The 72,089-nt window shown below is 40.2% G+C and overlaps 2 protein-coding genes, 2 non-coding genes and 2 pseudogenes across 6 annotated transcripts; 1 reads left to right on the top strand and 5 right to left on the bottom strand.

The window, feature by feature from the left end:
• Positions 1-20,148: 20,148 nt before the first annotated feature.
• On the bottom strand, positions 20,149-37,141 carry TTC5 (tetratricopeptide repeat domain 5). 2 transcript variants are annotated; one of them, XM_034994021.1, is made up of 10 exons: positions 37,073-37,141; positions 33,611-33,743; positions 31,512-31,723; positions 30,989-31,139; positions 29,857-29,948; positions 27,713-27,769; positions 27,067-27,213; positions 26,669-26,883; positions 22,817-22,961; positions 20,150-20,796 (listed from the first exon to the last, which is right to left on the bottom strand). In XM_034994021.1, exons 1-10 carry the CDS (start codon positions 37,121-37,123, stop codon positions 20,677-20,679), a joined length of 1,323 nt encoding a protein of 440 aa, XP_034849912.1. In that variant the 5' UTR covers positions 37,124-37,141; the 3' UTR covers positions 20,150-20,676. The 2 variants fall into 2 exon arrangements, with proteins under 2 accessions (XP_034849914.1, XP_034849912.1); XM_034994023.1 differs by lacking the exon at positions 22,817-22,961 and having other exon boundaries at positions 20,149-20,796.
• Positions 37,142-38,242: 1,101 nt separating this feature from the next.
• On the bottom strand, positions 38,243-40,748 carry LOC118003514 (annotated as a pseudogene).
• Positions 40,362-49,061, bottom strand: CCNB1IP1 (cyclin B1 interacting protein 1). 2 transcript variants are annotated; one of them, XM_034993800.1, is made up of 5 exons: positions 49,015-49,061; positions 48,309-48,527; positions 46,920-47,240; positions 43,307-43,640; positions 40,362-41,309 (listed from the first exon to the last, which is right to left on the bottom strand). In XM_034993800.1, exons 2-5 carry the CDS (start codon positions 48,327-48,329, stop codon positions 41,107-41,109), a joined length of 879 nt encoding a protein of 292 aa, XP_034849691.1. In that variant the 5' UTR covers positions 48,330-48,527; positions 49,015-49,061; the 3' UTR covers positions 40,362-41,106. The 2 variants fall into 2 exon arrangements, with proteins under 2 accessions (XP_034849691.1, XP_034849690.1); XM_034993799.1 differs by lacking the exon at positions 49,015-49,061 and having other exon boundaries at positions 48,309-48,955.
• Positions 49,062-53,673: 4,612 nt separating this feature from the next.
• LOC118003789 lies at positions 53,674-53,821 on the bottom strand. Its single transcript, XR_004677422.1, has one exon. It is a non-coding gene; the product is annotated as a small nucleolar RNA SNORA79 (small nucleolar RNA).
• Positions 53,822-55,657: 1,836 nt separating this feature from the next.
• LOC118003790 lies at positions 55,658-55,734 on the bottom strand. The gene has a single exon (XR_004677423.1). It is a non-coding gene; the product is annotated as a small nucleolar RNA SNORD126 (small nucleolar RNA).
• Positions 55,735-60,967: 5,233 nt separating this feature from the next.
• LOC118003513 lies at positions 60,968-61,937 on the top strand (annotated as a pseudogene).
• The last annotated feature ends 10,152 nt before the right edge of the window (positions 61,938-72,089 follow it).

Raw genomic sequence — 72,089 nt, 5'->3', positions numbered from 1 at the left:
AAAGAAAATAATATGTAGTTGTAACAAAGTCAAGTAATGAAGAAGTGTATAAAAATGATGGATTTCTCATCTTGACTCTCATCCTCACCAGTCCTTCACTCTGTTCCTCAAAGTCAACATTCCTCAATTCCTCTGTCTGGCACTCAACACACTTCATAGTATGGCTCCACTAAACCTACTTTGTTTTCCTTCCCTTCCCAAATGAACCCTCAGCTCTAGTGAGGCTAGTCACCTAACTACTCCATTCTCTACCATCTCCACACTGTTGCTTAGGCTGCTCTTTAAACCTGGGAAGCCTCCTGGCACTTTGTCTTCTGCTATGCAACTTGACACTTAGATTCTTAGGGTCTTATTTTATAAAATGGGTATATGACTTATATAAAATAAAGTCATAAAGATTAAATGAGACAATTTATGTAGGGACCCTAACACAATAAAAGACACATAGGAGGGACACCTGGGTGGCTCAGTCGGTTAAGCGTCTGCCTGCAGCTCAGGTCATGATCCCAGGGTCCTGGGATCAAGTCCCACATCTGGCTCCCTGCTCAGCACAGAGCCTGGTTCTCCCTCTGCCTGCCGCTCCCTCTGCTTGTGCTCTCTCTCTCTCTGACAAATAAATAAAATCTTTAAAAAAAAAAAAAAGACACATAGGAGGTTCTCAGCACATTTGTTCCCCTCTCCTTCCTATCTTTTAAATCTGACCACGGATAATTGGCTGGCTATTCTATCAGATTTTCACTATGCTCATAAAAACCTCTGTTGCCAAATGATACATATACATATGAATTTGTAGCTAATGCTTTAAAGTACAAACTCTAGAGTCAGACTTTCCATATCCTGCCTTATCTGATAGCTATGTGACCTTGGGCAAGTTGCTTAAATGCCACAACTTCAGCTACTTCACCTGTAAAATAGGATGATAATAATTACAGCTATCTCATGGAGTTATTATGAGTCAATACTTTTTAAAAAAATGAGTCAATACTTTTAAAGCTCTTAGTATTGTATCTGGTAAACAGAACTCAATAAATATTTTTAAATCAATAAAATATAATAGTATCTTTTAAAGTCAGTACATATTTTACCTCATTCTAATAGGCACAGTGTGTTCCATTATATGAACATATCACAATTTGTTTATCAATTATTCACTTAAGACACTTTATTGTAGTCAATATTTTACAATTAAAATAATACTGCAACTAATGTCCTTAAATATAAGTCTTTATATACTCACATCAGTATTCCACAAATTAGAGAAAGGATTTCTGGGATATAGGAAATGTGTATTTTTAATTTTGAGAAATATTGCTAAGTGCGATGTCCCCAAATAGTGTTCAACTTTTCAATAAATGGTGTTGGGACAACTAGATATCCACATGCAAAAGAATAAAGTTGGGCCCGTACCTCACACCACATGCAAAAATTAATTCAAAATAGGGTGCCTGGGTGGCTCAGTTGGTTAAGCGACTGCCTTCGGCTCAGGTCATGATCCTGGAGTCCCGGGATCGAGTCCCGCATCAGGCTCCCTGCTCGGCAGGGAGTCTGCTTCTCCCTCTGACCCTCCCCCCTCTCATGTGCTTGCTCTCTCTCATTCTCTCTCTCTCAAATAAATAAATAAAATCTTAAAAAAAAAATTAATTCAAAATGAATCAGAGGCATAAATGTAAGAGCTAAGACTATGAAACTGCTGGGAGAAAACATAGATTCAAATCTCTGTGACCTTGAATTATGCAATTTTTTAAAGATATAACACAAAAAATACATGCAATAAAAGGAAAAATAAATTGGGCTTCATCAAAATTTTTAAAATTTGTGCTTTAAAGGTTACTATCAAAGTACAAGTTCACAAAATGGGTAAAAATATTTGCAGATCATGTATCTGATAAGAGGTTATTATCCAGATTATATCAATAACTCTCACAACTCAACAATAAAAAGACAAATAACTCAATTTTTTTATTCTTTTTTATATATTTTTTAAAGATTTTATTTATTTATTTGAGACAGAGAATGAGAGAGAGAGAGAGCACATGAGAGGGGGGAGGGTCAGAGGGAGAAGCAGACTCCCTGCCGAGCAGGGAGCCCGATGAGGGACTTGATCCAGGGACTCCAGGATCATGACCTGAGCCGAAGGCAGTCGCTTAACCAACTGAGCCACCCAGGCGCCCCTCAATTTTTTTAAATGCACAAAGATCTGACTAGACATTTCTCCAATAAGATATACAAATGGGCAATGAGCACATTAAAAGATGCTCAACATCATTACTCATTAGGGAAAGGTAAATCAAAACCACGATGGGATACCATTTCTTTTTTTTTTTTTTAAAGATTTTATTTATTTATTTGAGAGAGAGAGAATGAGAGAGGGGAGGGTCAGAGGAAGAAGCAGACTCCCCGCCGAGCAGGGAGCCCAATGCGGGACTCGATCCAGGGACTCCAGGATCATGACCTGAGCTGAAGGCAGCCGCTCAACCAACTGAGCCACCCAGGCGCCCCGATGGGATACCATTTCATACCCACTAGCACAGCTAGAATAAAAAATGACAGACAACACCAAGCGTTGGCCAGAATGTGGAAAGATTGGAATAGTCACACGTTGTTGGCCAAAATGTAAAATGGTACAACTGCTTTAGAAAACAATTCAGCGGTTTCTCAAATAAATATAGAGTTATCATATGATCCAGCAATTTCCATACATAGGTATAAAACCAAGAGAATTAAAAATATTTTTTTGCACAAAATGTGTAAACCAATGCTCATGGCAGCATTATTTGTAATAGCCAAAAAAGTAAAACAACCTAAAGGTCCATCCTTTGATGAATGGACAAAATATGGCATACACATAGAATGGAATATTATTCAGCCATAAAATGGGGTTAAGTATGATATTTGCTACAACATGAATGAACTTGGAAAACATTATGCTAAGTAAAGCATGCCAGATACAAAAGGTCACATATTGTATGATTCCATTTACATAAAATGCCCAGAGTAGGCAAATCGGAAAGTAGATTAGTAGTTATAAAGGACTAGGCAGGGGAAAGAATGCGGAATGACTGCTAATGAGTGCCCAGTTTTGGGGGGAATGATTAAGATACTCTACAATCAGATAGTGGTGATAGTTACACAACCTTGTGAATATACTAAAAACTACCTACACTTTAGAAGGGTGAATTTTATGCAATGTGAATTATATCTCACTAAAGAACTTGTATGATCATGTTCATTTTCCCATAGCCTCCCCAGCACTGGATCTTATCACGCTTTCTCATTTGTTTGCCAATATGAGAGGTAAGGTCAATATTGTGTTAATTTTCCTTCCTTGAATTGAACATTAAGTGCCATAAGAACTTAGGAAAATGAGATACCAGTATATGCTGTAGACAAATATATTCAAGGAGGAAGTTGTGGTTGATCTGTGGCTTGAAGATAGGAAGAAGAGAGGAACAATATATATTTGTAGATACTAACCCTTCCAGGAAGTGGAGCTTAACCCTTTTTCCCAAAGGGTGGTCTAGACTTAATGACTTGCTTCCAAGGAATATAAGAGAAAGGGAAAAATAGTAATTTTACAATGGAGAAACCTAGCAAACACAACATCGACCAAGTGATGAAGGTTAACATCATGAGTGGTGTCATATGGATATCATGTCTCCTGATATGATATGACAAGGAGGGTACTTCACCTCTGTGGTATCTTTCCCTAAAACCCATAATCACAGTCTAATCATGAGGAAAACATATCAAAACCAGATTGGGGGCCATTCTGCAAGAAACCATGCTCAATACTTCTCAAAACTGTCGAAGTCATGAAAGACAAGGAAAGACTTAGAAAGTATCACAGACTCAAAGGAGAGAGATCACAACTAAATGTAATGTGTACCCTGAATTGGATCCTGGAACAAAGAAAGGACATTCAGAGAAAATTGATGAAGTCCAAATAATGGAGATCTGTTACTAATAATGCACTAATGTCGGTTTATTAGTTTTACCGAACGTCCCATGTAAGATGTTAACAATGGAGGAAATTGGGTGACTGGTATACCATAACTTTATGTATTATCTTTTTTAAATTTTTGATTTATTTTATTTTGAGACAGAGCATGAGTGAGGGGGAGGGGCAAAAAAAGAGGGAGAGAGAATCAAAAGCAGGCTCCACCCTCAGTGCAGAGCCCCATGCGGGGCTTCTTGGGGGGCTTGATCTCACAACCCCGAGATCATGACACCAGCTGAAATCAAGAATCAGCCGCTTAACTGGCTGAGCCATCTGGACAACCTTGTATTATCTTTTAAACGTCAATAAATATGAAAGGATTCCAAAATAAAAAGTTCATTGCTTTTTAAATGGCTTACCTGATACTTATACCACCAGAATCATCTCATGTAAAATGCCAAGATCCACATGAAGATATACTGATGTACTGACAGTATGCATGGATTCAAAATGAAAGCCTCAGCTTCCAGAAAAAGGAAGCTTAAAGGTAGTTCATTTGTAACATTTAGTCAGTTTTACTACTTGAATCCTGAAGAATATTAAGACGAGCACAGCAACATCATTGCACGCTTGAGGAAAATCTTAAGCATTTTCTAAAATACTTGATAAGAGAAAGTTTGATTAGATGTTACTATAATGTTAAAAGTTTCCTCACAAGGTCTTTTAACATTACATTGTCAATAACAAAAAAGGATGAGCTGTGAGATTCAGTCCAAGCCCCACATGGGGTGTATAGATTACAAAATAAATACATACATACATACATACATACATAAACAAACTTTTAAAAAAATAAAAAGAATGATCACTCCCTGAAGCATGATCCAAAGAAGTTGAATTTTCCAAATTCTGTTAAATAGCCAGAAAAGAGAAAAAGCAATATGTACCCTCTGCTATTTACTACCATGTATTCATGCAAAGAAAATTTCTCATCAATGATGAATACCTAGAATTTGAAGTTTTAATATTTAATATATTTTAATTTATTATAAATTTTAATCATATTATATAATTTTTTTTCTTAGGACATAAGAAATACAATGAATTTTTTCACCAAAATTTATAGAGCTGACTTTAAATCCCTTCAAGTTTATTTCACTATGTCACACAAACATCATTTTCTTGGTGTACAATTTTCTAAGCATTGCCATAAGGGACAGCAAGTCTGTTCAGTCAATAATTCTCTATAATATCTTGGGCGAATTAAGAGGAAATTACTCTGATTCAATTCCTCCTCCCAGAATTTTTCATGAAGATGAATATGTTTATAGCTTTAAAACTTAATGAACTCTCTGGAGGTTGATTCTACATCAATACTACTTGTCAATATTATGCTGATTCTTATCTCTCCTCCAGTCGCTAAACATACTGTCCAAGGCAACCATCTCTATCCTTCATAATAGTACTTACTACAACCACCAATTCAATGTCCTCCTTGGTTTAATAAGATCTTTCTCATATTTCTTAGAATAACATTTGCCATCATTTTGAGCTTTGACTTTGGGGGCTTATTTCTTCCTAGAGGCTTGCAAAATAATTAAAATTAAAATAAACTATCACACCGCTTATGTCCCTTGTGGAGAAAAAGAAATTGTCACACACTATTGGTGGAAATGCAAATTGGTGCAGCCACTGTGGAAAATGCTGTGGAGGCTCCTTAAAAAACTAAAAATAGTATTACCATATGATCCAGTAATTTCATTACAGGGTATTCACCCAAAGGAAATGAATTGATGAAGTCCAAACACTGATTCAAAAAGGTATATGCACCCCTATGTTTATTGCAACATTATTTACAATAGCCAAACTATGATAGCAGCCCAAGTGTCCATGGATTGATGAATGGATGAAGACAGATGAATGGATAAAGAAGTAATAGAATATTACTCAGCCATGGGGCACCTGGGTGGCTCAGTCAGTTAAGCATCTGACTTGGCTCAGGTCATGATCTCAGGGTCCTGGAATCAAGCCCTGCATTAGGTTCCATACTCAGCGGGGAGTCTGCTTGTCCCTCCCCCTCTGCTCCTCCCCCTACTTATGCTCTCTCTGTCTGTATCCCAAATTTGGGGGGGAAAAAAAAGAATATTACTCAGCCATTAAAAAGAAGGAAGTCTTGCCATTTGCAACAACATGGATAAACCTGGGGGATATTATGCTAAGTGAAATAAGTCAGTCAGAGAAAGACAAATACCATATGATTTCACTCATATGTGGAATTTAAGAAACAAAACAAATGACCAAATAAAGAAAAAGACACAAACAATGGTTATGTTTTACATATGAGCAACTACACATCAAACAGAAATGGTTTACTAAAAGGCTGGATTAACATGGTTTTATCCTCAGTTATATATTTTTTCCACAAAACAAGCAAGTATAAACATTAAATATATGAAAAACTACATTTAAAAATTAAATCTAGGGGCGCCTGGGTGGCTCAGTTGATTAAGCGACTGCCTTAGGCTCAGGTCATGATCCTGGGGTCCTGGGATTGAGCCCCACATCAGGCTCCCTGCTCAGCCGGAAGCCTGCTTCTCCCTCTCCCACTCCCCCTACTTGTGTTCCCCCTCATGCTGTCTGTCTCTCTCTCTCTCTCTCTCTCTGTCAATTAAATAAATAAATAAAATCTTCAAAAAAAAAATTAAATCTAAACACCTAAGGAGAATTAGGCATTATATACACACTAATCTTAACTATTAAATTTTAGTCCTTTCTGCATTATCTTTTTGTGGGTTTAAATAAGAATACATAATTTCTTTCACTTTCTAACTTTGCAATAATAAAACAGCCCAGTATAATGTCAAAAGCACTAGACCTGGTTTCGGGAGACCTAGATTTAAGCCCAGGCTTACCACTCACTAGCTATACAACATTCATCTTAAAACTCTCATACTGCTATATCCAATACTAGAGTAGGTATTCAATCAATGTTTATAAATTTTTTTTAAAGATTTTATTTATTTATTCATGAGAGACAGAGAGAGAGAGACAGAGGCAGAGGGAGAAAGAGGCTCCCTGCAGAGCAGGGAGCCCGATGCGGGACTCGATCCCAGGACCCTGGGATCATGACCTGAGCCGAAGGCAGACGCTTAACCGACTAAGCCACCCAGGTGTCCCCAATGTTTATAAATTTAATCAGGAACTGAGTCTAGGAGAAACTAGTGAAGTGGAAGAGGCCTCCTCTTTGCTTGCCAATTTATGAATTGGGCTATAACAACAGGTAAGCAAATAAAATAAAGGATATAGTCCTCCCCCACCAATTGTTCAATAATGGCAGGGCAAAGAGGAAATGGCCTGCACCAGGAAATGAGCACAAAGAGAAGGAAAGCCGACAGGGCAAAAAGACTGGGAAGCAGTTTTCCCCGACCACAGTGGGAAACCATGCACTCTGCCGTGCAGTGGGGCCATGACCTAAAATCCCAGAACTCTAGATCTGCTTCTCTATTCATCTGATGAATTCTGGTTAATATTTTCTATAGCTACCATGACCTGAGCAAAGATAACCAGGACCATGCAGCCATTTTGTTTATCAATATGAGCATGTAAAACATATGAAAAAAAAAAAAATGTGAGAATCTGATCTCCTAAATCTAAAGCAAGAATAAGATATGTGGGATGTCTGGGTGGCTCAGTCGGTTAAGCATCTGCCTTTGGCTCAGGTCATGACCCCAGAGTCCTGGGATCCAGTCCCACATCAGGCTCCTTGCTCAGTGGGGAACCTGCTTCTCCCTCTGCCTACTCTGCTGCTCTGCCTGCCACTCCCCCTGCTTGGGCTCTCTCTCTTCCTCTCTCTCTCTCTCTCTGACAAACAAATAAATTTAAAAATCTTAAAAAAAAAAGATACGTGTAAGCAAAAATAGAAAAATATGTGTTCAGAGAATTGTAGTCAATGACAGAATAATGTATATTCATTCAACATTTACTGTTTACTATAAACAGATAACTAGAGTTAGGGACACATTTTAGAAAGACATATTTCCTACCTAGAAGAGATCAGAATCTTGTGGAAGATATTGATAATAGTTCACAAATCACTTATACATTAGATAGTAGTAAGAATATATAAATATGGTTGTTTATCTAGAACATAATTCTCAATGAACACTGATAAAACTGTATAGACTGAGATTTCTGTGTCTTTCTTGGTCTTGTCCCAAGATACAGCCTTATAAGTAAGTTTACCTGGAGGCTGACAACTATCCTATCATTCAGTAGAAAGGTTACAATTCAACCCTCAGAGAAGTTTTCCATCCTAGACCTTGACTGTGGCTGGGCCAAAGAGCATTGGTAACAAGGCACTCAAAGTCAAGTCTGCTATTGCTTTGCTTCTCTGAGGGTGAGCTAGAATCAGGACAATTCCCTTCAGCAGCAACCATTTGCTCGGAAAGAGGTCACATGAATGTGCTTGTGTCTGCCAGAAGGTGATAAATTTATTCTCTATCATACTTAAAAAATGTTTTTAAATGTCATTTAAAAGTGTAACCCAAGAAGTCAATCCAAAAAGGCTACATACTCTGATTCCAACTGTATGACATTATGGAAAAAGCAAAACTGTAGAGACAGTAAAAAGACCAGTGGTTGCTAGGATTTAGAGGACAAGGGAAGGATGAATGGGTGGAGCACAGAGGACTTTTAGGGGAGTGAAACTATTCTGTATGATACTATAATGGTGGATACAAGTCATTATACGTTTGTCAAAACCCACAGAATGTACAACCTCAAGAGTGAATCCTAACATAAACCATGGATTTGGGGTGAAATGATGTATCAATGTAAGTTCATTTCTTATAACAAATGTACCATTCCAATGCAGGATTTGATGGTTGGGGGAATGTGTGTGTGTTTGTGCATGTGTGTGTGTGTGTGTGTGTGTGTGTAGAAGGTACATGGGAACTCTCTGTATTTTCCACTCAATCTTGCTGTAAATGTAAAACTGCTTTAAAAAATAAAGTACATTTTTAAAATAATCTTAAAAATGTAACCCAATAATAATTATTGGCCAAAACTACACAATTAGTGTTTATTCTCTTTTGGGCAGTGACAAAAAGAAGCAGACAAAGTAAGTTTTCCACAAGTCTTTTTGCTATAGAGAAGCAGTCTGTAGACCAAAATATAGAGGCTCAATTAGTGAGTTTCCCTTGAATAATAAGTTTTTTCATCTACTCATTTCTGCCATCATTCACTCGGCCCATTTGGGATACCTCAACCAAGTATCTTCTCCCCTCTCTGCTAGCAAGAACAAAGAACTTCAGGCCAAACACAGTAGTTGGCACAGTTTTGAAGAGGTTGGCACTGTTCAAGCTACCTCTGTGAAAGCAAGGCCCAAAGGATTCCCATCCCTCCAGGCCTAACCAAAGACAAAGTTGTTTTAACAGCTTGGAAAAGAAACTTGAAGAAGCAGTCATAGCAGGAGATCCTGAGGTCCCCAGACGCCAGTTTGGGAGTCTCTGCAGCAACTCTGCCTCATTTGATTAAAGCAGGAGTTGGAGGCCCCTGAGAGCCAATTAGAAAAGAAAGTCAGGGCGAGGAAGAGAGAAATGATTCCAGAAACTACCAATTAAAACTGAATGGACCAAGGGACCATGACTCAAACTGTTGCATCAGCCAAGTTTCGGTACCAACTCCCCAAACATGAAGAGGGAGCAAAAGGGAGGGAGCCAGAGGAGTTTCACATGCTGGCAAGCATCCACTTCTTACCCCAAGTGCATACATACCTGGCAATTAAGGTGCAAGTGGATCTCTTGATGAGCCATGTCGAAAACGCCAAGAACAAGCCATGAGAGCGACAGGCTGGAAAACATACCCAGTGGACTATGCAGGGTACTGCTGGCAGAACAGCCCTGCTGCCAACTCCGAATCACACCTGTCAAGTCAGATCACACATGACTCACTATCCTTTCTGCAGAACAATACTACTTCCATGATTACCGCGCCCCCTACCCGCGTACATGTAAAATACGTGATGATTTTCAAGTTTATTCCACAAATAGCACTTCATTCATTGTCACAAAATCCCTGTGGGTTTTGTCAAGTGCGTATTAGTGTCTCCATCTAGGAATTTAAAGAAGTTAATGCTGAAGTTCAAGAGATGTGCCTAAGATCACACAGACAGTATAATTTGTATATTTTAAGTGATATGCCACTCTGCTTATATATACATAGACTACCTCTGGAAGAAAACAAGAAAGTGGAGCAGTTACAGCAAGGGAACTAGGAGTCAGGAGTGGAAATGAAGTTTGCCTCTGTTACTCTTTTTGTAACTTGATAATTTTACACTCTTGTATATTCAACCTCCTGAAATTAAATGAAAAAGGAGGCTATAATGAAGGAGCAGAAAACCATAATCCAGTTCTCTTCCCACTGCATAATGCTGCCTCCCATGCTAGGTAAGAGGCCAGAGTAGCTTTCTTTCTCCTCTCTTCCCACTTCTTCCCCATTCCATCACCTCCATCCACATCTACGTACACAAGCATGATTTCCTATGAGAACTTTCCCATGATTGCCTGCTCTGTGCAAATCTGCCAGGAGCTAAGAGTGTGCTGAAAACCAACCAAGTGATAAGGAAAGTGAAAACATGATTCTTGCTTATAGGTGGAGTGATCCTAACAATACAGTGTCACTTGGGGGAAAAAAAATAGCATCTTTGTCCAATATTTTAAGAGAATAGAAATATAAACAAACACTTCAGCATAAAGGATCAAGATTAGAAAGAATGAAGCCCACAAAACCTGACAATACTAGGGACTGCGGCCCCCCCAATACTCAACAGCCTGGCAAGTCACAGACCGAAGGGGAAGAACTCTGTCCTGGATATGAAGGGAGATTCCTCCACCTGATACAGTGAGACAGGCTCCCACGAGAAGCAAGGCGAGAGGACATACGACACAATGGCTATTGCAGCTACACACATCTAGAGACAAAACAGATAAAACTAAATTGATAGAGTATTGGAAGAAATTGCCTCTCACGCCACTTCCAACACTCTATGACTATAAATCATAGATGCAGGTAAAATGGTAAGTAGGAAAGGGCGCCTGGGTGGCTCAGTTGGTTAAGCGACTGCCTTCGGCTCAGGTCATGATCCTGGAGTCCCAGGATCGAGTCCCGCATCGGGCTCCCTGCTCAGCAGGGAGTCTGCTTCTCCCTCTGACCCTCCCCCCTCTCATGTGCTCTCTCTTTCTCTCTCAAATAAATAAATAAAATCTTTAAAAAAAAAATGGTAAGTAGGAAAGAAAGTGCTGGGGCGCCAGGTTGTGCAGTAGGTTAAGCATCCAACTCTTGGTTTTGGCTCAGGTTGTGATCTCAGGGTCATGAGATCGAGCCCCCATTTGGGCTCCATGCTCAGCGTGGAGTCTGCTTAAGACTCTGTCTCCCTCTCCCTTTGCCCCTCCCACACACATTCGTGCACCCCCACTCTCTCTCTCTCTAAAATAAATACATAAAATATTTTATTAAAAAAAGAAATTTCATTTAAAAAAAAAAAGAAAGTGCTGACACAATCCTGATACCAAGAGGCAGTCATTACCGTGGACTACACATTTTAAAGTTTTTTCATCTGTTCCATGTAAATTTATTGAGCATTTGTGTCAGGTACTGAGCTAGGATCTAAGACTGCAAAAAATGAGTGCCTTCAAAAAAATCTCACATGGGGCGCCTGGGTGGCTCAGTCATTAAGCGTCTGCCTTCGGCTCAGGTCCTGATCCCAGGGTCCTGGGATCGAGCCCCACATCGGGCTCCCTGCTCGGCGGGAAGCCTGCTTCTCCCTCTCCCGCTCCCCCTGCTTGTGTCCCCTCTCTCGCTATGTCTCTCTGTCAAATAAATAAATAAAATCTTTAAAAAAAAAATCTCACAGCCCACAGGAAATTAGCAAATAGTTAAAACACAGTAAGTCATAAGTCATAAGTGCTCTGAGAGAATAAAGACAAACACATCAAAACCCGCTTCAAGTGAGCTCAGGAAGGTTTTTACAAGAAAGGTAACATTTGAACTGAATATCAAAGGACAGTTAGGAACTCTCCAGTGGGGGGGACAACACATTTCAAGCAGAAGGAATCACATGTGCAAAAGTACTGAGGTATGAAAGAGCATGGAAGATTTCCAGACCTTAAGAATATGTTGGGTGTGCTATGCATTAGGATTACAAGGAGAAAAGAGCAGAAACGAGATAATATAAATAAGCAGAAAAAACTTGAAGGCTGTGGCCATGTGAAGGAATGCCTTACTGGAATTATGTTGAACTGCTGAAGGTTTTTAAATAAGGAAATAGGGTTATCCACCGAGATACCTTTCCAAGACCCCCAGTGGATGCCTGCAACCCTGGAGAGTACCGAACCCTACATACACTGTTTTCTCCTATACATGTATATGTATGATAGTCACATTTATAAATGAGGTGCTGTGTGAGGTTAACAACAGTAACTGATAATAAAATAGAACAATTATAACAATGTACTGTAATTAAAGTTATGTGGTCTCTCTCTCTCAAAACATCTTATTGTATCGTACTCACCCTTCTTCTTGTGATGATGTGAGATGGTACAATGCCCACGTGATGAGATGAAGTGAGGTGAATGACACAGGCGTTGTGACCTAGCTAATATGCTCTGCTGCAGTTCATCAGAAGGATCATCCACTTCCAGACAGTGACTGATGGGGGTAACTGAAACAGCGGAAAGTGAGATCGTGGAAGCGAAACCTTGGATGAGTGGGGACTACTATGATATGATCACATTGATGTTTGAGAAAGGTGAAACTGTTGGCAACATTTCCCATTTCTTAAACAGCAGCAGAGCATATTAGCAGAACGGATAAGACTACAAGCTCTAGAGCCAGGATGACTGCGTTCAAATTCCGGCTGGAATATCAGCGTAATTGAGTGTTGTCCTGTTGCCTCTGCCTTTATTACTGACAGGCGGGCCAATGGTGGGCAAGCCCACGGAAACTGTGTTTACGGTGCCATAGCCTCCCACAGACACTCCCCCAACAAACACAAGGCTTCTCTCTGCAGTCCCATTTCAGTGGCTGGATGTGCTTGGCTTCTCAGATTGACTGACTGGGGACTCCTAACTTCCTCCTGGATCTTCATTTCTCCAGCCCCTCTGACAATTGCATAAGGTCTAATTTGTATAATAAATCCTTTATCCCATAACTCATAAAGGTTCTGCTCCCCACATAAACCATGGACTGATATATTCCATCCTCTCCTTCCCTAATTTTGACCTCCATGCTCCATATTCTGATAAAGAATAAGCACAATATCCACTCTTTCTTTTTAAGATTTTATTTATTTGCCAGAGAAAGAGAGCGCACAAACAGGCAGAGCTGCAGGCAGAGGGAGAAGCAGGCTCCCTGCTGAGCAAGGAGCCCGATGCAGGACTCAATTCCAGGACCCTGGGATCATGAGCTAAGCCAAAGGCAGATGCTTAGTGACTGAGCCACCTAGGCATCCCTCCACTGTTTCTTTGAAAGGCTAGAGACCACATTGACCTACAAGAGGAGCAACTACCAGAGCAGAAGTCCTGAACTATAGGCTCTTCATGTCGATAGAATAGTTTCAACATTATTATTATTCTGCATACAAGGTGTCAAAACCCTCTATATTAGTGGAGTATGTCCTACTTTCCTAATCCACCATCTATCCAGCCAGCCAGCTCTTTGTTACTGAGTCAGGCAATGTCTAACCCTCTGATGTATGTGATAATGTCTAAAAGTCAAAGATAAGTATGAATTCGTGTCATAGTTCAAGTTCAAACCACATAACCAAGTAATTCTAATACAATAAAACACATGCCAAGTAATACAGAATGTACAAAGTGCTGTATCATTTCCTAAACATATGCCTCTAATTTTTTTCTTCAACAGTTTCCTCAGTCTTGGATGTCCTCTGTTACATTTCACATCAAATTCATAAGTAACAAATATTTTGTTAAAATATGCTCATATCTATATGTTAGCTAATTGAATTTAAATTTTAAAAATGTTCAAGATCACAGATAAAGGAATATAAATTTAAAAGAATGAAGTGTCATGTTGCCTATCAGATATAAAAACCATATCCCAGGTTATGAATAGCCATTCTTATAACAGTTGGGAAGGGGGGAAATCAATAGTATGAAGATACAAATAAAAATTAATAAAACGGAAAAAAATACAAAAGACGGGGGTAAACAAAGTCAAGTTCTTTGAAGACTTGTAAGAGACAAACTGCTGAAAGAAAAGACACAAGATACAAATAAACGGTATCGGTAGAGAAAAAGAGAACGAAAATTCTGAAACCACAAAGAATAAATAAATAAGGAACATATTACAAACAATTTAGTAAATTTGGAAACTTAAATGAAATGGATAAGTTACTAAAAAATATGAAATATCAAAATCAAATCAAGAGAATAATAAACATTAAAGAATTTAAATCAGTAGTTAATCTTTCCATTAAAAAATGCCAGGTGGGGGCACCTGGGTGGCTCAGTCGTTAAGCGTCTGCCTTCGGCTCAGGTCATGATCCCGGGGTCCTGGGATCGAGCCCTGTATCGGGCTCCCTGATCCACGGGAAGCCTGCTTCTCCCTCTCCCGCTCCCCCTGCTTGTGTTCCCTCTCTTGCTGTCTCTCTCTGTCAAATAAATAAATAAAATCTTTAAAAATAAATAAATAAAAATGGCCCAGAATAAACATACCAGCTTAGAACATAGTATGTTCTAAAAATATGTGTTTTGGGCGCCTGGGTGGTTCAGTCAGTTAAGCGTCTGCCTTCGGCTCAGATCATGATCCCGGGGCCCTGGGATCAAGCCCCCCATCGGGCTCCCTGCTTGGCGGGAAGCCTGCTTCTCCCTCTCCCACTCCCCCTGCTTGTGTTCCTGCCCTTGCTATCTCTCTCTCTGTCAAATAAATAAATAAAATCTTAAAAAAAAAAAAAAAGCCAGGTAGTAGAAGACATGAATACACACTTTTCCAAAGAAGACATCCAGATGGCTAACAGACACATGAAAAGATACTCAACAACACTCATCATCATCGGGAAATACAAATCAAAACCACAATGAGATACCACCTCACATCTGTCAGAATGGCTAAAATTAACAACACAGGAAACAACAGATGTTGGCGAGGATGCAGAGAAAGGGGAAATTTTTGCACTATTGGTGGGAATGCAAACCATTGCAGCCACTCTGGAAAACAGTATGGAGGTTCCTCAGAAAGTTAAAAATATAACTACCCTAGGGCGCCTGGGTGGTTCAGTCATTAAGCGTCTGCCTTCAGCTCAGGTCATGGTCCCAGGGTCCTGGGATGGAGCCCCACATCATGTCGGGCTCCCTGCTCAGCAGAAAGCCTGCTTCTCCCTCTCCCACTCCCCCTGCTTATATTCCGTCTCTCACGGTCTCTCTCTCTGTGTCAAATAAATAAAATCTTTAAAATTATATATATATATATATATATATATATATATATATATATATATATATAACTACCCTAAAGTCCAGCAATTGCACTACTAGGTATTTACCCAAAGGATACAAACATAGTGATTCAAAGGGGCACCTACACCCCAATGTTTATTGCAGCACTATCAACAATAGCCAAACTATGGAGAGAGCTAAAATATCTATCGACTGGAGAATGGATAAAGATACACACACACACACACACACACACACTATGGAATATTACTCAGCCATAAAAAAAAAAAGAGTGAAATCTTGCCACTTGCAACAACGTGGATGGGACCAGAGGGTATTATGCTAAGTGAAATAAGCCAGTCAGGGAAAGACAAATACCACATGATTTCACTCATATGTGGACAAAACAGATGAACATAGGGGAAGGAAGAAAAAAAAGAGGGAGGCAAACCATAAGAGACTCTTACCTCCAGAGGACACCCTGAGGATTGTTGGAGGGGAGGTAGGTGGGGGATGGGCTAGATGGGTGATGGGGATTAAGGAAGGCACTTGTGATGAGCACTGGGTGTTATATGTAAGTGACGAATCACTAAATTCTACACCTGAAACCAATATTACACTATATGCTAACTAACTAGAATTTAAACAAAAATTTGAAACAACAATGAATAAAGGTCAGGTACTGATAATTTTATATGCAGGTTTTACCAAGATAAACTGATTTAAAATAAACTTTTCAAATAAACGTGTAGAAGAAACACTCTTTACTCATTGTATGAGGCTAGCATAACTTTCATATAAAAATCAGACTAAAATAGGTTTATTATGTGCTTTTTACATACACCTGCTCTTAGATTCCACACCTGTTTTGAGTGTTTGTCATGAAAAGGTGTTATATTTTATCCAAAGCTTTTTCGGCATTTATTGAGATGGCAAATAATTTTTCTCCTTTAATCTGCTAATGTGGTGAAGTAGAACACTCAACTTTCAAATAATAAACCAAACTTGCATTCTTGATACAAACCTTCCTTAGTCAGGATGTATATTTTTTTATATATTGCTGGATTCACTTGGGTACTATTTAGGATTTTGTATCTGTGGGTCACAAGTGATAATTATTAGTTTATGAGTTTACACTTTTTATTAAATATTGAAAATATTTCCTTTAAGTATAGGAACAAGACAAGGATGCTTGCAATCATCACTTGTATTCAGCATACCAGAGGTCATAACTGTACAGAAAAGGTAAAAGGATTGGAAAGGAAGATACAAAACAGTCATTATTTGTATGTTGAAAACTCAACGGAGACAACAAATTATTAGAATGAGAGATTCTAAAAAGGTCACAGCTACGAAAAATATATAAAACAGCCAGTTGGGGGCGCCTGGGTGGCTCAATCGGTTAAGCGTCTGCCTTCAGCTCAGGTCTTGATCCCAGGGTCCTGGGATCACGCCGCGCATCGGGCTCCCTGCTTCTCGCTCTCCCTCTGCAGCTCCCCCTGCTTGTGCTCACGCTCTCTCAAATAAATAAATAAAATCTTAAAAAAAAAAAAAAAGCCAGTTGTATTTCTATTCCCAAACATAGCAAGTGTAATTTTTAAAATGGTATTACTTACAACAGCACTGAAAACTATGAAGTATTTAGGAATAAATTTACTAAAATATATATAAGGGGCGCCTGGGTGGCTCAGTTGGTTAACCGACTGCCTTCGGCTCAAGTCATGATCCTGGAGTCCCAGGATTGAGTTCCCCATTGGGCTCCGTGCTCAGCAGGGAGTCTGCTTCTCCCTCTGACCCTCCCCGCTCTCATGCTCTCTCTCTTTCAAATAAATAAAAATCTTAAAAATAAAATATATATAAGACTTTTCAGGAAAAAGTATATAATTATATTGAAAGACATTGAAGAAGACTTAAATAAATGAAGAAAATTATGGATAAGAAGATTCAAAGTTATAAAGATGTCTATTCTTCCTAAATTGATCTATATATGGAACGCAATCCCTCCCTCTGCCCCTTCCCCCTCCCCCTTCTCATTAACTCTGGGGAAAAAAAAGTAGTTCCAGGTGGTGCTGATGCTATTGGTCTGGGGACCAGTCTTGTGAAAACCATTGCTATTAAAGAAACTCTCAAGGCACCTGGGTGGCTCAGTCATTAAGTGTCTGCCTTCAGCTCAGGTCATGATCCCAGCTTCCTGGGATCGAGTCCCGCGTCGGGCTTCCTGCTCAGTGGGGAGCCTGCTTCTCCCTCTCCCACTCCCCCTGCTTGTGTTCCCTCTCTCGCTGTCTGTCAAAAAATAAATAAAATCTTAAAAAAAAAAAGAAAAGAAAAGAAACTCTCGCACTTATACATTCAGGACATGTGCAGAATATTAATAATTTGCTGCTTCGATAACAACAAACCCAAACTAAACTGTGACACGATCATACAATGAGATATTATACAGCTGTGAAAACAAATGAGCTCATGGAGAGGCGCGCAAGGGCTTCTAAGATACTAGCGATGTTCTAGTTTTTAAGCCAGGTGGACATTTTCACAGGTGTTCTAATTACTCTTTAAACTGTACACATGTTTGCATAGTCACGTGTACGTGTACTTCATCATAAATCTTTTAAGTTCTGTTTCACTTTACTCTAGAGGCCGCTTTTAGGCAAACAGGCTTGAGGGCTGGAATGTAGAAAGGGCCACAGCGACCCCCTGGCTGAATACAGACAGGCCCATCAGGCGCCCCACCTCAAAATCTCCAGAGGCCCTCACTGACCAATGGGCTTATTACCAAAAACGGGAACACTCCATACGTCGCATACCTCCTCACCTTCCCCCTTTAAATACAGCACCCCCCACAGGCCCCCACTGCCTTGTGGCAGATGGCCTCTCCTCTGCCGTCTACCTGCGCTCCCTCGCAGTGTATTCAATAAACTTCTCTCCTTTTTCTGCCCCAGGTCAGTTCTTTCACCACCTGCGCCAGCTTCCACCCGATGGTCACCCCACATGTGGGGGCCGCCATCCAATTAAGACACCCCTTTTAGGCACATCTACCACCTACTGGCCATTTTTCTACTGTCTGGCCCTACACTGAGTATGTCAAATCACACTCAGAACTTGAGTAAAAGGGGAAGAGGGACTGGGTCTCATCTCTCTACTGACTTGAATGAACACATAATCACACCACCTCCACTACCTCCCCAGTTGCTTTCAACCATTTCTCAAGGCATTTTACAACCCTTCAAGTTCCACATTGCTCTCCCATGACTGTAGGTCTCAAAATCAACACCCAGAACTGCACACAAAGCTCCGCATGTGGGCTGACACACTGTGTTAAAAACTCCCAGGCTGGGGGCACCTGGGTGGCTCAGCCGTTAAGCGTCTGCCTTCGGCTCAGGTCATGATCCCGGGGTCCTGGGATCGAGCCCCACATCGGGCTCCCTGCTCAGCGGGAGGCCTGCTTCTCCCTCTCCCACTCCCCCTGCTTGTATTCCCTCTCTTGCTGTGTCTCTGTCAAATAAATAAAATCTTTAAAAAAAGAAAACCTCCCAGGCTACTACAGATTCATTGGTACAGCCGAAAAACAGTTTTTGCAACTGTGCATATGGATTACTCATACTAACTTTATCTACTAAAATTCCCAGTAATCTTTCACACATGACGCTAAAGATACACCTAGAAAGTTGGCCTTTTGGGATCAAAAGAATGGACTTCAAACTTTTACCTTAGATTCAGCCCTTGTACCTTCTTTAGTTTTATCATCCATTTAGCTTATCCCCCATTCTCTGAGGAGTCCTCTGTTTTACATTCTTTATAAATTATAATCAGTGAGTCACCAATGATATTCAAGTTACTGATCAAGAGTTCAACAGAACCATGGTGCCTGGGTGGCTGTCAATTAAGCATCTGACTCTTGATTTTGGCTCAAGTCATGATCTCAGGCTCATGGGATCGAGCCCGGCATCAGGCTCCTCCCTCAGCAGGGAGTCTGCTTGTCCCTCTCCCTCTTCCTCTGCCCCTCCCACTGCATGCTCTCTTTGTTTCTCTAAAATAAACAAATAAATCTTTAAAAAAAAGTTCAACAGGACCAAACAAGTACAAAGACCTAAGCCAGATCACCAGAAGTCTTCCAAATTAATCTGTATCCATTAATGTACTCTCTGGTTACAGCCATTCAGTTGGTTATTAATCCTCCTTCACATTTTTCCATAAGGATATTAAGAGAAACTATTATAGGGGCGCCTGTGTGGCTCAGTCGGTTAAGCGTCTGACTTGGTTTTGGCTCAGGTCATGATCTCATGGGCCATGAGACTGAGTCTCAAGTCAGGTTCCACACTCAGTGGGAAGTCTGCTCAAAGATTCTCTCCCCCCACTCACACAGGTGTGCACTCTCTCTCCCTCTCAAATAAATCAATCAATCTTAGGAAAAAAAGAGAGCAAAACTATTACAAAATATAACACTATAATCTAAAGGAACTGAATATCTAGCTCCCTCTGGTCTTGCAGCCTAGTAACACTATTAGGAAAATATTGCTGTCATCTTACACCATGATGAGGGCCACCCCTAGGGATGACAGAATGCAGAACTTCCCAGCAACTCTGTGGGGTTGCCATTCCTGCCCTTGGCTACCTGTTGCCAGAATTCTTTTAACTGGGAGAGAAATGAACTATTTTATGTAAAGGGAAAAAAAAAGCCGGGGGGGGGGGGGGATTACACCAATGGATTGAAGTGATCCTAAAACCAAAATTCTAGCTTAGAGAGAATGAAGCCAAACTACACAGTATTTTTTTTCTCCAAACAAATTTAATTCTGTTCCAGCCCCAAAGGGGAAGGACCTAAAGTTTAAAAACAAAAATAAAATAAAATAAAAATTGCAAAAACAAAACAAAAAAAACAAGCCATTAAAAAATTAAGCCCCCTCCCTTAGCAATAAATACTGAAATGATATATACACATGAGGCTCAGGAAGGAGGCAAGAAGAACAAGAACCTTGGGAACTCTGTCCCATGGCAAGATCCCAACCCTTCTACCAATTCCATGCTCTTTGCCTAAAACAGAAGAGCAATGAAAGAGGCAGCAGAGGTTATACCAGGGGAGCGTGTGGCCCCAGAGAGAGCTGGAACAGGATAAAAGGAGGGAAAGAAGAGACACACAGTGCCTCATAGGGCAGAGGAGGAAAGTCATCATCTCAAACATCCGCCCCGGCCCGGCCGAGTCCCGGGATGTCGCTGGTCCGGCGGCCAAGGGCCTGTGAGCTTCTCCTCTCGCGCCGACTCCTTCTTCAGCGTGCCAGTCAAGTAAGCTCATTCACACTGGGGCCGCGACGCCACGGTGGCAGCAGCCTGGCTACTGGAGCCCTGGGGCTTCCCGTTCACCACTAGCAGGAGGGGTGTTTCCACACGAACACTGGAAAAGCAATAGTCCTAGAAAAGACAAACGCACAGAGGCTCATGATAGATCCTGAGACGGAAGCAACTCCACAGGGATACACCACCTGGGACTTACTCCCCCTTCCTTGCCCCGCAGGATATACACCCCTTACCTCCATCTCACATTAAAGAAACGAAGCTGAGCTAGCAAAGGGATATAATTTTCCCCAAGTTTTCAATCTTCAGAGGGAAAATCTGGGGCAGGCGGGATGCCAGTAACATCACAAGAATGGGACAATTCTCTGAAAAAAGACAGGTTCCGGCACAGCCTAGCCAAAGGGCACCACTAGCTTCCACATAATCTGCCCTTCCCAGGTTTCCTGACAATTAAAACTAGATGCACACAGGGGCGCCCAGCTGGCTCAGTTGGTGGAGCATGTGACTCTTGATCTCAGGGCTGTGAATTCGAGCCCCATGTTGGGTGTAGAGCTTACTTAAAAATAAAATCTTAAAAACAAAAACAAAAACCCAGATACACAGAGCCACCAGGAAAATTCTGAGAAACTCTTAGTCCAAGTGTTTGTAAGGCCCGAAATATATTTTTCATGTAAAAGCAGCATATAATGTTTCAAAGCTTTCTCCCCGGAGCTGAGAAAACTACAGAGAAACAATCGCTCACATCTACTGTTGGTACTAACTGGTACAATATTCCAAAAATTAACTTGGCAATATGTATCAAAAGTCTGAGAACTCTGCACACCCTTTGGAGCCAGAATTCTACCTTAGAAATTCATTTAAGTAAATAATCCTGGATATGGACAGATATAAATTTTTTCACTACAGTGCCTTTATGACAGGGGAAAATGAGAAATAATCTAGATCTGGGGGCAGCAAATTTCTTCTGTAAAGGGCCAAGTAACAGTTTAGGCTTTGTGGGTCCCACAGTCTCTGTCACGGAACTATTCAACTCTGACACTGCTGTGCAAAAAGCAGCCACAGACAATCGTGAACAAATGAGCGTGGCTGGGTTCCAAAAAAATTAACTTGCGGACACTGAAATTTGAATTTCCTGGAATTTTCAGGTATCACAAATTATTCTTCTTCCAATTGTTTTCATTTAAAAATACAGACACGGAGGGCGCCTGGGTGGCTCAGTTGGTTAAGCGACTGCCTTCGGCTCAGGTCATGATCCCAGGGTCCTGGGATCGAGTCCCACATCGGGCTCCCGGCTCGGCGGAGAGCCTGCTTCTCCCTCTGACCCTCTCCTCTCTCATGCTGTTTCTCTCTCTCTCGCTCTCTAATAAATAAATAAATAAAATCTTAAAAAAAAAAAAAAAAATACAGACACGGGGCACCTGGGTGGCTCAAATGGTTAAGCTTCTGCCTTCGGCTCAGGTCATGATCCCAGGGTCCTGGGATCGAGTCCCACATCGGGCTCCCTGCTCAATGGGGAGCCTGCTTCTCCCTCTGCCTCTCTCTCTCTCTTATGAATAAATAAAATCTTTGAAAAAAATTAAAAAATAAAAATAAAGACACTATTCTTGTCTCACAGGCCATACGAAATGGGCAGGGGCCAGATTTGGTCAATAGGCCACCATTTGCCAACCCCTACTCTAAATGGTGAGCAAGTGGTTAAATAGCGACTCATGTAAGATTTCCATATGAAATGAGCCAGTACAGGCAAAAAAAGCTACCATTATCTACTAGCTACAAGTCTGCACCCTTAAACAATATCTCCCCAGTTTGCCCACCCCTACAGCCCCTGGCAACTACTATTCTATTCTCTTCTCCTAAGTTGAGCTTTATTAGATTCCACATAGAAGTGATATATCATAGAGTATTTGTCTTTCTCTGTCCAGTCCATTTTTAAAATTCTTTTTGTTTACCAGTAGTTTCCCTTTCTAGTGTAAAAAAAAAAAAAATTACACGTATGTATATGTATGTCATACATATGCATATCATATATATACACACATACATATATATGCATTACTTTACATATTTGTTAAAAGAGACAAACTTGGCCCCACTTTCAGAGCCTATGAGCTGGGAAAAAGTCCTGGCCATCACTCACTTTTCCTTTGTGCTGAATTCGGTGAAGCCGAAGGTTGGGCTCAGGAATGGCTACAGAGTCCCCAATGAGCACTCCCCAACTCTGTACCATATTATACACCATCACTGCATAGCAAGGTCCATCTGAATCTACCAGGCCAAAGGTACTGCCAGGTTAAGATGGGTTAAGGGAGGAAAGTGGGCAGGAAAGAAGAGCAAAAACAGTGGTTTTAAAATATCAACAAAATAAACAAATGCTTTCTCAGTTACTTATTTAGAAAACTTACAACAGGTGCCATCATCCACTATGCATGTCTGAGTCCTCATCTGTCTTACATATATAGTATCTTTGATAAAGCATATGCACAAGACTCATCAGTCACTGTGCCACCCACTTGAGACATCTGCATGCTGTGACCATTCAACAAATACTAATACTGAACCAGCTCAAAATGTTGCAGATGCAACATTATTCCTGGTCTATCAATTTAATCATCACAACCTTCCAACTCTCTAACCATCACTGTCAATTTCGTTGAATCCCATAAACTTTCACTGAAAACCTATCATGTGTCAAGCTTTGTGCTTAGCAAGAAGACACTGATCCAGCTATGAGTGAGCTTACAGTCTAGCAGGAGGAGACACTTAAACCGTCACTTACAGGACAAGTGTGAGAGGTGCTAGAACAGACAGCTTTTCCCTCGTGCTGAGTTCAGTGAGGCCAAAGGTGGGACCACGGGAACCCAGATGAGAAATGTTCAAAACTAGAAAGCAGGGAAGGTTTCCTTGAGGAGGAGACCCTCAAACGGAATGGTAAAGGATAAAAAATTATCTGGGTTACAAAAGGAAAACTAATCCTCAGTAGGAACAGAAAACTTCTGGGGCAGAATGGAAACGGGGATTAACCGGGACAGAACACAAGAGAACTTTCTGAGGTGCTGGTAAGTAATGTGCTCTATCCTGATAGGTGTTTGGGTTACACAGATGTATGTTAGTCAAAACTTAGCAAATGTACACTAAGATTTGTATATTTCATTCTATGTAAATTTTACATAAAAAGAAGAAAACTAAACAAATACTAAACTCTAGTTAATGACTACATGCTGAAGTATTTAGAAGAAAGTATACTGATCTCTGCAGTTTACTCTGCAATGCACCAAAAATAAGATGAATCAATGGATGAATAAGGGGATAGAAAGATATGTGAGAAACCAAGTGAGATATTGGTGGTAGAATATAGGTGGTTGGGTACGCAGAAGTTCACTGCAAAATTCTTTCAATTTTACCATGTTTGAAAAATTTCAAAATAAAATGTTGTGGCGGAAAATGTGAGCTGTATCAAGAAGGATTATCCAGACAGACACAAACTGTGTGTAAAGGCACAGAGGCATGAAAACAGCTGTTCTGGAACGTACAAAATAATGCCGTGACAGGCACAAGAGGTACAAGTGGGAAAGTAAAAGAAGAGAATGGAAAGAGGCAAGCAGGGAGCAGATTATGAAGGACTCTGCATGCTAAGCTAACCTAAGAGTTCAAACTTTATCCTGAAGGGATAGGAAGTAGTAGGAAGGGATTTTATACAAGAAATGGCAATGCTCAGTTCTGCATCTGGAAATTATTTCTCTGCACTGTGGAACACTGGACAAAAAACAAGGAGTCAGAAGACGTGTCTGGAGAAGCAATAAGAGGCTATATTGAGTCTGTTGAGACAGAAAAGTAGAGACTAAAAAAAAAAACCTATATATATATATATGACTTGGTGAGTGCCACAATGCAGAAGAATGGAGAATTCTAGAACAACTTCCAGAAGTCTTAATTAAATGACTGAGCAGAAGCAGTACCACTGATTGACAAGGAAGTCAGGGAGGAGAAACAGTTTAGAGAGAAAGAGGAAGCGAGTAATTTTGGACATACTGAGTTAGAGATTTCTGATGGGAGCCCAGAGGTAGCTGGATAGAGGAATCCAAAACTTAGAAATGAGGCCTGGACTGGGGATGCACCTGTGAGCACGGCAGGGGCAGCACGCCTTGGGTTTATATGACATCACCAAAAGACATGACCTATAAATGAGATGGTGAAGAACTGAGGCTCACGCCATCACTTGGCACACCTGAATTCATAACCAACATTGCAATCAAGGCCAGCATTCTCCTGGTGAATCCAATCGAAGCCTCAGAACACTTCTACACAGTACGTTGGACAGCCACTGCCAAGTGACAGAACTTGGCACCTATTTGCCATCCTGGTAAAGGGAGAAAAGAGGAAAAGGAACAAAAACAGAGTCCTCCTGGAACTCAACATTTAGAATTTAAGAAAAAGAGAAACCAAGGAGTGACAAAATATTTGTCTTCAAAGCCCCCTAAAATCCACTTTTGTCTATCTCTCCTTCTCATTCCTCTTAATTCTAGGGTCTGCTCTAGTTAACTGAACTTTTCTCAACTATCTTCTTGATCTTCCACTCATATGTCTCTAGAGAAGTCCATGGAGAAAGCTCAGGCGTATAATGGGAAGTGTTTCAGTTTGGATGAAGCAGAAGTAATATGAAAGGGAACAGTGAGAGAGCACTCAGAATGTTGCGGAGCCACGTAGTGGAAGCCACGGAACCAGACACTGGTGATGCCAGACGAAACAAATTCAGTAGAAACCAGAAAAAGGAAACCAGTCAATGAGGGATTAGGAAATGAGTGATGGACCAAGGAGTGATGAAACAGACTAATTTTTCAAGAATTAAAAATTTTCAGAGGCGAACCATGAGAGACTATGGACTCTGAGAAACAAACTGAGGGTTCTAGAGGGGAGGGGGTTGGGGGGATGGGTTAGCCTGGTGATGGGTATTAAGGAGGGCACGTTCTGCATGGAGCACTGGGTGTTATGCACAAACAGTGAATCATGGAACACTACATCTAAAACTAATAATGTAATGTATGGTGATTAATGTAATAAAAAAATCTGAATAAAAAAAAAAGAATTAAAAATTTTCTTAAGTGAGGGGTGCCTGGCTGACTTAGTCAGTAGAGTGTGCGACTCATGATCTTGGGCTTGTGAGTTCAAGCCCTGCACTGAGAGTGTACAGATTACTTAAAAAAATAAAATCTTAAAAAAATATTTTTTCTAAATGAATGTTAACTCATTTCTTCTGCTAGATTATAAGCACCTTCACTTGGATCCTTTACATTTCACTCCCTACCACACATATACCAGATGCTCAATAAATATTTGTTGAATAACATCTAAGACAATCTCCCATCAGGCCTTAAATTCTAACTCAAAGCTAACCTTCCAGAACTGCCTAGGCATACCTAAGTCCAAAGAGGACTGAAAACTCTCCCTCCTCCTACTTCTGTGATCATGATACAAAGAGGCAGGAAAATTTCAAGGTTTCCATCTGCCTTATAAAAAACAGCATTCAGGCGCCTGGGTGGCTCAATTGGTTAAGCGATTGCCTTCAGCTCAGGTCATGATCCCAGAGTCCTGGGATCGAGTCCTGCATCGGGCTCCTTGCTCAACGGGGAGCCTGCTTCTCCCTCTGACCCTACCCCCTCTTGTGCTCTCTCTCTCACTCTCTCTCTCAAATAAATATTTTTAAAAAATAAAAAATAAAATAAAATAAAAAACAGCATTCAGATTTCAGCTATGGATGTTGTAATCCACAGAGCACCAAGTTCCAGAAAAAAAAAAAATGGGTGATGACAAAATCTAGGGAGAGATCGTGAGTCATCACCTAGACAATACCTGCTCACTGGACAGTCACAGAAGGAAGCAGAACGCACTCATCTGTGACCACTGACAACGTCCTCAACTGTCAGAGAAGGGCCAGGAAGTGAGATCCATTAGTTCAAAAGAATGAAAAAGAGGAAAGGCAAGAGAAACTCACAAGGGGACCTTCTCTTCTGTGGTGAGGCTGAACACCACCTTTCCTAGGACCACGGCACCACTGTTCACACCAGGCTGTAGGGCACTCAGTGGCTTGAGCTCCAGGGTCAACTTCTGCCCAGAGGCCGACTGGTAGTGCCCATCACCACAAGGGCCTAGATGGGCTGGGCGCAAGCTTCCCAGCATGCTCTGCAACTTTTTGGTCTTCACCTTTCCCTGCCAAAAAAAAAGGGGGGGTGGGGGAATAGATAAGAAGATGTAAACTAGTCGCTCTGAGAGTCTACTCCTACTCCCACCTACCCACTTCTGTAGATAGAGTCACTGCGATCGAAGCCTACTTTATTCTTACTTTATTGACCCACAGAATAAAAGCAGAATTCAGCCTTCTGACACCTTTACCTTGCTCTCAAGGAAGCTGGTTAATCTACTCAGGAACTCCAGAAGCTGCTGCTCTCGTTGCTGGGGCTCCGGCCAAGCAGGGTCCAGGATTGCAGCCCGAGAGAAGCCCTCCAGGGCCTCCCCGTAATTCTCTTCATATTTATGTAACTGCACAAGAAGCAAATGAAAACCTCCCAAGTACATGTGTATCTAACACAAACTATGGCAGGGGGAGGGATGGCACGGTGTGCTAGGAATCTACAGAAATGAACAGTAGTGCCTTATAGCCCTCACCTTGGCTAAGGGGTCACAAACCCCGAAGATGGAATTGTTTCAAAGACACTAACTTCCAAATTTGAAAATAGTTACGCTGCATACAGTGGGTCATTCTATTTTTATACTTATATTGAACATTTCAGAAAAGTCTTCTGAACTGTCCCTCTATCCTCTGTGTACCCTCCCGCCTCCTCGGCCCCATCCACCTTCCCGCCAGAGGCCCCATCCGATCCCAACGTCAAACTGAGCCAGCTCTCCCTCAAAATAATGTGGCTTTCCTCCCGCAGTTTGTACTCAACCTTGTCCCTATGAATACTCAGTTATCGTTCCAAGCTAAGACCCAGCTGTCACTTGGGTGACTTGCAGACGACCACCACCCTGCAGGCCTTACCGTTGCCCTGTTCAGATGAAGATCAGGATTGCTGCAAGCTGTCCTGTCAACCTTCTCCTACAGAGAGAGAAAAAAACCATCAGGGGAACCTGTCTCACTCTTACGGATGGCCATGCCCAACATGCCCTAGACCTCTTCCCCCTGGAAAAATTCAAAGTTTCTTCCCTGTCAAAATGTTACCTATATCCACACTGTTACACAGTAACTGCTTGAGTAGTGTATTACTCAGTCCCCGACATCTCAAAGAGGTAAGGGTTTTTGTGTGCGCATGAAACTTTCTGAAATATGATTATAATTTATCCATGCACCAGCACAAAGATAAAAGAAAAGTATAAAAGCATTCTAATAAAAAAAAAAATTTTTAATGGTGAGATAATGATATCAATGAGGAAGGCCTAGAAAAGAAATGTCGTCAATCTAATACATTTCCTTTCCCCATGAGCCCAGCTCCAGATACAGGTAGAAGCATGTTTCTATATTCAAGACCCCTTCAAACACCCACTAAAAGTCAAATTCTGATTCTCTAATTTAAATAGATGGCCAGAAACTACATGAAAGTTCAGGCAGATGTGCTGTGATAGAAACTGCTATGTTCAGGGCTACGTTCAGCTTATTTTTCTGATTATGTTCATTGCCTAGCACATCACAAAAGTACAAACAACATGGATTAAAATTGTTTAAATGGTTGGTTTGAATATGTTTAAAAATGCAGGTTTGGGTGAAGAAATTAAGAGTTAAAAGCAACAATTTAGCAGAAGCCAAATATAAAATTTTTAAAGAGTACACTGTTGGGGCACCTGGGTGGCTCAGTCAGTTACGCGTCTGCCTTTGGCTCCAGTCATGATCCCAGGGTCCTGGGATCCCTGCTCAGTGGGGGGCCTGCTTCTCCCTCTCCCTCTGCCTGCCGCTCTGCCTACTTGTGCTCTCTGTCAAATAAATAAATAAAATCTTAAAAAAAAAAAAAAAAAAGAGTACACTGTTACTATTTTTTTTAAATGTAAACATCCACCAAAGTAAGAAATTAGACTAAAATATAATCCCTCTGCCTTCAAGTTCCCTGATGGAAAAAAGGTCAGTCCCTAAACTACAAACATGAATAGAATATTCTGCCACACAGAATAAAATAAGTAATGGTAAGTTAAAAAGCAATTCTCCAAGTCAAGAGAAGCAAGAAAGCAAAAAAAGAAAGGTGAATATGAGGCCCAAATAAAAACTGCTCAGAAGGCCAAGGTGAACCTTCTGATAAAGAGTAATCAGGAGCTCAAGCCTGAAGGAATCCCGCATGTAAGCAGCTATTGATAGAAAAACGGCTTGAAAGGCCTAAACAAAGCATGAGCACCAGCAGGTTAATCCTGAGGAAATGATGCAGAATGGGCTATATGCTGTTTTCTATTTTACAGCTTTTATTTTTAAGTCATCTCTCCACCCAACGTGGGGCTTAAACTCACGACCCTGAGATCAAGAGTCGCAGGCTCTACCAGCTGAGCCAGCCAGGTGTCCCTACTGTTTTTGATTTTAGCCTGTGGGAAATCCAGAGCCATAGTATCTCATGGCTTATCACAGGATAACACTTAATTTATACTTAAGTATTAGAGCTTTCCTTTTTCTTTAAACACGTACACAAATATTAATAAGCATTATTTTTTTTAAAGATTTTTATTTATTCATTTGACAGAGAGACACAGCGAGAGAGGGACCACAAGCAAGGGGAGTGGCAGAGGAGGGGGGAGAAGCAGGCCTCCTGAGGAGCAGGGAGCCCGACGCGGGGCTTGATCCCACGACCCTGGGATCATGACCCGAGCTGAAGGCAGACGCCTAACCATCTGAGCCACCCAGGTGCCCCATAAGCATTATTTTAATATAGACTTTTCTCCCCACCACAAAAGATGAACACACTGGGATGGGCTCTGTGATTTGCTTATGAGCGCCGGTAGGAAACCCAGATAGTTCAAAGGCCTGTCTAGCACTGCGGCTCCCTTGCCAGTGGTTGCTAACACTCCAGTTATAAGAAGTCACCTCTGTAGATAGAGCTCTGCAAAACCACACACCCTGGATGCCATTAAGTACTGCCCATGCTGCTTGCGAAAGAGCCACGCACAAGACTGAAAGACGCTCTTGCTTCTGCTGTGACCATAAATACTTACTGCTTGGGAATAGGCACTGAGGGCTTGCTGGGAGATCTTGGGGTTCTGGCCAGTATTGAAGTAAAGAGAAAGATACGCATTGCCCAGAATATCTGAAAGAGAAACAAAGGGTTTCCGGTTCCTCCTGTAAGGGGCTGGGAAGTCACCACTCCATCCTGATGGACTGAAAACTCCACAGCTCTTCTTGGAGCCGTAAGACAGGGAACAACACAGGCAAACTACTGCCCCTAAAACTGGAGAAAGACAGGCAAACACAGGGACTGTGGCTCACCAGGGCAGGAACTCCCGAGCCGCAGTACTAGTGCTGAGATAGGAGCACCCGAACTGTAACTGTAACTGACAAAGAGCTGGAGGGTCAATGTGGACAAGTCTGGGAGTCAGAAACTCCAGGGGTCCCAGGCCTAAGGAGGTCCCCACGATACTGTGAGATTTACCTGCAGAAGCTCAACCAGATTCCCACAGCAAGTATCCGAGAAAAATCCCCTCATACTTCCAGCGGGGGGAAGGGGAGAAAGAACTTGTTCCGAAATGTGCTAGAGCACCCTGTTCTTCACAAGGCCTGCCCCCAGGAGAAACTAGCTAACCAGAGCCTAAATAACCTGAGGAAGGAAAATACCACCTGGCCATACCCATCCACGTGGGGGAGGGGAGACACCCAGCTGCAGCCCACTCTAGCCAACCTGCCCCACCTAAGTAAGGAAAAAAACCCAAGAAACACAGTGGTGAGTCGCCTCAGAGCCCAGATTCCAGATATGACCTATTTTGGTTACCCTTCAAAATTCTACTTGAAAGGTCCCACATCTGACAAAACCCAGTAATAACACTGTATTTGGTATACTCCAAACTTCACAGGGATAAAGAGGCAAACGCAGACCCAAAGCAGAAACCTGAACAGACTGCACAAAAGCCCTGCCTTGCTTACGTGGAAACATAAGCGTCCTCTTGGATGATCGAAGAGTTCCTAAAACAGTGGTTCATCAAAATACCTTTCAGTTTGCTTCAAAACAAAGATGCCCAGGCTTGACACTTAGAATTAGACCCAACAGCCGGGCTCCAGAAGGTTCTGGCATGTGTAGCCATGTTGAGAACCACTGCTCTAGAAACTTGTTGGAGATCTTTTAAGAGCACTCACACCAGGAGCGGCCATCGTGGACATCCATCTGCACAGCCAACTTAGCCTGTCGGACACTGTCCATGACATGACGAGAATGTTCATCTCCAGTGTCCGTCCGAAGCTGGCGAAGGACCATGGACAGGTTTTGAAGGGACACTTTGTTCTTGCACTGCAAATGGAGAAGACACATACTCAACCTTCCTGATTCTATTCCCCCTTTCCAGATCTTTTCTATCTTAATCTTCTAAACCTAATTTCTCATCTTAATTCTTACTGCCATCTACAAGGATCAACTTGGCTGTTAATTTTTCTTCACTTCTCATCTCTCCCTGAACCTGATCCCCATCATCTTCCTTTCTCAGTCCCCTGTCCCTGTTTTCCTCAGCCAGGCCTTCTCCCCACATCTTCCTCCCCTCCGATTCCATTCTCCTAGATCTAGCACAGTTCTATTCTGGTATTCATATCCCAGGGAAATTCACAAAACCGAAGGAATCTCAGCCTTCCCCATCTGTGTTTTCCAAGGGGACAGCAGACGGCTCACATGGGTCAGGGCTCCTGAGAAGCAGGTGTGGGCAGCCGCAATATCGCCTTTCTTCCAGTAAACCTCACCCAGCTGGTTCCAGGCTTCCACCAGCTTGGGCTCCAGCTTCACAGCCTTTGACAGAAGCTCCTCAGCCTTAGGACTATAGTCAGGAGTCACATTCAGTGCCTTCCCAGTCAGCATCAGAACCTGTGCCTTGCCCTGGACAGAACCTAGGAGGAAAGGGAAAATGGAGGAAATTAGAAAAACCCAGGCAGTCTTACAGAGAGGACCAGGGCACGTTCTCTCAAGAAATAACCTCAGGTCGGCCCTACGAATGAAACAGTTGAAGAAACTCTTTATGAACAAACCACTTATTGAAAGCCTACCAAAGCCTCCATGCTTTCAATACCACTGAAAGCCTACCATTTGCAGAGTACTAGGTTAGGTTAATAGGGTAACTAAGAGAGCATTATCCCTACCTCGAAGGGGCTTACAATCTAGTGGAGAGGACAAAGCATATTCATGGAAAATTAAAACAATGAGGGGCGTCTGGGTGGCTCAGTCGCTAAGCATCTGCCTTCGGCTCAGGTCATGATCCCAGGGTCCTGGGATTGAGTCCCACATCGGGCTCCCTGCTCAGTGGGGAGTTGGCTTCTCCCTCTGCCCCTCACCCCACTCGTGCTCTCTCTCTCTCTCTCAAATAAATAAAAAAAAAATATTTTTTTTTTATTTTTTTATTTTTTAAAGATTTTATTTATTTGACAGAGAGAGACACAGCGAAAGAGGGAACACAAGCAGGGGGAGCGCGAGACGGAGAAGCAGGCTTCCCGCGGAGCAAGGAGCCCGATGCGGGGCTCGACCCTAGGACCCCGGGATCACGACCTGAGCTGAAGGCAGACGCTTAACGACTGAGCCACCCAGGCGCCCCAATAAAAAAAAAATCTTTAAAAAAAATAAAACAACAATGAAAAGGGGCATATGGCATACACCCAATGAATGGGCTTTAAAAAGTGAAAAGGGGGGGCACCTGGGTGGCTCATTTGATTAAGCATCTGACTCTTGATTTCAGCTCCTGTCATGATCTCAGGGTAATGAGATCAAGCCCCGCATCAGGCTCCACACCCAGCAAGAGAGTTAGCTTGGGATTCTCTCTATCCCTCTGTTCCTCCCTCAGTGACCCCACCCCCACCATGCTCGCTCACTCTCACTCTCTCAAATAAATAAATAAATCTTTAAAAAATGTTCAAAAAAAAAAAAAGTGAAAAGGAGAAAAGGACAAGATCCTCCAGTTAAGAAAATGATATACACAAAGGCAGAGAGGCATAAATCCAAGTGGCATGTACAAGGGAGAATGGATAGTCCATCCTGAAAGAAACAAAAAGTTCCTCTGTTAAGTAAGTAGTCACAGATAAGAGTAGAAGAAAGAAATACAAACAAAATGGTCAGATAATGGAGACTTGGATACCAAATTAAGGTGTTTACACCTCAACCAGTCAATAGTAGCACTCTCTGATACTTGAGCAAAGAGGCAGACAAAAGGATAAGATTAAATGCATGAAGTAATAGTTAAAAAGATAATGGCATGGCCATTACATAAATTAATTTGGAAGTAAAAGAAATTAGAGGCAGAAAGGTCAATTAAGAAGAAGAGTTTAGGGGCACCTGGGTGGCTCAGTCAGTTGAGTGTCCGTCCACCTCTTGGTTTCGGCTCAAGTCATGATCTCGGAGTCTTGAGATCGAGCCCCGAGTGGGGCTCCATGCTCCGCCAGCAGGGAGTCTGCTCCCCCTCTTCCTTTCCCTCTGCCCTTCCCCCAGCTCACACACACTCTCTACCTCTCAAATAAATAAATAAATCTTAAAAAAAAAAAAAAAAAGAATAGTTTAAGCAACAGGTATTTCTTTTATTTCATGGCATTTGCTATAATAAAACTTTAGAATAAACACAGTTTAGAGGACTAAAAGGTAGTCATCCTACACAGGGACCCTCAGAAGAAATACTCTGTTGTACCATCCTGTAGCAGCCACAAATAGGATACCAACTACTTCACAGAGAGAGAGCAAAACTCTATCGCATTTCAGCGAAGGGCAGGGGGTTGCATGCTCTTTGCCACTCATACCCACTACTTCCTCCATCTGCTGCAGGGTCTTCTCCATCTCCTCCCGCACATCCTGTTGCTTCCTTCCAGCATCCTCAACACCATGTGTCTCGAAATAGCACTCTCGAAACGAATACAGCTGATCCACCAGTGCCTAGGAAGTGTAAGAATAGTACCATTAAGAGACGAGAACGCCAGACAAGGAAATTTGAGACTAGCTAGCCATACCAGCTCTGGTCTAGAAACTCGGATCCTCTACCTCACTGAGGAATGACACAAGAGGCCAGTGGACGGGTCTACCAAAATGCCACAGATCATGAAGAAAAGTAGCCAGGTCCCAGCACCACGCTCATGTAGTCCCATGCCAGTCCCGGCCCCATGATGATAGTTCTCTCTCCCCCAGCCCCAACAGGGCTTCCAGTATGACTAAGCACTTCATATACCATAGTCAAGGGGAGGAAAACACTTTGCAACTTGAGATAAAACAGTTAATAAGGTAATCCTATGCTACTGGTCCCCAGAGTACAAAACTTTGAAATGCACCCTTAAAATTGGACTTCCTAACAAAAACAATCATATCCCTGATTTTTCCTATGCTAGTATCTGAAAATACATGACCATTGTGATGATGATAAACATGTGAGAGCCATTCTTTTCCGTGACAAAGAGATCGATTTAAGTTTGAGGACCTTGGTATTTTTACAGGATTTTGTTTCTTTAAATACTTGTGGTTTTTGTTGTTTTGTTCTGTTTTTGTCAAGTCACCTTCTGGCTCTTTTGCCTTTGACCCAAGTAAATGTTCCCTTTCCTATTTTAAATACCTCTGTCTCTGAGTCTTCCTGTGACGCCAAAGCTCTTCCTTTATCTAGTCTGAAACTGACCAGCAGCAGAAATATATAACACAATTCTGTCACATCTTAACTACCTCCACAGTACATCCTAAATCCATCTACCTGTCTCCATCCCACTAGGACTCTCCTGGGCTAAATCGGCACCATTACTTGCCCAGACTGTTGCAATAGCCTCTTACCTGGTCATCTTGTCTCTACTCTCTCACATTCTCCTCATTGTAGTCAGAATGACCTTACAAAAATGCACAGCACATCACAAACTCTCAGTTTTCCACTGTAGATAGAATAAAATCTTAACTCCTGACCACAGCCTAGAAGATGGTACGATCTGACCTCACACTACTACTCACCCTGCCACAAACCTCCTTTCCCTTCGCTCCCACACACCCTCGCTTCTACAATACTCAAGCCACATTGGCTTTCACTGAATTCCTCGGATCCAGCAAGCTCAATCCCACCGTGGGGGTTTATACATGCCATTCCCTCTGCCTGGACACTTTTTTCCCAGATCTTTGCATGCCTCATTCCTCATTATCATTTAGATCTCAGTTCACTACCAACTTCTCAGAGGCTTTCCCTGACTATCCAAACTAAAGTAACCACTTCCCCTGTTAATCATACTTTATTTTTCTTCATAGTCCTTACCAGTTGAAATTATGTGACCTATACATTAACTGTCTGTTGTCTGTCTCCATCCCTAGAATGTAAGCTCCATGATGGGAGGGTCCTAATCTCCCATCTCCCGTGTTCAAAGCCATACCTGAATACGACAACAGGGCTTGGAACACAATAGGCTCTCATTAAAAATGTTGATTGAATGGCTTAATGAATCATCCCTGTCTCTAACAAACACATAGGTGCTATACTTATTTTAAAACCCTACCCAGAGCAAAGAGAAGGGACAGTCCCCTCTGTAGCAGCAATGTTTTTCAAATTTTATTGTGTGTATTATTTTCAGGACTCAGCCTGCAGATTCCGATTTTAGAAGCTTCAGCAGAACTCAAACACCTTTTAACAAGCACCCCAGATGACTGTAATGAAAATGGTCTGTAAAACACACTTTGAGAAATATCCTTTTATGACATTCCTTCTGCCCTAAAATGACAATGAAATCAAAACGTACCACCATTCCCATGGATAGCAACATCACTATCCTCTTCCTCTCCGCTATTCCATTCCCCCATTCCATTCCTGCACCATTCCTGCCCACCCCGCCCAAGATACCCCAAACATACATGCTTAGTCCGTCTACCACAAATGAGCCCAGGAAAAGACTGTTCCCAGCAAAACTTACAACCCAATTCCTTGTGCCCTGCAATGCGCATGGCTGTAAATCAGGAATTTTAGAGAGGGTCTCAGTGTCTGTTTCTAGTCCTGAAAGCAAATACGCAAGAAATTGTTTGACTTTGCTGGGGTGAACATTTTTAATAATTTCTTGTCTCATGGAAAAAGTAATATATGTAAGTTACTAAAATTTAAATAAGTACATGTAAAAAATACAAAATAAAAAATGCCTCATAATCACCCCAACCTCAGGGATAACTTCAGAATTTTTTTATACATATACACAATGTTTCTAATATGGAGCCAGGATTGAGAATCTCTAATTTCAGCCAGTCACACTAGGGAATGAAATTAAGTCAAGTGGAAGTAAAATAAAGCTCACACTCTATAAAAAGTGTTATTATCTTAGTCTGCTCAAGAAACAAACAAGTCTCACCAATGTTTAAACTTTTGCATTACAAGTCTTTAAGCAGCTTATAAACCTGTCACCAGTCTAATGTTTATTCCAGACTGGGAGCACCTGGCCGGCTCAGTCTGAAGAGAATGCAACTCTTGATCTCCCGGTGGTGAGTTTGAGACCCACGTTGGGTTATGGAGATTACTTAAACAAATAAAACTAAAAAATAAATTCTAGGCTGTCTTAGAAGACAAAGAACTGAGTTTCTGAGATTTGAGGAAAATCTTGGGTCACTGAAAGAAGGTAAAGAGCAAACAACCAGTTAGTGCATACCTACCAAGTACAAAAGACTAGTCCTAGTCACAACTGCAGTCAGCTATGAACTAAGTGGAGTATGGACCCCTCGTCATCAGACCCCAAGCTGGGACTGCAAGTGTGCAAAAGAATCAAAACCGTGGAGTCCTGAGGGGAGTGACCAGGATGCAAGTGGTGCAAGCTATTACTCTGCTTGTTGCCAATTTCAAAGCAGGTAAGTAGCGAAGAAACGGCCTTTGTGGGAATCAAAACAACACATGGTAATAGTTCCTGCAGATCTACTACTGTGTATACTACCTGTGATGGGTGAATGGAGGGAGAAACAAAACAAAACAAAACAACTCCCTAAGAACATGCAAGAATAAAGTTAGGAGCAACAAATCCTCTTCACATAGGACTGAAACTGAGTGTACTCAGGTCAGCAGCAGGAGGTCCCCACACTCGGCTGCGCTCCTCCCCTGGCCCGGGAGGCTCCCCTCTCCGACCGCGGCTGCACCCTGGCGAGTTCTTACAGTAACCTCAGCGACACATGCAGCGTGCTGCATGCGCCAAGGAATTCGCTGGTACTACATAACTGGGCTCCCCGCTCCTTCCCGAGTAACAAAGGCACATACAGATTTTAATCTACGGGCTCACCTGCAATTTCTGCAAGACCTGCTTGACTTCCTCGTCTTCATCAGCCATCATTTCCCAGCCACTCTCGGCTTCTCCGCCCCCAACTTGGTAACCATAGAGACTCATACCCACCCCCATCGTGGAGCCAGAGCGACATCTAGGGCACTGGAGGCTTACCTGCGCCTGAGTAGAGGAGCTGGTGTGTTACGTGGGTTTGGGTTTTGAGGGGTTTTTCCATGTATCCAAACATTTTTTTAAATTAAAAAAAATATTAAAAAAATACATGGACTAATTATACGTTTAACAAATTAAAATGGTGATTTCTGGTTGCAAGAAAAAAAACAAAAAAACAGTTTTCTTATGAGAATCACTATAAAGTTATAATGTAAATGCATTTTTTGTTGTGAAAAGGCACAAAACTTCCTTTATGGACAACTTGTCATTTATCCACCATGTAATATCAAATACACCTGTAATCCGTAAAGTAAATATAATTCTATTGAGGGGAAAGAGCCAAATCAAAGACATCGTTGAGGAAAAACAGCATAGTAGACTATGAACTCTACAGAGGACAAAGGCCCTAATTTTACATATTTTTAAACTCCCTTGTTCCTGACAAGGTTCTCAGAATATAGTTTCTCAGTTAATGAGTAACAAATAGACTTACTGGTTAAATTAGCAACTCTGGAGCTGCCTGACAACAGTATAAAATAAATGGATAATTCAGGAGTAACTGGCTTTTGGACTTTAATTTTAGTTATTTGAAACAACATAATTTAGTACCAAATGTTTAAACAACCATCATAATTGCTAAACTGTGAAATCAGCATTATTTATATCTGATCAACTATACAAAACTCATCAATTTTTCTTAAAAAAAAGTGGGGGGTAATAGAAATCCCAAAGAATAAAGGAGAGACTACTAATTAGGGGTCACATTTACTAACCTAGCACCATAATTCCAGTCTTGGGCCATCCCAAGTGGCTGGAAGGAGGAAGGGAAGCGGTGAGCATGTTGGAAAAGGGTAGTTCTTAATTTGTGGCCCATTTGTGCTCTAAGGCAACACAGATCTAGCAGAGAGGAAAATCACTGAGGCTGGAATTTAAAACAAAAGCTTTTGGTTCAGATGGTAAGGAGTCACTCAAGAACGGCAGGATCAGTATATCCAGAAGGCAGTGCTAGAGTCTGCCTCATGAACTAGGGGGTTTCTTCTTGACATCCAAGTTCTTTTAATTTCTACAAGTTTTTTTAGGCAGGTGTGGTATGCCGTAATTCTGAGCCAGATACATTCCAACCACATTGCCAAAAGTACATCCCAGCAGGACCTGGAGCAAGGTTATCTGCTAGGAGGGCCCGAAGCATGGCTAGGAACTGGTTTTCAAGGAAGGGCACTGCTGCAAACCAACTTAACCCAATGCCTGTAGCTCAAAGGCGATTCTCTATAATCACTTTTGAGTTCATAAACTTGTTTCTTTCCCAAATCATGGAAACCTCTAATATTCTCAACTTAATTGCACATATCTTTTTGTTCTATATCTTTCTACTTATACCAAGATTGTACCACCGTCCCCTGCCAAAAAAGGCGGGTTAAGACGGTGTATGCCTGTGTTGTAAGTTTAAAATTTTAAGGGAAATGTAGTACAATGGTAAGGTAATTTGTCTGAATATTTTCCAAACTTGACAGTTATTTTCTATATCAGAGGGATTTCATCATTTTGAACACACTATCTTAATAAATCTGCTCACTCGGGATGGTATCATGAAAGCCATAACTAATAAACTAATAGTATGTCAGGACACTAATAATGCCAACATAATGATAGACTACATCTAGGACCTATAAGAAACAATGACTGTCCCTGTAAAGGGAAATGGGGACCAAGAGTTGTCAGTAGGCAAAGAAAATTCTTTTGCTGGGTACACTTTTGAATTTATCATGTGCACGTACTATTTAAAAATAAACATAATTTTTACATAAAATATTAGTTGCTTCCACATAGACTATCTCTGAAAGATACACAAGATACTGCCAACAGTAGTTGCTTTCAGAAAAATGAAGTGAGTGACTGGGGGACAGGGGTGAAAGCTAGACCTCACTCCATGCCTTTTTACACCTTTTGTATGGTGACATGTGAATATATTAAACTCTTCAATAAGTAACTTTTTCAAAGTAGCATGTAATGTCCTAAGAAATTCTCTTTATTTTTTAATTATAGCTTATTTGTATTTCAAACTGATCCTGTAAACCTAACACAAGAAGCAAAGGCTCAAGGCAGAAATCATGAATACACATAAAATTATTTCCCCACACCATTTTCCAACAAAATTTAAAACTGCGTAGGGAAGAAAAATACTTTGTAAGGTAATCTATAAAATCTGTGTTAACAGCTATGAACTGGGAAGAGATGTTTCAAAACTTTTAAGTCAGCACTTTTCATCCTCTTTCTCAGACACCATTTTAGCTTTGGGATATAGTAAAAAATGTTTCTGAAGAGATTTAATATTCTATACTACTAAGGAAGAAAACATTACTTGCTATCAATTATGTAAAGCAAAGATATTCACTTGTCTTTCTATGACTAAATATAAAATATCCTCAAAAGCTTTCAGTATGACTTTATTAACCCAAATTACAATGGGATTTGGTATTTAGATAATTCTACTGTAATTCTTCTCAAACCAATAAAAATAAATAATGAAATTTAACAGTTAGAAAAGGTTTACAGGATAATTTAATTCAGTCCCTCATTTCCAGATATAGCAATCCCAGAAAAGTTTAAACTCAAACTCACAACCAATGTATGGGAAAAAACATAACTAGATCCCAGATGTTCCACTTCTGCAACCAGTATGCTTTCAAGTCATGCCACTAAGAGGATGTAAAGTAACTGAAAATATTCTTCAAATTTCTTTCTTGGCTCTATGTTTGCTTGTTAGTTTGTTTTTTAAGATTTATTTGAGAGAGCGTGTGCAGGGGAGAAGGGGCGGAGGGAGAGAGTAGACCTGAAGCAGACTCCCCACTGAGCACAGAGCCAGACCCAAGGCTCTATCTCAGGACCCTGAGATCATGACCTGAGCCAAAATCAAGAGTCAGACAGTTAACCGAAGAAATCAAGAGTTGGACACAACCCACTGAGCCACCCAGGTGCCCCAGCTCTACGGTTCAAGTAAGTTATTTGTGATAGTGATCAGAAATGCTACTTAATAAAGGAAAACAAGGAATAAGTCTTTAAAAGTATTTTAATTAATATAATCTCTTGAGATCAATAACATATTGTAAGTTTTCTGTGGTAAGAGTGTATTCCTAAATAAGGCACTTCTGGCAAAAGGGTAAAGTCATTTCATTTTAAAATAAATGCCAAAAAATCACCTTTACAAAATAACTTTATCACTGTGAATCATTTTTAATTAGAAATACAGACAACAAAATTAAAAAATAGAAAAACAGACAACATACAAGCATCAAATTGTATTCTTATTCACCAACATGAGCACACCTCCAAACAAATTAATACAAGGGCAGATACATAAATATATACAAATAAAGGAACGTACCCAAATAACAAGCTATAGATTCACCTGCCATTTCCTGAGACCAAAATCTTCACATAAATATGCTGGCAAATACAGCAAAATATCCATATAAAGGAAAACATATATGCATATATGCATAAATACCAGAACATAAAGTGACATGTAGACATATAACATACGTGCTTATATACATATACATAAACACCTAGTTCAGTCAGAAATAACACAGACAGAAAACAAATGGTGATCTACAAAACAAGCAGTAATACTGTAACCTTTTCATTACTGGTGAAAACTCAACAGTCACAATAAATTTGAGTTTAATATAATGCTCACACTTCAAATGATGGAAACAGAAAAAGAAGCCAGACCCTAAAGCCACTCCTGCTGACACTGAGTTCCTCATAAGTTGAAAATGTAATAGCACACAAAGGTTGGTGATTCTCATCCTAACTAGAATAAAGATTATTTGCTAAACAAGATCACTAAGAGTGAACAGAGAAATATTCTGTAAAGTGAGCTAAATTCTTTTTACTTTAAAGGCCCTGCTAGAGATTTGCTGCTGCTCTAATTCACGACTTGGAGAGGCAAAACTAAAAAAGCTGTTGCTGGGTTCAGGTGCTGTGGGAGACCCCACAAAAAACGGTCTGAAGTGAAAATCTCCATCTCCACCACCCCGATTTCGAACCGGTGTACTGTCCAAAGGAAACTTGGAGTTGTTCCCTAGGAAAAAAAAAGGGAGGAAAAACAAGCATCTATTTCCTTACAGATCTTTAGGAACAAAAACACAAAATTATTTAATAAATATTTTAACAGAACTCAACTCCTATGAGACAGTAAAATATAAACCTAACGTTGGATAAAGAAAAGGGCTATGATGGCTCCCACTCCCTCCCATGACCACAGTACATACCATACTTTCTGCTGTGACGCAGTTTCCAATAGCCATGACCTCATCACCAAAAGTAATTTGACACAATGAAATATGTTTTTAGTAAAGCTAGAACTTACAATTCATAATTTTATTCGTTACCCATGTAATCTACTTTAAGGAATATTCCGTGTGTATAAAACCTTTTATCCCAGGTTCTTTAAGAATAATTTTTCTTTTAAAGATTGCCATAAACACTCTAGAAAATATATGACAACTATGAAAAACTGGCATATACTCATGATCTAAGACCAATTAGAATAACCTTAAGAAAAATCAGACAATAGATCTGATTAAATAAACAGTTAACAACTTCCACCGAGCCATTCTTTGGCTTCTACAAGGTTTTTTTGTTGTTGTTAAGATTTTATTTATTTATTTGACAGAGAGAGACACAGTGAGAGAGGGAACACAAGCAGGGGGAGTGGGAGAGGGAGAAGCAGACTTCCCGTGGAGCAGGGAGCCCAATGTGGGGCTCGATCCCAGGACCCTGGGATCATGACCTGAGCCGAAGGCAGACGCTTAACGACTGAGCCACCCAGGCGCCCCTGGCTTCTACAAGCTTTAAAGGGAACATGTAACTAAAGGAGAATGCAGACTATACCTGCTTCAAGCCAACAACTGTAGCAAGAGGTGAAAGTAAAAAGGTAAGTGTACATAAAGAGTGGAACAGGAAAGAACTAGTGAATATGAAAGAAATCAAAATAAATGTGGATCGTAACAAGGAAAAAATATCTACAATGTTAATATACAGTAACACTTTGATTGACTAAATTATAATTATGACTAACTGAAAATTAAGCAAAAACTTGTTTTTGTTTCAATTCTTCTATATGATACACCTCATCTCATTACTTCCCGCCCTTTCTAGGACATCTCCTCCCCCGCTAAATCTTTTTCCTCAGCCTATAATTCAAAAAAACATATATTTAGGAAAATCACGCACAAGAAACCTCACTTTTTTATATGCCAAAAATAATTTATATTAATAGCATAGCAAAAATCTATTGGATTCTGTTATATTAAGAGTAGTATAAAGAGGAGAACTCAGGAAGACATATGAGACTCATTGCATTTGCCAAAGCACCTAGAGAGCAAAAAAGAAGTGGTATCTTCCTAGATTGTACACTTCCAGAAGGCAGGAATCTTATCTGGATAATCCTTATATTCTCATTGCCTAGGATTATGTCTAGCAGCCTAGCACATGAAATATGTTTGATAAATATTTGATAAAAAATTGAAACAACCAAACAACCAACAATAACTTAAGAACTGTGCCATGTGAAAGAAACTGAACATGGCCTTCTTGAGGAAGGAAATGGTCGTATGGGCTCTGGAGACAGTTTTGTGACCTTGACCAATTTACTTAAACTTTCGGTGACTTAGTTTTCTCATCTGTAAAATAAGGATAATAATAACTACATCACAAAGTTTTGAAAAATAACAGGAATATGTGTAAAATTGTAACAGTGCCTAGCACTTAGTAAGGAATCAACAAATGGCAGCTAATACTCTTATTACCCCAAGGAAGTAGCTTTTCACTTAAAGTACCAATCTGCAAACTTTTATTTTGGAGAGATTTATTCTCTGTTTACATTGAAGATGTACCTTCACCACAAGCGAATAAAATAGATAAAAAGCAAAGATGTACATGTTGAGACATGGATGAAGAATCTGAAGCCTATACCACTCTAGGCCTGTGGAGTCTCCACTGACTTCCTGGAACTGTGCAGAACACAATGTGAAAGATTTAAAGAACACTTATTGGATATTACATGTCCCTTCTTACCTGATGGAAAGCCAAAAACACCACATTGTGCAATCATGGATGGTTCAAGGGTACTTTCCTGGTTAGCAATAGTGATGTTTCGCAGCCTAAGGCTATCATAGAGGCCTTGGAGCTTTTGATACTGACGATTTCGCTCCATAAGTTTCTCAGAGATGTCACTGAACTTTTTCTTATATTCTTCTAGCACTTTCTTCATGGAGGTGACCTCCCCCTTCATAGAGGTCAATTCTACATCCTTACTCTGTATTTGCTGAGTATATATCTTCTCCATCTGTTTCAGATGGCCCTCAGCCTTGCTGAAATTATACTCTTGATAGAGACGCTCCTGATGTACCTGTCCCCACAAAAAGATTTTTAAGTTATATATTGTAAAACTTTAAATGCAAAAGAAAAAGAAAGACTTACACTGGGATGTTATTAATTTAACATTTAGAACCAAGTTAAGCACATCAAAAACTAATGATGTAATGTATGGTGATTAACATAACAATAAAAAATTAAAAAAAAAAAAAGAACCAGGTTAAGCAAACTAGATGTACAATAGGATGGTTATTATAGAAAATAATACACTGTGTCACTAACTGCATAGGAAAACATTCTGGAGGAATACTCTCAAACTACTATCATTATACTAACAAAAGAAGTATTTGTCTAACCTTAACAAGTGACGTGGAATCTTAAGGTTTTTAAGAAATAATTTCATATTTCAAGTAATCCACACTGTGGAGAACAGATTGTAAGATAGCCTCCAATTATCCCTGCCTCCTTGTACTTAGATCCTCCCCCTGAATGTGGACAGAAACTGTGACTAGAATACAGGAAAAATGACAGGATGCTGCTTCATGAGTACATTACATAAGACTATAAAGTCTGCCTGAGTAGCACATTCTCTCTCTTGCTGGCTTTGTAGAAGCAAGTAGCCATGTTGCAAAGGGCAACAAGGCAAGTAACTGAGAGCAGCTTTTGGGCAATAGCCAGCAAAATACTGAGGTCACATTGAATCTAAACATAGACTGTACAACCTTCACCAAAATTAACTCAATATGAATCACAGACCTAAATGTAAACATAAAACTATAAGATTCCTATAAAATAACAGAGGAGCAAATCAATGATCTTCGGTTTGATGGTGACTTTTTATTTTTATTTTTATTTATTTATTTTTTTTTAAGATTTTATTTATTTATTTGAGAGAGAGAGAGAATAAGAGACAGAGAGCATGAGAGGGAGGAGGGTCAGAGGGAGAAGCAGACTCCCTGCCAAGCAGGGAGCCCGATGCGGGACTCGATCCCGGGACTCCAGGATCATGACCTGAGCCGAAGGCAGTCGCTTAACCACTGAGCCACCCAGGCGCCCTGATGGTGACTTTTTAGATGCAACACCAGCAAGCACAATCTACAAAAGAAAGAATTGATAAGCTAGACTTCATTAAAATTAAAAATTTCTGCTCTGCAAAAGACAATGTCAAGAGAATAAAAAGACAAGCCATAGACTGAGAGAAAATATTTGTGGGGCACCTGGGTGGCTCAGTTGGTTAAGCGACTGCCTTCGGCTCAGGTCATGGTCTGGGATCGAGCCCCGCATCAGGCTCCCTGCTCAGCGGGAAGCCTGCTTCTCCCTCTCCCACTCCCCCTGCTTGTGTTCTCTCTCTCGCTGTGTCTCTCTCTGTCAAATAAATAAAATCTTAAAAAAAAAAAAAAAATTGTAAAAGACGTTATCTCATAAAAGAATGTTATCCAAAACATACAAAGAACTCTTAGAACTCAACAATAAAAAAAAGGCCAATTTAAAAATCATACTAATAAAAGATAACTGAAAAAAGAAAATTTCTTGTAACATCTGAGTTAAATACATAGAGAATTCTTAACAAATCAGTAAGAAAAAAAAACCTATAGCAACTGAAATAAGCAAATTGAAACAGGCAATGCATAAAAGAAAAATACATGAAAAAAATACAAGAAAATGTTTTCATCTAAAAGTCATCCAAGAAAGGCATATTTAAAGAATAATGAGATTCTTGGAGGGGGAAACGAACCATGAGAGACTATGGACTCTAAGAAGCAAACTGAGGGTTCTAGAGGGGAGGGGGATGGGGGGATGGGTTAGCCTGATGATGGGTATTAAAGAAGCACGTACTAAATGGAGCACTGGGTGTTATATGCAAACAATGAATCATGGAACACTACATCAAAAACTAATGATGTAATGTATGGTGATTAACATAACATAAAAAAAAGAATAATGAGATTCTACTTTACTCATATCTAATTGGTGAGTACAAAGTATGAGAATCAAGCACCTTCATACACTTAAGGGAACAAAAAATGATAGGCCCCAGGCCTAACTGGAGGGCAATTTTAAAATACTGTCATTTTGGGGGTGCCTGGCTGGCTCAAAGCATGCAATTCTTGATCTTGGGGTTGTGAGTTCAAGCCCCACATTGGGTATAGAGATTACATAAAATGAAATCTTTAAAAAATAAATAAAAAATAAAATACTGCAACTTTTAATTTTTTTTTTTTTTGAGAGAGAAAGAGAAGAGCACACATGGGAGGGGCAGAGGGAGAGGGAGAGAGAGAATCTTAAGCAGGCTCCACACTCAGCTTGGAGCTGGACTCAGGGCTTGATCTCACAATCCTGAGACCATGACCTGAACTGAAATCAAGAGTCAGATGCTTAACTGACTGAGCCACCAGGCATCCCAAAATACTGCAATTTTTACAACTTTGAAATGTATTCAGCCACTTTCAGGAATTTAATCTTAGCAACTTTTTTTATAACTTGAAAATAAATTATGATGCAATACAATTATTCAAATTATGATTATAGAATAGCTAATTTAAAAATATGTAATAAAATATTCATAATAAGCATAATGTCAGCTTTAACTGATATTACCCTTACTTTTGGACAAAACATATATTTATACACAGAAAAAGTCCAGTAATACACATATGAAAATATCAACAATGATCTCTAAGTTATGGAATTATAGTTCATTTTTTATTTTCCTTCTTTTGGATTTCCAAAAATAAACCTATTTCTTTAACAAAAAAAAAACACATTTATTGGGATGCCTGGGTGGCTCAGTCAGTTCAGCGTCTGCCTTTGGCTCAGGTCATGATCCTAGGGTCCTAGGATCCAGTCCCAAATTGGGCTCCCTGCTTGGCAGGGAGTCTGCTTCTCCCTCTGCCCCTCCCCACTGCTTGTGCGCTCTCTCTCTCACACACACTCTCTCTCACATAAATAAATAAATAAATAAATAAATAAATAAATAAATAAATCTTTTTTAAAAATTATTTAAAAGAATGTTTTCTATATATTCATAAAAAATGAGGGATGCTTGGGTGGCTCAGTCGGTCAGGTGTCTGCCTTCATCTCAGGTCATGATCCCAGGGTCCTGGGATTGAGTCCCACATCGGGCTCCCTGGTCAGCAAGGAACCTGCTTCTCCCTCTGCCTGCCGCTCCCCCTGCTTGTGTGCTCTCACTCTCTGACAAATAAAAATAAAATCTTGTAAAAAAATGAATACAAACACAATGAAGGAAAAACATTAGAAGCTTCCACATATGCCTCAAATCATACTCTCCAGAAAACCTAGCCTAAGCACTAACCTGATACGTCCAGAAGGCCAGTGCACGGGAGCTAATGTCCAACACAATCTCTGGTCGAAGTCCTGCCAATACCATGGCTTTATATTCCTCTGATGGACTGAGTTCTGTGCGCACAATGTCTAGCTTTCCAGAAAGGGTACTATTGCAGGCAGGGCAGATAGCTGGTGAACGACTAAACTCACCACTGCCATGCTGATCACAGAAGATGTGAGAGCAGGCAGTGACCCACGCATAACCAGAGAGTTTGAGGCGACACTTGCGATAGTTACAAAGCAGCATGTCTTCACACAAAGACATAACAGAGATTGAAGTCTGCAGATGCTGAAAAGAATCCCAATAAGGGGTAAATGAAAAGGTCAAATAAGTCATATTTCAATGAAAATGAAATAGAACATGTTTTCATTTTATTATGATAAAATAATGTATTTTATTGTTTGTATTTATTATAATCAACATATTATATAGGTTTCAGTCACTCAACAATATTAACTGTGCTCCCTTGTGTAAACCCATAGAAAGCCCATGAAAAAAAATTTTAAAGAAAAAATTAAAGACACAAGTGGTCCAAATCTTACTAAAGCCAAAAATAATATGTACATGGAAAATAAAGCTTAGGAACATTTACAAAGTACAAATAAAAATTAATTACTGCCTTCTGCCGTTCCTCAATACCTAAACAAAAAAGCCAAATTTACTACCATCCATAGTTTGCTAGAATATTTTAGTACCACTTCTCACACTTGGCAGATATAAGCCCAGGCACCAATTTCAGCCATTCTTTAGTGAAAAGTGTTCTTTAAGTTACTTTTTAGCTTTTTCATATACACTGATTTCTCAGATTCTTTACCTGTGTTGCCTTACCTAAAAAAAGAGTAGTAATCTGATAGTATTAAATGGAAAATAATTTAATTCATCCAAGCAAATGACCATTATGAAACCTGAAAATCTGTACAAAAGCTGATTTATTTTATCATCAAATAATTCACCTATTAATATAAATACTATTGAATGCTATACTCTCAGTAAAAGTTTGTAAAACTAAATAAATACTTTTAAGTAAATAAATACTCTTAAGTTATTTTTCAATATAGTGTCCACGCTCACTAGTTTTACTAACCCAAACTGGACAGCAATATTCTGGATATACCAAAATCATATATTGTATGAAATAACTGTGACGCACCAATTATACACCAAGGAAAATATTCATATTTAACACATTTATTAACCAACAAATTCTGTCAAGAATGCTGCCTTGATCAAAAAAAAAAAAAAATGTTGCCTTGGTCACAGGGGTCCATGAGGACGCTCTGACATCTTTACCCCAAAGTACCCACTGAGTTAGTCTCCAAGGGTAAATGGCAGCAGGAGTTATAAGGCCTATTTTACCTCCAGCAGGATAACAGGCATAGGAGAAGCAGAAGAGCTGGGAAGTTTTAAAGCTGAGAACTTTCTTAGGCAGAGCGGGAGGTGCAGCTAATTCCAAATTTTCCACGACTGGGGGAAAGAGCCAATTCGGTGAATTGTCCCAAGTTACCGAGGGCCGAGTTTTGGGGAATTAGACTCACGGAAACTTCACTCTGGAGTTCTTGGCCTGCTTTCTGCACTCTACAGAGAAAATAACAATAATAATACAAATAAAATATCTAACCTGAGGCGCGCAGAAAAAGCGCGGGAAAACGCCGTTGCCTCCACAACTCTAGCACTACACTAGCGAGGATTCGCCGTGCCTCTCCAGTAAGACACAGAACGCATGCGCGGGGTGGCCCTGGAGCCTGCCGGGTGGCGGTCACAGGGCTTCCGGCCGCTCAGGATCCTGGGACCCGTCAGGCTGTGGCACCTGGACTCAGGCGCATATCCCCACGCACGCGCGTCTCAGGCGCTGTGAGGGCGTGCGTCCCACTGAGCGTGGTCCAGGTTTCCCACTTGGGAGCCCCATGGATACTGTCTCGGAGTGCCTTTTACTGCCCTCAACTGGCACAAAAGTAACATCCTAGGCTATCCTGGGTGTAACATTTGAGGTCAGTCTCCTGAGTAAGAGCAGGACGGGGAGTGGGACAGTTGAGAAGCTAACAGGGCCGGCTTGTGCCCCTACCTGAGTACACGCAGGTGTCGTGTTTGTCCTGGGAACCCTTGGGGAGGACCGGCGGGGCAGCGCAGACTTGCTAAGTAGTTTCAGGAAAAAGTCCCAGAAATTTGAGATACCTGTAATTGGATAGCTATCACCTCCATGTTGAGGTAGATTCTGCCATTTTATTTTTCTAATCCATCTTGATAAAGACACCTTTCTAGCTTTTACACATCCTCTAGATACATTTAAAGAAAACAGAACTTTTTCTTGGTTTAGAGTCTGTGTTACAACATTCATTACAGCGCCTGTAATGAAGCGAGAGGATCGATCGGGTGTCAGCTTTTTTGAGGTGCTCTGCCTGTGTGTTCTCCTGGACCTACTTGTCATTGTTTAAATGTTTGTGCCTGTTTTACCCTAATGCTCTTACCCGTCACTTTCTTTTCTGTTCTTTGTAAACTGTGTGATTTTCTGCTCAATCTATAGGAGTCTGTTAGAATCATATTAGAAACTAAGCTGAGGAGGGCTTGAGGGGTCCTTGGAATACAAGCCTTAATGCTGTCTTTTGTGGCCGGCCACCTGTCCACGTGTGACCCCATTGTGAATTAGTAACAGACACAATCCAATGAATCAGCAACACAATGGACACCAAAGCCCTGCAAACCCCTTTCTGGGTAGTGAATCTCTAATACTAACCCATTCTTCTTCAAACAAAAACCTATCCTAACTAAACAACTTTCTGCTAGTTTTCTGTCTACTTGCAGCTTGTTCACAGTAATTAGAAAGGGTCATCTTGACCTTTGTATGCATTTCCTAAAACGTCGTTAGAGTTTAGAGTGGTAACTTAATTCCAGTGGTACAAATTGGATTCAAACAAAACTGGGGGTTCGTGTGTAAACCCCTAACATCTATTTTGGCTATCTGAGCCTTTTGTGCATTTTCTGATTTTAACAATGCCAAATGTAGTACAACAAAGGAATACAATCTCAAAGTTAGAAAACACAAAGCATTCAAATTCAGCCAGTACCTAACTTTGCGATCTAACTTAAACCTTTGTACTGCAATATGATCTCTTCCTGCTTCATCATTAAGACCACTGATTCCCCAAACCTTAGTGTTCCCCGCACGATTTTCCCACCAGATCAGTTTCAAATTTCCAACCCATTTGGCTAAAAGCCTGTAGGAGTAACATATATACATATACATATATATATGTATATGTATGTATACTTTTTTTTTGCCAACACGTTTTGCCAGATAGAATAAAAGGGGGCAGGGTGCTACAAAGTCTTAATATCCCAGTAATCTGGAACACCAGGAACTGAACTAACCCGCTTCTCAGTGGCACTGTGTCCTCTCCTGTTACGGCATAAACAAACCTTTCAAGGGCTCTTTTCTAGAGTGCTCCTGGGGATGAGATTACTGAAAACAATCAAGGCTGAGATACAAAGATCCATCCACCAAAAAGAACTTTTTTTTTTTAATTTTGGTTTTTATTATTAAATATCAAGCATACAAAAAATGTGTGAAGAATGACCATCACTCAGCTTTAATAAACTGAAATCCTTCTCACATATGATATTTTTCAAATGAAGGAACACATTACAATTACAGCTGAAGCCTCCTGATTTTCCTCCTACCTCTCCAGAGGTAAACAAGCCAGATTTTGGTATTTATCACTCTCATGGATGCTTTTATATTTTTAGTATATATGTATACATCCATCTTGTTTTGCATGTCCTAAAACTACTAAACCTTATCATACAGCACCTATCAATACACCATTTCATTAACCTATTTTTGAGATGTAGTCAAGTTAATACACCTATCTTGCACTGATTCATTTTAACAGCCAAATACTACAAATATACCACAATTTATCCATTCTTCTAAAGGACATTTCTTCCAGGTTTTTACAATTAAAATCAATACTGCAATAAACTTTCTGTACATGTCTCCTTGAGTACACATGATAAGAATTCCTATAAAATATAATACCTAGAGACTGGGTTCGTGTCTAATCAACTTCAAATAAATTTCACTGCCACCAGCAAAGATGAGATCACATTGCTTTACACTCAGCAACATACGGAAGTGTCAATTTTTTGTTTTGTTTTGTTTTCATTTTTGCCCTTATGATGACAGTGAAATGGTATCTGAATGTTGTTTTAATGTGCAATTCTTTGATTACTAGTAAGATTAAGCATCTTTTCAGGTGAATGACTACTCAGGGATTCTCAGCAGTGAATTAACTCTTTCAGATCCTTTGATCATTTTCTAGATTTATATGGAATCCTTTGTTGGTTACATGGCATGCAAATCTAAGTTTGAATTTTAGTGTACACAAATTTATCAATCTTTCTTTTTTGTGTTTATGTCTATTCCAATGTCATCATATTCCTTGTTTTTCTATAGGTTTAAAGTTTTGCTTTTCATTTATAGATCTTTAATCCATTCTTCCTAATGTAAGGGTCTGAATAAAATCTGACTGTACAATTTGTGCTTACACATCACTTATACCATTTAATTACAGGTTATTTCACTTTCAAAAATGATTTTTTTATCATAAAGTTTAATATTGATCTTATGTAGATATTCTAAGTACCTATCAGTTATATTATTTATATACCACATTTCTCTAAGAATTTCAAGATAGCAATTTCTCCTATTATCATTGAATCTTAGAATGTTAGCATGCTCTAGGGGTGCCTGGGTGGCTCAGTCGTTAGGCGTCTGCCTTCGGCTCAGGTCATAATCCCAAGGTCCTGGGATCGAGCCCCGCATTGGGCTCCCTGCTCGGCGGGAAGCCTGCTTCTCCCTCTCCCACTCCCCCTGCTTGTGTTCCCTCTCTCACTGTGTCTCTCTCTGTCAAATAAATAAATAAAATCTTTAAAAAAAAAAAAAATGTTAGCATGATCTACTCTAAAACTAATTTGATACTTATATTCATTTTAATAGAAGAATCTTAATCTAAAAAATCGGTTTCAAATTCTAACAGAAGTTATTATAGTGACATGCCATCTGTATAATTCTAATATAAGCATGAGAATTAAATCATATTTCAAAATGCAGGGATATGTACCAGACTTCCAATATTTGAATTTGTATTTTGTATATCCTTTGCTTGTAAAATATACCCTCAAGGATATAACTATACTATGTAAGCAAAAAAATTTCTGAAGTATAATTTAGCCAAAACAATTGAAAATATTTCAACATTATAAACATAAAGCAGAAATGACTTTTTAACCATACCTGAGTGGTATGTAAAACTTAAATCAATGATAAATGTCCAACAGGGCTATAAAATGCTCATAATAAAAGATTTCCTATTAAATATCAGTAAACTTTTATATAATTATTCCTCACATACCCAGGTTGTTTTGGTAGCCATTTGTCATTGACTCTTAATGGATCAAGCATGATAATTAGGTATCAAGAGTTTAATTTTTTTTAAGATTTTATTTTTTAAATAATCTCTACACCCAACATAGGGCTTGAACTCAGAACCCCAAGATCAAGAGTTGCATACTTTACCACTGAGCTATCCAGGCTCCCCAAATATTAAGTGTTTTAAGTAGACTTCCTGGTACCCAGATAGTTTAATGTACCTTTATATACAATTTCCACCAGAGTCAAAATTGAAGTCCCAATTATTACATGTAAATAAATGTCTTGGGGCGCCTGGGTGGCTCAGTTGGTTAAGCGTCTGCCTTCAGCTCAGGTCATGATCCCAGGGTCCTGGGATCGAGCCCCGCATCGGGCTCCCTGCTCAGCGGGAAGCCTGCTTCTCCCTCCCCCACTCCCCCTGCTTATGTTCCCTCTCTCACTGTGTCTCTCTCTGTCAAATAAATAAATAAAATCTTTAAAAATATATATATAGGGGCGCCTGGGTGGCTCAGTCGTTAAGCGTCTGCCTTCGGCTCAGGTCATGATCCCAGGGTCCTGGGATCGAGCCCCACATCGGGCTCCAAGCTCGGTGGGAAGCCGCTTCTCCCTCTCCCACTCCCCCTGCTCGTGTTCCCTCTCTCACTGTCTCTCTCTCTGTGTCAAATAAATAAATAAATAAAAGTCTTGCTGAAATGCCATCAAAATAGTTGCCATTTTCCAGGGACTTAAAAAAAAAAAATTTTAATGGAGGTTTCAACTCACTTCACATATTTTTTAGTATCTATTCTGGGCCAGGCATATAGATAAGGAAGTTTTCCTGCTTTCATGGAGTTTACAATCTAGCAGAGAATCTAGGAATGATAAAAGCAAATATTTTACTCCTTCCTTTGGTGCCTCTTATATTTTTGCAAGTTGATTCTATAAACCATTTCTGGTGAGAAAAGTCAGCTTCCATCTTTAATTTGAAGAATCATCTACCTTCATGCTGGAAAGAAAAAGATATTTTTAATACTAACTTGAAATGTATAAACAGCTACTCAGTAGAAAACTGATCAATAGAAACTCATCAGTAGAAAACTGATTAAACCACTTGATATTTAATGACTTCAGAGTATAATGTTTCAGTAACTCTCAGAATCAGTTTACTAGACCTCTTTCTTTCATGGTCCTAGGTCAGTGCTATTCAAATACTTTTGTAGTCAAAGGGGTTTCTAAAAACTATATCCTCATGTTTTCATATTAGTTTTATTTTTCAATCACAGGTACATTCTTATCTAGATTCACCACCTGCTTTGTAATTGTATGACTCCGCAAAAATCAGAAGACACTAACGGATGGCCAACCCACCCAAATGGTGCCCTGAGTGAAGACAAGTCAGCTTTGATATATGATGGACTAAAATCCCACTACCTAAGGCTCCAAGCAGTGAGAGGAACAGCCATCAAAATTTATCTCCAACCATTTTAATAAATGCTTTAAGGAACATTTATAAAAATAAAGCTATCAAGTCACTTTTTTTTTTTAAGATTTTATTTATTTGAGAGAGAGAACATGAGGTGGGGAGGGTCAGAGGGAGAAGCAGACTCCCCACTGAGCAGGGCACCCAATGCGGGGCTCGATCCCAGGACCCTGGGATCATGACCTGAGCCGAAGGCAGACATTTAACGACTGAGCCACCCAGGTACCCTCAAGTCACTCTGAAAAGGAATCACTACATCTAAATTTTTAAGTCAACTAAGAGCTAGAAGAACCAGCTAGAGAGACAAAACCAGCTAGAGAGACAAAATGAGGAATAAGATGATAAATAAATTGATGCCAAAACAAGATCAATCAACTAAAGAAATGTTATTGGAACAGTTATATAGAGATACACACTATAGTCCTTATCACCATAGTTTGCCTAACTCTAGAACTAAATTAGGCTTTGTGTGCTGGAGATAAACATAATGAGGTATAGGCCAATTGGCATAAAGATTCATATAAGCAAAAACTGCACAGGGACTTTGATGATACAACAGCTAACATCTTTTGAGTGATTACCATATGCTTAAACAATGTTCTAAGCCCATGCACTTATTATCTAATCTTCAAAGTCAAATCCTATTCTTTTGAATCCAGTACTATTATTCTCATCTTCTAAGATACAAGGACACTAAGAGACTGAGATGTTAAGAAACCTGCTAAGGTTACAGAGCTGATTAAGTGACAAAGGATGGGTTTGAACCCAGTCTGACTCCAGAATCCATGTATAACTATTATACTAAGCAACCTCTCAACATCTTTAATTGCCTTTTTTAAAAAATAAAAATTTTTGTAGCAACTTAGCAGCTGGCCATGAAACCATAAAGCCGAATTTTCAAAGATTCATATGTATGTCAAAGCTTCTAAGCCTTACCATAAAACAAAAATGTTGTCATCATCTATTGTATATCCAGGACTTAGAGCACCCAAGAATTCCAGGCTGGGAAAGAAGTGAGACTCAGATCTAGTTTTGGTCTCCTGAAACTTCATTTCTGCAAAAGACACAGCCAAAACTAAAAACTATTTCAAATGCTGATGTTACTTTGAATTATTTGCATTTCCTGTATTTCTTCCTCATATGTACCCCATTCTCTGCTGAAACATGCAAGCACAGGTAAAGAATAGAAGCCTGTTCCGTGTAGGTTCAATTATACAATACATGAATATAATAAACTCAGAAAATACAGGTTAACAAGATCACACTTAGAATGCAATTCTAGAGACAATAATCCCTGGTATTTGAGTATATCCTGTCAGATAATTTCTGAAGTAAACATAAGTATATGAAAATATTTAACCATAAAAAGGATTGCACATACTGCTCTATAACTTGTTTTTAATGTATCATAAATACCCTTCCATTTCAAGAAAGATAAACCTCTATCATAACTTTTAAATGACTATATAGTGTCACATTTTATGATCTTGACAAAATTGACTTAACCAACTCTGGGATTCTCTTAATCCTACATATAGATTAATAAAATAGTGGTAAGTTTAAAACAGCCAAGGAAAGTGGTTGACAGAATTATACCAGTTATCAGTGCTTTTTCTGTAGTGTTTGAATGTTTAGATTAAGGATTCCTGACCCTGGTTCTACCTATCTCAAGAAGATACCACAAAGATCAAAGCACAACAAAGTGTTGTAGTGTCCAGATCCATAATTCAAATATTTAAAAGAACTACCTGGGACTGGAGGCTAGAATCCAGTAAGAATTCCAAGAAGCAGAATTCAACTCCAGGCGTTTGCCCTAGCTTTAGTCTGCTCAGAGCATGTGTTTAATCAGGGTGATCAGCTGAAACACGGACTTAACATGCATTTCATCATGGCAAACTGAAAATGACTGATGAAGGGCAAACCACCACCAGCTCCTCATCGCTAAACCAAGCAAACCCTCTTAAGGTTAGAACTAAGGCTTTTTTAAACTACCAAATTCCAGCCACAAAGAGCACCAGGCCCCAAAACTTAGTAAGTGATTAAAAATCCAAATGAAGTAAAAACAGTTTTCTTTTATACTTACCTCTGGTATCAAATGAATCAGCTTCTATCAAGGAATTAGTTGAACATGATCTACCAACTACCTAAGCATCATCTTTCCAGATGTATCATCTCTGGAAAATAAAAAGTAAGTAAGTAAATAAAGGTGATGATTACACGACTTGAATGCACACCAGCCTCCTCCCAAGTCATACCCTATAGCCTCAAGGAAAATTAACCTCAAGGAAAACTTCATTCTTTATATGAACCTCCAGTCAGTAATATAAATTGACCCATTTATTTGGAGAACATCATGAAATGCCCAAACTCAATATCACATTAGGGTAGGTCTTCTTACATAAGATCAGCTTTTTGTATAAAGTTAAAAGTTTGGGGGCATCTGCCTCCAGCTCAGGTCATGATCCCAGGGTCCTGGGATGGAGCCCCACATTGGGCTCCCTGCTCAGCGGGGAGTTTGCTTCTCCCTCTCCCTGTGCACACCCCCCCCCCACCCCGCACCCCTGCTCATGCTCTCTCTCTCAAATGAACAAATAAAATCTTTAAAAATAAATAAATAAATAAATTTAAAAGTTTGGGTAAAACTAGACAGTAAGTCTAACCAAACTCTGACAATAAGAGAACAGGTACGGAAAGGAAAGGAGCCGTGTCCTGCCTGCAACCAGAGCTTGACAGCCATGGGAAAAATTCAATGATATGGGGAATAAGTGGCATGGGATACTGCCAACCTCTCCAAGTCCGCAGTATGTTTAACTACAGAAAACCCTTGGTTACAAGGGTCATCAAATTCACAAAATCCTTAAAAAAAAAAAAAAAAAAAAAAAAAAGGAAAGAGCCAGGAACTCGTAAGATAAGTAAAAAGGTAATCTGGGGCCCCTGGCTGGCTCAGTTGGCAGAACGTGCAACTCTATCGCAAGGTTTTGAGTTCAAGCCCCACCTTCGGCGTGGAGTCTACTTTAAAAAAAAAATGAGAAGGTAATCCAAAATAGTTAACATTTTTTTCAAAGCATGTTTCCATTTCATTTCAGCCAATGCTGACTGTATTTAACCTTTACTCTTGGTAAAAATTTATCACAATAAACTAAAGAAAACTTCCTCTGACATAGAAAAATTGAATTAGTATCATTTGGCACCCAAGTTGGCCACAAGATGGCAATATAAGAAAAAGCATAATTGCCTCTTCCAACACTTGAGTGTAGTAATCTAACTTTTAGGTGAAACAGGCTGGACACAAAATTCATCACTGCAGGCAACCTTCAGACTATTCCCTGTTCACCAGATTACTAACTAGAAAATTTCTTATATTGCATTTAATGATAATTTAAAACTTACTAACTAAAAATATTAGTTATATAGACATTGGGGAGGGTATGTGCTATGGTGAGCCCTATGAATTGTGTAAGACTGTTGAATCACAGATCTGTACCTCTGAAACAAATAATGCAATATATGTTAAAAAAAAAAAAAAAAAAAAGAACATAGTAGGAAGGGAAAAATGATGAGGGGAAATCGGAGGGGGAGACGAACCATGAGAGACTATGGACTCTGAGAAACAAACTGCGGGTTCTAGAGGGGAGAGGGTGGGGGGATGGGTTAGCCTGGTGATGGGTATTAAAGAGGGCACGTTCTGCATGGAGCACTGGGTGTTATACGCAAACAATGAATCATGGAACACTACATCAAAAATTAATGATGTAATGTATGGTGAGTAACATAATAAAAAAAACGAAATAAAATAAATTTTAAAATATATTAGTTATACTTTTATCAAGTTCCTTTCAATGCAGCAACGTGAAGATTTAAAAATGTATAACCTCAGATAAAATCTAGCTAGAAAGACAAGATTCATGAAAATTAATGTCCATGGGGAGTATCAAATGAGCAATAGAGCAAGCTATGCTAAGAAGAATAATCACTGGGGGGCGCCTGAGGGGCTCAGTCATTGGGCGTCTGTCTTCAGCTCAGGTCCTGATCCCAGAATCCTGGGATCGAGCCCCTCATCAGGCTCCCTCCTCCGCGGGAAGCCTGCTTCTCCCTCTCCCACTCCCCCTGTTTGTGTTCCCTCTCTCGCTGTGTCTCTCTCTGTCAAATAAATAAATAAAATCTTAAAAAAAAAAAAAAGAAGAAGAAGAATCACTGGTCACAGAAGTCTTCATGAAGAAAAAAGGTACAGGTCTTGAATGAGCCTTAAAATTGCACTTAAAATAATACCACATTGTATAGTTAAAAGTTGCTAAGAGAGATCTTAAAAGTTCTCCTCACAAGAAAAAAAATTGCAGGGGCACCTGAGTGGCTCAGTCAGTTAAGCGTCTGCCTTCAGCTCAGGTCATGATCCCAGGGTCCTGGGATCGAGTCCCACATAGTGGGGGCCCACTTCTCCCTCTCCCTCTGCCTGCCGCTCCTCCTGCCTGTGCTCTCCCTCTCTCTGGGTCAAATAAATAAAATCTTAAAAAAAAAAGAAAAGAAAAAAATTGCATTGTCTAATAGGTAACACCACATTCAGCCGTTAAATTTAAATTAAAAATTAAATTCTTCAGTCACACCAATCACATTGTAATTGCTCGGTAGCCACAGGTGGCTAATGGCTACCATACTGAACAATACAAAACATGTACAAATGTAGAAAAACATTTCCATCATCACAGAAAGTTCTGTTGGACAGCAGCACCTTAAAGGATGGGTATGACTAAAATACACTGACAGAAAGGAAGTAGTAGCTACCATTCTTGAAAATTCCTACTATCTATCAAGAACTGTAAAAAACATCTCACTCAAACTTGACAATCCCATATTTACAGGGAAATTTGAGGCTCGGAGAAGTTAAATAAATTTCCCAAGGTCACCTAGCTATTAAGAGCTAGGAGCAGGGCGCCTGGGTGGCTCAGTCGTTGGGCGTCTGCCTTCGGCTCAGGTCATGATCCCAGGGTCCTGGGATCGAGCCCCACATCGGGCTCCCTGCTCCACTGGAAGCCTGCTTCTCCCTCTCCCACTCCCCCTGCTTGTGTTCCCTCTCTCGCTGTGTCTCTCTCTGTCAAATAAATAAATAAAAATCTTAAAAAAAAAAAAAAAAAGAGCTAGGATTTAAATCCAGTTCTGTGAAAACTCCCAATTTTCACCTCACCACGCCACTTCCTACATGAAATAAGAGGCAGAGCCACAGAAGATGGTTTGCTGTAGCACATAATGAGAATGCTATTGTGGCACAGTAGGTCAGAAGGAAACTGAGGTGTTTTAAGTACCTAAGACATATAATCAAAGTGTTATTTTAACCCCTGTCCTATAGTTGAATAATACTCCACTTTGTAAGATGTTTTCAGATGGGCAGCATATTAGATTAACCAAGGGAACACAGACAGGAAGTAAGACTTGAAGTTCAGGGTTTCTACAGCTTTAACAATGTCTACCTCAAAACTCCATGATCCAAGTATTCCCTACAGGAGAATATATGTATATAAAGGTGCAACTTCTCTATTTGAATCATCTCACAAACAACCTAGATTGTAAAAGTTCTGGTCTCTGTATCGTTGGCACATAACCTAAAGTTTAGGACATAAATCCTGATGTTAAACACAGGATACCTTTCCCAATACATGATGCTCCCTGCAGGACTCTGGCTATGCTTCAGCAAACGTCATTCTACCATGTGAAGGCCATTTCATATTTACTGAGCATTTAGGGAGCTTAAGTAAATAATTTGTAAATTCCCCCGTGAACTATCAATGACCCATGCATTTTGTTCCTTGTAAGAAATAAATGCTTCTAAATGTTGGTGCTCATGGCCAAAACGTACATTTTACGTTATGTGAATAGGTGCTTCATAAAGGCCTGATACTAACTACAAATTGATTAATACCAAATCATCTGATGCTTCTGTTTTAAGATTACTACTGCTCAGTTTTACACTGTTCCATGCCAATAACTCAGTGCCTACTCTGTGCCTAGCATTATGGGATACAACAGTAACTCAAAGAACCTATCTTTTTTAGATAGAAAAGACACATAGACATGGGACATAGAGAACACTTTAAGGCCTAGCTTAGTCAAAGTTCAAGTACTTGCTTTATGGTCCCATCAGTCTTTAACCATTCCTACTGAGAATGTCCAGATCCAAGCCCACTTGATTGTTAGGGCATCTACAGCAGATGTTACAGATGCTTTCACAGTGCCACTTCTGGACTGGCAGCCAGGGGTCTGAAGACCCAGGCCTTCCTTCCTCCATGGATTCCATCTTCAACCTGAAACAAAAGGAAAACAATACAAAACTTCATATAGGAAGTAAATGCTTAACTGTCACTTGGCATGGCTCTCTTTTAGGGATAGCTCTTTAAGACGCTGCTATCAGAACAGATTCCAAGTTTTGCTTCCCACTCACTGTCAGCTACTTTAGAAATAGTGATTGTTTTGGGGCGCCTGGGGGGCTCAGACAGTTAAGCGTCTGCCTTCGGCTCAGGTCATGATCCCAGGATCTTGGGTTCGAGTCCTACATTGGTCTCCCTGCTGAGTGGGGAGCCCGCCCCTCCTTCTCCCTCTGCCTGCTGCTATCCCTGCTTGTGCTCTCTCTCTCCCGTCAAATAAATAAAAAAATCTTAAAAAAAAAGAAAAAGAAAAAGAAATAGTGATTGTTTTTAACCTCTCAGAGCATATAGAAAATAAAAGTGGGGAGTTCAGGAACATAGACCAACCATCCAGCTCATACCAAGAGCCCCAGTCTCATTGCTGGTGTAACAAATGAAAATACAGTACCTAAGGGCTTTGCATCAAAACAGCAGGAAAGAATAACTTGAAATCAGAATACAGGAGGCAATAAAACTGCTACTCTGGTAACCTGACATTTTATCTGTTTCGTAATACTTGGTCTATCTCAGAATTTATAAAGCACTTTCTATATTTACCTCATTTTGCAAGTACTATGTCATCTCCATTCTATAGGTCTGCAAGCAAGGTTTGGAGTCTAAATGGCAGGCAGCTTAGTGGTTAAGATAATGGATTTTGAAGTCAGACAAAACTGGATTTGAATCTTGACTCCCCCACATATTTTCAACTTCTCTAAGCTTCTGATTCCCTTTCTGAAAAATGAAGACAAATATCACCTACCTCTTAGGACCCTTGGGAAGATTAAATGAGGTAAAATAAACATAAAATACTTTGCACAGTAGCTGGCATGTAGTTAAATATTTAATGTGTTGTTTCTATTATTAAGTGTCCAAGCTCACCCAGCTAATGAATAGGAATACAGAATCCTGTCTAACAATTTCACTTTTCACAATAATCTTGAAGCCAAGAAAGACATTCAGATTCCCTCATAAGGCCCTTCCAAATGCAAGATACTCCTAACGGAAAACTAGATGATTTTAGCCTTTTTTTTTTTTTAAGATTTTATTTATTTATTTGACAGAGAGAGAGTGCATGAGCAGGGAGAGGAGCAGAGGCAGAGGGAGAAGCAGACTCCCCGCTGAGCAGGGAGCCCGATGCGGGGCTCGATCCCAGGACTCTGGGATCACGACCTGAGCTGAAGGCAGACGCTTAACCGACTGAGCCACCCAGGCACCCGCTTTCAGCCTTTTTAAGAGTTAAAAAAAGACGCCGGCTGGAAGCCGGAGGAGCCGCACCTCCCGAACGGCCCCTCTGGCCAGCCCAGCACCTCAGATGAGAGCGGCGCCTAGACCAGCGCCAGCAGCGGCTCCACCAGCTGCTGTCGGCTCACCTGCTGCTGCGCCCGCCCCGGCAGCCAGGTCTCGTAGCCCAGATGGCAACCACTGCAGCTGGCGTGGCTCTGGGCTCTGCTGTCGGGCACATGATAGGTCATGCCATCACTGGGGGCTTCGGTGGAGGAGGCAATGCTGAGCCTTCAAGGCCTGACATCACTCACCAGGAGCCTCAGGGAACTCAGCCAGCACACTAGCAGTTTGGCCCATGCTACTATGAGATGAAACAGTTTCTGGAGTGTGCCCAGAACCAGGGTGACCTGAAGCTTTGTGAAGGTTTCAGCGAGGTGCTGAAGCAGTGCAGATTTGCAAATAGATTAGCCTAATCAAGAAGTTCAAATTGAAGATATGGAAAATCATCTCTCATGACCAAGTTAATTTAGCATAAAAATATATTGGGCACCTGGGTGGCTCAGATGGTTAAGCGTCTGCCTTCGGCTCAGGTCATGATCTCAGGGTCCTGGAATCGAGTCCCGCATCGGGCTCCCTGCTCCTTGGGAGCCTGCTTCTCCCTCTGCCTCTCTCTGTCTCTCATGAATAAATAAATAAAATCTTTAAAAAATATACATATATATATATATAATTGATGGTGAATATATAAAGTGTAAAACCACCAGTTAAGCCTCTCCTTCATCATTAAATATAGCTTTCCTCAGAACTGGAATGAAAAAGGTTGTTCTTACTATATAGAAGTTCATTGAGATGGTTTGAATTTGGGGTTGGGCAGATGTTTGTGTGCCTCCTTAAATCACCTTTTGTGATGCTCTCATTTATGAATTAATTAGAATAAAGTGATTTTCTCAAAAAAAAAAAAGACTTAAAAAAATAGGGGCACCTGGGTGGTTCAGTCGTTAAGTGTCTGCCTTCAGCTCAGGTCACGATCCCAGGGTCCTGGGATCGAGCCCCACATCAGGCTCGCTGCTCAGCGGAAAGCCTGCTTCTCCCTCTCCCGCTCCCCCTGCTTGTGTTCCCTCTCTCTGTCAAATAAATAAATAAATAAAATCTTAAAAAAAATATATATATATATAGCTTTGGTGGGATTCCCAGCAGCTTTTGTTTTGCATGTTTACATCCTAAAAAACATTTCCATTTTCCCCAACTTAATGCTAAAATATAGTTTACCCACTCAACACCATAATTTCAGAAAGATATCCAACACACATTTTGCTAAGTAAACACTGGAAACATGCCCCTTCTGCCCTTGGTGAATACAAAAACCATGTGGTTTCTCTGGTTCATGCTGCCATTCCTTCTCAACATTAAATACAAGTCCACAGCAAAATAAACCATCCCTTAAACTTAAGTGGGCAAAGATATGTTCACATAAAAGCCATCAGCGCGGTTTTGCTTTTGATAGAAAATCCTTTATTGCTCAATCAAGACATTTATGGTGTTGGTTGGTTTCTGGTCATCACTGTGCACAAAATAAATATAAGTAACAGGAAGCACTGCATGTTTAGAGTCCTTATAAATATATCAAAAACCACCTGAACTGTCGTATGTAACAACTGATTTATATACACGGTTATTCATTGTGGGGGCAACAACAAGACTGTAAACTACCTAAATGTTGACCAATAAAGGTTAAATAAATTATGGTATGCACATACATTAGATTACTGTAAAACCATTATAAAGAACGTGGATGGGGGCGCCTGGGTAGCTCAGTCGGTTAAGGGTCTGCCTTCAGCTACATACCTTCCAGTCAAGATCCCGGAGTTCTGGGATCAAGCCCTCATCAGGCTCTCAGCTCAGCGGGGAGCCTGCTTCTCTCTCTCCTGCTCCCCTTCCCGCTCCCCCTGTTTGTGCTCTCTATCAAATAAATAAAATCTTTAAAAAAAAAAAAAAAGAATGTGGATATTCTTTATTTATTCATTTGGAAATCCTAAGTGGTAAAAGTTAGATAACTGGTAGAGTATGGAAAGAAGACAGGAGGGTGAAATACATGTATTTGCTTATACTTACATAAAATAGCTCAGAAAGGACACACAAGAAACTGTTAATGCTGTTGGGAGCATGGGGAATTAGGTGGCCTAGACTTCGTGATACACGCTTTGATCCCTTTTTAATTTTGAACCATGTGAATGTATTATTTTCAAAAGATAACATTAACAATAAAACTTGAGAATTATAAGGATTATGGTAAGTCGACAACTGTCTATTACCACATTCCATCCACTAGTTTATTTCTTTCACACCTTGGGCCTGTATGAATAACGAACACCTACATTATATTCAAACTGATGTAGATCAAGGAGGAAAATAGGAATCCATTTACACTCAAGGTCACTAGGCAAAACTTTTTATAAGAAAAAAGATATCCAAAATAAATGTAGTGTTTACTTCTAGAAGGTATCTAACATTTGATATAATACCTGGCCTTCGTATATTCTGATTTTCAAAAGCGGAGCCTCATAATGGTTCACTCACTCACCCAAGGTCACTGGAAGAGTAAACTGTGGTGCTAGTACTTGATTTAGGCTTGTCCTGGGCTAAGGCCCGATTTCTACTTTAGTATAGGCTTTTTAGGGCACCCTCACTACAGTGGTGACATTAAAATTGGGAGCTCCTCTTAGGGCTCGGTAAAATCAAACTTCAGGGGTTGCTGCCGAGGCTCACTAAGAAAGCTGGAATGCTCTGAGCAAAGACCAGGGCAAAGACAACGTTTGCTACAGGTCCTGCAATCCCATCAAGGACCTGGGCCCTGCAGACACGACAGAAGTAAAGTGTACTGGTCTGAAACTCCTCCCAAGGTCTACCCTCTTACCCAGGGAGATAGAAGTCAAAACAGCACTGGGATAATAACAATACCTTTCCCTCCAAGCAAAATGAATCCAGGCGATTTCCAGGAACACGGGCACTCTATACATGAAGCAGAGTCTATTGTTTCTGGGTCACCGGGTCTCGGGGAAGGAAGGCAGACCCAGGGCTGCAGAGGCCACGTGGAAATAAGCCAGGCAGAGCATTTCCCTGCCTCCCCCCAGTCGCCACACAGCTGAAATTAATCACCTTGTGACTCACACATACTCCAATGCTTGCTTGAAATAAAGGCCTGCCATCAGAATACAGGGTTCAAATGGAAGAGAAATTCAGAACAGGGAGCAAAATTAAGTGCACACTCACCAGCCCACCACCAAAACGGAGAGAGTTAAGTGGAGAGACAGGAAGTGGCTTTAAGAAGTGGCCTCAGAGTCTGATTGGCTAATGAGTTAAAAGCAGACCCCCCTCCTTTACCTTAAAAGGTGCCGGAATAAGGCAATCCCCTCCTTCACCTATTTGTCTCTTATGGAACAGTGATGCTACTTGCCCTATTTTTAGATTGAATTTTTTTTTTTAAAGATTTTATTTATTTATTTGAGAGAGAGAGTGAGAGAGAGAAAGAGCACAAGAGGGGGGAGCGGGAGAGGGAGAAGCAGACTCCCTGCTGAGCAGGGAGCCTGATGCGGGACTCCATCCCGGGACTCCAGGATCATGACCTGAGCCAAAGGCAGTCACTTAACCAACTGAGCCACCCAGGCACCCTTAGATTGAATTTTTTAAACCAAGTTTCCTTTTGAATTAATGTACTCAACACAAGCAAACACAGGCTAATTCAAGCTGTGTATACACATTCTTGGTCAGATGGCCCCACTGTAAACAATTTTCATTCCTTTAGGAGAATTTCCTAACCTTTGTGACCTCAAAATGGTTAATTTATGCAAGGTAACAGGTTTCATTATAAACGGTCTAGATCCATTCAAGTTAGAACTTACCTTCAGGGTAATATTCCAGTTAACAGGACTGGTGAATAAAAGATGGGTGTGGTTAAGGGTTCAGGCTTTGAAGTAAAATTTAGCTGTATAAACAAACCTTACTAAACTAGACCTTATCTTCTTAACCTTGGCCAGTTACTATCACTAGTTCAAACTCCTTTGTCTTTTCTCAATTCTTCACAAATTTACTGTTTCTTTGTCTAAAGGTATAAAAGCTTCCTGCCCTGGTCACTTCCAGTCTTCATTCTCTTGTGAAGGCTCCTATGTAAGTTAAAAATTCAATAAAATTTGTCTGTTTCTCTCCAGTTAATCTGTCAGTTTAATTTTCAGACCCTGACAGAGAGTAGCAAATGAAAATCTCTATTTCAAGATGCTGCACAGGGATATTCTAGGACATTTCACATAAATTGTGATAGTTTGCAAGATACTTCCTAGCTGCATGATCTGGAATAAATTTCTTAAACTCTCTGAGACTCAATTTCCTCCTTTATACCATGGGGGAGAGTAATACCTACCTCCCTAACATATATACGAATGGATGAAAGAGTCTAGTATAATGACTGGTCATAGTACCTGCTCAATTCATGTTCTTCCATCCTTGCTCATTCCTCATTCTTATATAGAGAGGAGATGAAAAAGTAAATAACTGCTTGCATGAGTTTACTTATACACTTCTATTTGTCTACACATCATACAATTCTTTCTGGATACAAGTAAATCAATGGATATTAGCTTTTGCTCCTAAATGTTGTGATTACAGACCTATACTCACTGATAATTTCCTGCTTCCTAACAGTTACAAGGTTACATTGCAAATTTTCTTCTTCTCCAATAAGAGATATGAGTGGATCATTTTGGAACCCCAGAAAGATGAGTATAGGGCTCTCTGAAATCATTGTGAAAATGGGCTTTGGAATACCAAGATGACATACAAAGGCAGAGAGGTACAGACCCTATGTGTTTTAAGGGTTGAAAAGGAAAGCCTGCCCAATCTCTAAACTGAATTCCTGGAGAGGGGAATGAAGAAAGAATCTGGGTCCTGGATCCATTGAGATGCAGATGCTGAAATCAGCTGACTCTACAGTCCTGCAAGAGAGCATTTAAAAATGTGGAGCCCTGAGTTGCTCTAAGTGGGACATTTGGGGCCACACTTAGCACTAAACAAGTGGGATCATCTGCCTTCAAAGAACCTTACTGACCTATGCAATGGTCTACTTGAACAAGATCATCATTCCAGGGCCATAAAATAGTGCAGCCATACCATGTGAGTGAAAAGCAATAAAGTAGAGGACTTACTAGACTCTGTGTTTGGGCATGAATGTGGGAGTCAAGCCCTCCCCCAAGCCCTGAGTATTTTTGGGTAATTTGGGGGAAATAAGAAGCATGTTGTTCTTAGTAAGGCACTGAGAAACAACAATCTCCCCACCCTCCACACACACTCTGAATTCATGGAAGAATTTATGTCAGTTACATAACTATAGTTATCAAATGATACAAAGATGATACAGTATCACAGATTTAGCCTATTATCCCCAATTCTTGATGTTACCATTATAAACAAAACCAAAAAAAGCAAAAGAAAGCAAACAAATCTCCCCCCAAATCACCCTTTTTCAGAAACCTCCTTTCTCATCCCCCTCTCTAGTCACCTCCTGCGGCAGCTACTCTGTTCATCTCTCTTGTGCACTTAATATTTCTCTTCATCTTTTCTTTTCCCCACTTCCATTCTTCCATAGGGCTCATCTCCTTGCATAAAATCCCTGACCTTGAGATTCCAGGGATAAATATTAGGCCCCTCTGCCTTAATCACAATCTTTCTTCACCAGGCTTTTCAGCTGGTTCCTTCCTTCTTCTCTGGACCTTTAATTCCTTCCCTTGCCCACGTTATCCCATCAGTACCCATGCTGACACCTCTTCTCTTTCTTCCCCATTGGTCAGGCTCTGTGGGTCTTCTGAAACTTTGCTACTATTTCGTTTCCCAAAAGTTGAACAAATTTATGATGCCAGAGAAATATGAATATTGCGGGTATACATGGAAGACATACAAAAAGTATCATAACGATTTCAAGACCAAACGGTAAATTCACATTTACATTCTGTAAATATGATTATTAAAATTTTTTATTTTAATTATTTATTTGAGAGAGAGAGAGAGCACATGGGTGGGAGGGGCAGAAAGACAGGGAGAGAGAAACTCTAAGCAGACTCCACACTGAGCATAGAGCCCCACTCTGGGCTCAATCCCATGACCCTGAGCTCGATCACTACCTGAACCAAAACCAAGAGTTGGATCCTTAACCAACTGCACCACCCAGGTATCACCAATTATTAAAATTTTTTATCCCGGGGTGCCTGGGTGGCTCAGTCGTTAAGTGTCTGCCTTCGGCTCAGGTCATGATCCCAGAGTCCTGGGATCAAGCCCCACATTGGGCTCCCTGCTCCACTGGAAGCCTGCTTCTCCCTCTCCCACTCCTCCTGCTTGTGTTCCCTCTCTCACTGTGTCTCTCTCTGTCAAATGAATAAATAAAATCTTTTAAAAAAATAATAAATAAATAAATAAAATTTTTTCTCTCTTCTTTTCCCCTTTCTTTTCTTCCTCTTCTTCTTCATTTTTCTTCTGCTCCTGCTATTTCTCCCCATATATTTTATACATTCTGAGATTTCAGAAATTTTTTTTAGATACTACTTCTATACCTTCTCAAAACCCAAATAAAGAAAATAAAATCATACCTATTTCTAGATTGTTTCAACCATTTGAGGTTTGCAAGATCTTATGTATGAACTAAATGATTCTTATCAGGGCATGGAAGCTAGTTACTCAGTCCAATGTGATACAAACTGAAACTGGTCATTAGGAAGAGTCCCTTTCTATTTCTTTTTTTTTTTTTTTATTCTTCTGTTAATCCCCATACATTACATCATTAGTTTTAGATGAAGTGTTCCATGATTCATTGTTTGTGCATAACACCCAATGTTCCATGCAGAATGTGCTCTCCTCAACCCACCACCAGGCTAACCCATCCTCCCACCCCCATCCCTTTCTATTTCTAAAGGCCTATTTGTTTATTCTTGGGTATCATAAATCCATTTTTCATACACTTTACTTTTTGAAATACATAGACTTTCCCAGAAATTATGTACCTTTTACATTTAGCTTGATTAATCTATGTTTCCTGTCATTATGGTATGATAGAAAATGTAAATAAATCTTAGGAATATCACATTATAATCAGTACACTACCTAAAATGTTCAGTTAGCAGGATATGAAGACTTGATTTGCAGTTAACTCTTCTCTTTAGTTACACTTATTTTGACTAATTCATCATTTTTTCCTTAATATATCTTCAATGCATTATGGCAACTTTAAGCACACAGAAAACTAGAGAAAAGAATATAATGGACATCACTACATCAGTTACCTAGATTTAGCAATTGTCTTCATTTGATTATTTTTGGCTGAAGTATTTCAAAGCAAATTGCAGATGTCATGATATTTCATCCCTAAATACTATAGCATGCTTTCTTTAAAGGAACTTTTTTAAAAATTGTAACTACCATAACATTGTCACATCTAATAAATAATCCCCTAAAATCATCTAATACTCAGTTCATATCTTTATACCCTCCTGCTCCCAAAAGGATTTTTATTACTGGCTTGTTTAAAACAGCATCAAAATACCAAACACTGCATTTTGTTGTTAAGCCTCGAAAGTCTCTTTTAATCTAGAACAGTGCCAATCCCTGTTATTATTATTTTCTTATAAGAATAATTTACTGAAGGGAGTAGGCCAGTTATCCTGTAGAATATTAACACTCATACTTTACATTGTTATACTATGTGAACCTGAACAATTTTTCCATGTCCTTGCTTATCATATTTGCAAACAGTTTATTCCTATCTTTTGTCCAGTTATCTACAGATTTGGTTTCCCTTATGATTTTGAGATAGCTCTTTACATGTTAAGTACATTGAATTCAACTTTTAAACACTTTGTAACTTTCCACTGGGCATTTGCTAAAAATCTTTTTTCTTTCTTTCTTTCTTTCTTTTTTTTTTAAAGACTACCCATTTATTTGAGAAAGAAAAAGCAGGAGCAGGGGTAGGGGGAGAGAGAGAAGAAGGCTTCCTGCTGAGCAGGGAGCCCAATGCGGGGCTCAATGCCAGGACTCCAGGATCATGACCTGCGCCAAAGACAGATGCTTAACCAACTGAGCCACCAAGGCGCCCCTCATTTTCTTTTTTAAGAATATATAATCAAGTAAGTTACTTTCCTATTTTCTTGCTTTGTTTAAGACCTAAGAAAATTATCATTCACCACACCGCTGTTAAATAATTTCTTCTGGTTATTGATGATATGTTTTAATACTATTTTAATTAAAAATAAAAGACAGAGCCAAGGAGTGAGCTCTCAGCTCAGGGGTTGCCATAAACCGTGATCCGTGGCACAGTCAGGACACTGCTCTTCCAGCAGGGACCCAACAAGTGGCAGATCCGGGGAGACTCCCCTTCCTCCCCCAGGAGGAGCAGCGCGGGAGTGCACCGCAGGGATCTGCTGGGTTTGGAGACGCCACACGGGGTCATGTGCCAGAGATAGAAACGTTCGGTCACAGGCGGGTGAGCACGGAGTGCGGCCAGAGACCAGGGAGACGGGAGTGACTGACGGCTTTTCTCTGGGGACTCGCTGAGGAGCGGGGCCCCGAGTTCTCGGTTCCTCCAGGGCGGAGATTGGGAGGCCACCATTTTCACTCTCGTCCTCCAAAGCTGTATGGAAAGCTTGCAGGGAACAAAAGCTCCCGAGAGCAAACCCGAGCAGATTATTTAGCCTGGACTGGGCAAGGGCGGGGCAATTCCACCTCCGGCAAAGACATTTGGGAACCATGGCAACAGGCCCCTACCCCAGAAGATCAGCAAGAACAGCCAGCCAAGACCAAGTTTACCGATCAATGAGAATGGCAGAACTCCAGCGCTAGGGGACTCCTGCACATAGAATTCATGGCTTTTTTCCCATGATTCTTTAGTCTTTCAAAGTTAATTTTTTTTAATTTTCTTTATTTTTTTTCTATTTTTTTAGTTGAATTTTCCTTCTTTCCTTTTTCAACCAACATCTTATCAATTGCTTTTCTAAAATCTTTTTTTAATTTTCATTTTTACAGTAATATTCTATCTCTTCATTGTATTTAACCTTATTTTGTATATATATAAGTTTTTCTTTCTTTAAAATTTTGGGATACAATTTCTTCTAACAGACCAAAATATACCCTAAATCTAGTGTATGATGTTGTCCTAGTCTCCCTCCTGATCACATTATCTCTCTCTTTTTTTTTAATTTTTTTTTAATTCTTTTTTCAACCAACTTCTTATCTTATCAATTCCTTTTTTAAAATCTTTTTTAGGGCGCCTGGGTGGCTCAGTTGGTTAAGCGACTGCCTTCGGCTCAGGTCATGATCGTGGAGTCCCGGGATCGAGTCCTGCATCGGGCTCCCTGCTCGGCAGGGTGCCTGCTTCTGCCTCTGACCCTCCCCCCTCTCATGTGCTCTCTCTCTCTCATTCTCTCTGTCTCAAATAAATAAATAAAATCTTTAAAAAAAATAAAATAAAAAATAAATAAAATCTTTTTTAGGGGTACCTGGGTGGCTCAGTTGTCAAGTGTCTGCCTTCGACTCAGGTCATGATCCCAGGGTCCTGGGATCGAGCCCTGCATCAGGTTCCCTGCTCCGCAGGAAGCCTGCTTCTCCCTCTCCCACTCCCTCTGTTTGTGTTCCTTCTCTCGCTGTCTCTCTCTCTCTGTCAAATAAATAAATAAAATCTTTAAAAAATATAAAAAATAAAATCTTTTTTAATTTTCATCTTTACAGTCATATTCCATCCCTTCATCATATTTACCCTTATTTTTGTATATATATGTTTTTCTTTCTTTAAAATTTTGGGAGGCAATTTCTTCTAACAGATCAAAATACACCTAAAATCTACTGTGTGGCTCTGTTCTATTCACCAGCCTGATCATATTCTTTTTTTTTTTCCCCCTTTCTTCCCCCCCCCCCCAGTTTTGGGTCTCTTCTGATTTGTTTAGCATATATTTTTCTGGGGTCGTTGTTACCCTATTAGCATTTTGTTCTCTTATTCATCTATTCTCCTCTGGACAAAATGACAAGACGGAAACACTCACCTCAAAAAAAAGAACAAGAGGCAGTACCGACTGCCAGGGACCTAATCAATACAGACGCTATAAGATGTCGGAACTAGAGTTCAGAATGACAATTATAAAGATACTAGCTGGGGGGCGCCTGGGTGGCTGAGTCGTTAAGCATCTGCCTTCGGCTCAGGTCATGATCCCAGGGTCCTGGGATCGAGCCCAGCATTGGGCTCCCTGCTCAGTGAAAAGCCTGCTTCTCCCTCTCCCACTCCCCCTGCTTGTGTTCCTGCTCTCACTAACTCTCTCTCTGTCAAATAAATAAATAAAATCTTTTAAAAAAAAAGGTACTAGCTAGGCTTGAAAAAAAGCATAGAAGATACTAGAGAATCCCTTTCTGGAAAAATGAAAGAACTAAAATCTAACCAAGTAGAAATCAGAAAGGATGCTAATGAGGTGTAATAAAAAATGGAGGCTCTAACTGCTAGGATAAATGAGGGAGAAGAGAAAATTAGTGATATAGAAGACCAAATGATGGAGAATAAAGAAGGTGAGAAAAAGAGATAAACAACTACTGGACCATGAGGGGAGAATTCCGAGAGATAA

Source organism: Mirounga leonina, unplaced genomic scaffold (genome assembly GCF_011800145.1).
Source record: "Mirounga leonina isolate KUSES-001 unplaced genomic scaffold, KU_Mleo_1.0 Mir_91, whole genome shotgun sequence".
NCBI classification, from domain to species: Eukaryota; Metazoa; Chordata; class Mammalia; order Carnivora; family Phocidae; genus Mirounga; species Mirounga leonina.
This window is presented reverse-complemented; position numbering and strand designations above follow the sequence as displayed.

What these genes read in the sequence shown, in the direction of transcription:
- CCNB1IP1 (XM_034993800.1), bottom strand. Translation starts at nt 48,329, where the DNA reads ATGCCTGTTATCCTGCTGGAG. An exon ending in TGCCTGTTATCCTGCTGGAG is followed by an intron (nt 47,241 to 48,308) that starts GTAAAATAGGCC and finishes GATTCTTTTCAG; the next exon opens with CATCTGCAGACTTCAATCTC. An exon ending in TGTTTTTGGCTTTCCATCAG is followed by an intron (nt 41,310 to 43,306) that starts GTAAGAAGGGAC and finishes TTTTTTTCCTAG; the next exon opens with GGAACAACTCCAAGTTTCCT.
- TTC5 (XM_034994021.1), bottom strand. Translation starts at nt 37,123, where the DNA reads ATGATGGCTGATGAAGACGAGGAAGTCAAGCAGGTCTTGCAGAAATTG. An exon ending in AGGTCTTGCAGAAATTGCAG is followed by an intron (nt 33,744 to 37,072) that starts GTGAGCCCGTAG and finishes TACACTTCCTAG; the next exon opens with GCACTGGTGGATCAGCTGTA. An exon ending in TTCATCTGAACAGGGCAACG is followed by an intron (nt 27,214 to 27,712) that starts GTAAGGCCTGCA and finishes CTTCTTGTGCAG; the next exon opens with TTACATAAATATGAAGAGAA.